The following is a 72,089-nucleotide window of genomic DNA, read 5'->3' as shown; positions in this document are numbered from 1 at the left end:
AACTAGCTGGTGCGGACGAAATACTAACTGATACGCACGATTTACTAACTGGAGCGCACGAGTTACTAACTAATGCGCATGAGTTAATAACTTGTGCTCACGAGTAAAGCAACTGGTGTGAACGAGTAATTAACTGATGTGAACGAGTAAAGCTAGATTCACACTGCCGATCAGATCAACTCGATGATCCCGATTGTCCTAATTTCCACGACCAAGCTCAACCAAATTCTTGATCGAGCCTGTTTACGACCTCTACCCGACCGCCATCTGACTGTACCCGACCTTAGATCGACCATTCACGACTCCTTAATAACTTCAGCACGACTCCATCCCGACAACAAAATGAATACATATTCGATAATTCTGATCAATTCACGATCTTTACACGATCTTTACTCGACTAGCTACACAGAATCAACTATTCACGATCTCAGCCTGATCTTGACCAGACCAGATCGACCTGATCGTATATGGGTCGTAGAAATAATCGGGAATTGGTCGGGTACGCACATTTGTATTAATAGAACGTCCGATTTTTTTATTCCCTGCCGGTTCGGAGTGGGCATTTAGTGTTATCTTTGTCCGTCCGTACGCACGTACGTCCCAACATGACCCTTTACAATGTTATGTATGCTAGCTGGGGTTTTATTGGTGTCCCAAGGACATATTCTCCGTTTATTTGGTTATATTCAGTAGAAGATCCGAGTACAATCATACATTTAAAATATCTACATAAAAATAAAGCAGTCTGATTTGTGGGAAAGGTGGTAAGAGCTCAGAAAGACAGGATAATAACTGTGACGGAGCTTGTAGAGTGCATAGAAGACGTAGAAGATGTCGTAGACATCAACAGGCGCCGGGAAATCTAGGTGAGGCAGTGGCTGACACGACGACCACTGTGTGGGCAGTTTGAGAGACTTGCACTAACTCAATAAAGAGGAATCCAATGCTTTTAAAAACTTCCTCATAGTGGACACTAATATGTAATGGTAGTTTTATTGCTCGTTTTTTTAAATGACACCACAAAATGAGATTTGTCACTCAGTTTGGATTAGTACTTATGTTAGATAGCAATACACATAAACTTTACCATCCCCATTTCCTTGCTTTCTTACCGTGAAATAAAAGCGTTCTGTTTGTCATATCTATATACATAAGTTTGTAATCTATAATTTTCATCGATTTGATATCCAGTAGTTGAATGGTTAAAGATATTTATTTTCTTTTTGCTGTAAGGCAACAACCTGTATGTATTTGCCAAAAAATATAGCAAAAAGAGGGCAAAGATGTCACATATTTCCCCAAAATTTGACCAAAAGTCAACTTTAAGGAAATAGAAACAGAATAAGGAAAAAGAAACTGAATAAGGAAATGAAAATTTAATTAGGAAATGAAAATCGAATAAGGTAATAGAAACCGAATAAGGAAAAAGAAACCGAATAAGGAAAAAGAAACCGAGTAAGGAAGTGAAAATCGAATAAGGAAAAAGAAACCGAATAAGGGAATAGAAACCGAATAAGGAAATGAAAATCGAATAAGGAAATAGAAACCGAATAAGGAAAAATGAACTGAATAAGGAAATGAAAATCAAATAAGGAAATAGAAACCGAATAAGGAAACAAAAACTGAATAAGAATATGAAAAGCGGATAAGGAAAAAGTAACCGAATAAGGAAAAAAAACGAATAAGGAAATAGAAAACAAATAAGGAAACGAAAAATAAATGCGGAAAAAAATTTGAGGAAAAAGAATTTTGAGGAAAAAAAATTTGAGGAAAAAGAATTTTGAGGAAAAAAAATTTGAGGAAAAAGAATTTTGAGGAAAAAAAATTTGAGGAAAAAAAATCGAGTTTGGTCTTGTAATATTTTTCAAAATTTGAATATCGAAAAAGGCAAAAAGGAAACCGAATAAGTAAATGAAAATCGAATAAGGAAACCAGTTTGAATAAGGAAATAGAAACCGAATAGGAAAAAGAAACCGAAAAAGGAAATAAAAATCGAATAAGGAAAGTTAAACCGAATATGGAAATGAAAATCGAATAAGGAAATGAAAATCGAAAAAGGAAATAAAATCAGAAGAAGGAAAAAGAAACCGAATAAGAAAATGAAAATCGAATAAGGAAATAGAAACCGAATAAGGAAATGAAAATCGAATAAGGAAATAGAAACCCAATCAGGAACAAGAAACTGAATAAAGAAATTAATATTGAATAAGGAAATAGAATCCGAAAAAAGGAAATGAAAATCGGAAAAGGAAAAAGAAACTTGATAAGGAAATGAAATGAAAATCGAATAAGGAAATCAATTTGAATAAGGAAATAGAAACCGAATAAGGAAACAGAAACCGAATAAGGAAATGAAAATCGAGTAAGGAAAAAGAAACCGAATAAGGAAATGAAAATCGCACAAGGAAATGGAAATCGAATAAGGAAAAAGAAACTGAATAAGGAAATGAAAATCGAATAAGGAAATAGAAACCGAATAAGGAAAAAGAAACCGATTAAGGAAACAGAAACCAAATAAGGAAATAAAAATAGAATAAGGAAAAAGAAACCGAATAAGGAAATGAAAATCGAATAAGGAATAGAAACCCAATAAGAAAAAAGAAACCAAATAAGGAAATGAAAATCGAATAAGGAAATAGAAAACGTATAAGGAAACGAAAAAAAATGAGGAAAACAAATTGAGAAAAAAATAATTTGAGGAAAAGAACATTTTGAGGGAAAAAAAAATTTTGAAAAAAAAATTTGAGAAAAAAAATTTTGAGAAAAAAAAAATTAAGGATAAAAATAATTTTGAAAACAAATTTTGAGGGAAAAAAATCAGTTTGAATATCGAAAAAGGAAAACGGAAAAAGGAAACAACTTGTGTCTGGTGTTGTTCACATGCATACCATCAATTTCAGTATGTTCAACACCTACAATAAGAACTTTTTTTATATCATTCATTCACTTATACATGAATTCAATAATATAAAGTATTTAGTAGCAGACACAAAAATGTATAAACATGATAAAGGTTAAATTAATATAGTATTATTCATTCTAATTTCAATTTAATAACACATTAGAACTTCAGCAGTGATGTTGTATTTAAAATTGTGCACCCACCAAATTTTTAATACATTTAATTATATTTAAAAATAAGTAATCCAATCTATATATAAGATGATAGATTGAGTCTTCTTTTAATCAATATTATAATAATGGTTGTATATATATATATATAAATCGCTTAAGTGCAATTATTTATCAGCAGTCAACCATGCATGTCTAATTTATAAATCAATATTGTCATATTTTTTTCGAATTAAACAAACAGATTGGTATTATAGTATCTAAATGTAGATGGTACATTTAGATATTTTTCAAAATAAGGTAATTAAGATGGTAAATAAGTATAATATTGCAGGAAAGAATTACTTTATTTAAATAACATAAATGAGACACATCAATAATCAAAAACTTGAACAATGTATATTATTATATTGATTTGTCCTGCAATCAGCCCTCTCTTGGGGTCTCACTAATTAGCGACAAGAAGCGTCAAGAAGCGACAAGAAGAATAAATTTAGCGACAAGAAGACTATTTATCGACAAGAAAACATTTTTTTTTAATTAGATATAAAGAAATTTGTATTTAATGTTTGTGTTTTTTTTAATATACGATCAGATATATCTAATTAAAAATAATGTTTTATTATATAGATAGACGAAGAAATTAAACATTTGTGAGGAAGAAAGAGAGTGTGAAGTTTATATTATTATACTGGTAGATGAAGAAAGTAAACATTTGTGAAGAAGAAAGAGATTGAGCTTCTTTTTTTTATTTTTAAATATGAAGAATATGTATAAAATAATGTATGTATCTGTTTTCAGCAAAGTCAAAGTATGAATAAACGAATGGAGATATATACATGGAGTGGGCATAATATAATATAATATTTTGATTCATTTGCTTAATGCTATGTACAAGTATAAAAATATTTGTTTGCTTTATTTGTACATGTACAAATTAAAGTTTCCTGTTATCCCGCTTCAATGGTGAGCACGGGGAAATGTGGATTTTTCTTTTTGCGAACCAGTACAGTTTGGGGTCCTCTTTTGCGGTCCGCTTTTAAACTATGACGATTCATTGAAAAATTAGAGAAAATGATTTACATATGACAACGAAAATTTCAAAAGTTGGGTGTAAATTTCAGGATAAAAATAATTTATTTACATTAATTGTCGGAATAGTTATCAAAGTTACCAGGATTATAATTTAATACGCCAGACGCGCGTTTCGTCTACATAAGACTCATCAGTGACGCTCATATCAAAATAGTTGTAAAGCCAAACAAATACAAAGTTGAATAGCATTATAAAAGAGCAATATAAAATTTATTTTGCTACTAGATAAAAAAGAAAGTTTTAAGGCAAATGATCATGATGATAAGGGAAGAATATACCTCATTGCTTTTTATTCAACACTAATTTTGGTCTCTTGTGTGGAGAGTTGCCTCATTGACATTGACAATCATTCCGTATCTTCTTTTCTATATGGACTAGTTTTAAAATTGCATGTTACACAACTTGTTCATGACTCCACAGACCAGTTGAACATGTTGAAGCTAAATTGGGCCCTGTTTATGCAATATATTGACGGCTGAATATAAAAAAAAGGGTAATCGTATGCAAATTACCACCCGTACCCATACCAGCCAACTTTGCAAAATGTTCATGGGGGTTTTACGTGCACGACCACTCTTATAATCCTACAAAACCTTGAAGGGAGACTTCAAATGTATTTTAATGGGTTTTTTTTTGGCTTCTTCATACTTTTACAAACCTTAAGCTATTGTTAATCAGTTGGGTTTTTTTTTAATTGTGGACACAATTGCTCCTTCAAAATTTCCATTTGGGATCCTCCATGAAAAAAATCTCCCGCGAATAGTGACAGTTGGCATGCATGCCTACCACAAAAGGAAAATTTTCCCCTGCCCCAGCTAAATGTATGCCTGCACCCCCCCCCCTTTCCCCCCAAAATTATAAATAAATAAATAAATAAAATAAATACATATATATATATATATATATATATATATATATTTAAAGAAATTTCATATATGTTCTATAACTCTAACTTATTCAAACTTACATGTTCCTATAGGTATCATAACTCCATGCCCTGTGTAGATTGTTCTCCTTCGGTCAGATGAAACTCTTCTGTCACCACGAATAGCTTGTCCAAATTTGCTTTTATTTTTTTGTTTTGCATGATCATGTTCTGATGCCAACAATGTTGGTACATTGCATGCATACCTTCTCAGCCTTGATTTATGTTTTCCTTAAATAGTTTAACATGAGCAGAGCAGATATTGTAATTTTTGGAGGTAGCAGATCCCCCAAAAAATTCGATATCTGACTGTATTATCTCTTGATCTAATGCACTTAACCTTTCAAAGTTTAGATGTTTACCAACTTCATCACATATTTGTGATCTTTTATAGAAATGAAATGTGCAAGTGTTCTCCATTTATATCATATCAAAAACAAATGTGTCTCTGATCAAATGTTGTTATTCTGATGGCAGTGATGTAAACAAAGTAAAAAACAAGTCTTTCTAAAGAAGAGTTAGTTAAGGGGCAATAACTCTGTTCTTCTAATCCTATTAATCATTAGTAAAATAAAATTAATTTACAGAAACTGTACCGTAATTTCCTTTAAAGTGGTATTTTAGGATATAAATAGAGTCGGAAATGGAAAGGCATATATATAATTCCATATGTGACATTTTTCCTAAATAAAATATAAAAGGTAAATATATTAAGTTTCCCCAAATTGTAACTTTACAAAAGTAATAGTTAGTATACTGTGAAATTGTAAAACTTAAAACAATTGTCCTAACCTCAGTGCATTTTCTATAAAATTCAATGAAAAATCACCATTTTTTATAGTTTTCTTGTTTGACAAAAACTGGAAATTTAGTCTTTTTGGTGTAGTTTTATTCATAAACTATGAAAATGTAACAATCTTTTGTTTTGAATTTATTAAATAAACAGACGTCTATTACCAGAACATAATACGAAAATATTCAAAGAAACACAACATATAAAAAATTAGCACACAAAAGTGCCATTTTCTGCCTGTTTGCATGGCAAAAATGGAAGGAAACTGTTTTTGTTAAATAACCATGGCAACCATATTTTTTTCGATTAATTAGTTATGTTTTTTTTTAATTAGACATACATATCATCTTATATGTGCAATATAAAGAAAATTGAAGAATATGCGTGGCCACACAATGTTGATGGTTACAGGTAACTGGTATATTATACTTTTATATTTATTGGGGTTTTGAAACAGGGACGAAAGATACCAGAGGGACAGTTAACTCATAAATCGACAATAAACTGACAACGCTATGGCTAAAAATGAAAAGGACAATCAGACAAACAATAGTACACATAACACAACATAGAAAACTACAAAATAAAGAACACGATTCCCACCAAAAACTAGGGGTGATCTCAGGTGCGCCGGAAAGGTAAGCAGATCCTGCTCCACATGTGGCACCCGTCGTGTTGCTTATGAGATAACAAATCCGGTAAATAGTCTAATTCGGTAGGTTACAATTATGAAAGGGAAGGGGACTGTAGTTACGAAGTAAGGAACATATCCGATATCATTTGTGAAACGGTTATGAAAACGACACAGGTGTTCCTTGCGTGTGTTTAGATAAAAAGCGCCCAGTTTTAACTACGTACTAAATACCGCATCCCGATCTAGTTCATGTGAGTTATATCAGTTTCAAAATTTAAAGAAAATGTGCGACCATTGCACGTTGACCTTACCGTATTGTTGGTGGAAAACGGGGACATGTAAGTCATTTTTTGGCATGACACTTATCCATAGAAGGGTCACCACGATTTTTTTTGTTAAACATGTTAGCGATGGTAGTATTTTCAGATAAGCGATTTTGAAGATTGAGACGTGTAGATACCCTTTGAACCAGTTTAGTACTTGCATCGATACCCGTCTGTAGAATTTGTTTTCGTCGATTTTCTTGTATGGGCTATGGTATTAAACCTGTTATAACTGCTTGACGTTGTCCTTTGTCAGGATTCTAATGGTCGTTTATTGATGTGGCTCATAAGTGTTTCTGGTTTCTTGTGTTTCATATAGTTCAGACCTTTAATTTCATGCTGTTCGTTGTGAACACAGGCTACGTGATGTAGATCGTACTTTGATCTATAATGGTTAACTTTTAAAAATTGTGACGAGGATGGATAGTTGTCTCATTGGGCAATCATACCACATCTTATATATCAATATAATTTCTCATTGACAATCGCACTGATCTTGACCGATTGCACTGAGGCATATATATTTTCTTTGGCTATTTCTAAATTGATTTGTAACATTTCAGTTTCATAATGTATACGGACAAGATTCTATTAAATTTTATCATGAAATCGTTCAAAAATAGGTACTTGTGACCTATCTTTCTTCTATTAATCAGAATGAAACTAAAACGTGACCTAAAACTTTTGTACACAACTCAGTTTACATCATAATGAGCATACTGTTCTAGTAAAGAGTCTGTTGCTCAGTGATTGTGGTTTGTGTGTGTTTTTATAAGTATTTCCCGGTTGTTATAGTCAATTTAAGGTCCTTTATGGTTTGCTGTTCTGTTCGGTGTTGGACAACGCTCTGCGATGACTACCGTCCTGTAACCTATTTAAATGTTAATGCAGTGTGACTTGGATCGAGAGTTGTCCCATTGTCACTCATATTACATCTTCTGATTTATATATTCAGTTTTATTTATATATGACAACAACTTCATGAAAAACTTCTCAAACTGACTAGACTGTCACATTCAATAAAGAACAGTAAAAAGTAAAATCACAAAAATACTGAACTTAGAGGAAAATCAATTCGGAAAGTCCATAATCACATGGCAAAATCAAATAACAAAACGCATCAAAAACGAATGGACAAGAACTGTCATATTCCTGACTTGGTACAGGCATTTTCAAATGTAGAAAATGGTGGATTAAACCTGGTTTTATAGCGCTAACCCTCTCACTTTGATGACAGTCTCATCAAATTCCGTTATATTTACATTGATGCGTTAACTAAACAGACACAATAAATAAAATAGTCAGAATATGGGAATATCAGTCATCATCGTATAACAATTTTAAAAGGAAAAATTTAACAGAACACAAAAACAAACACATTCTTCAGTATTCGTTTCAGGTGCCGATCAGAAACACTGCATTTATAATTATTTTGCTATGTTGCGAGTACTTCTGTTTAATATAAGCCCATTTAAAAACAAACATTATGTATTTCTCCTTTCTGTTACATTGAAAAGGAGACATTAAAGCGCCGTACAATATGTAAGCTGATGATCAATGAATTTGAGAGCACCATCTATATATTTCAGTTTTTCGCACAATGTATTTAAATTTTGCGCACAGTATATTTATGTTGTTTTCAAAAAACTGTAAACTATGCGCACAATGTTTAATGTGTGACACAATTTAAATTTTGTCTTTGCACGTCCCTAGCGGTGTTCCGTACACATCAACTGAAAAAACAAAAAACGACATCTTGAGGTTAGCATGCAATTAGGTATAGAAACGGAATTTGAAAGGCCAGATTTTTAAACCCGACGGAAAATATAATACAAGTCCAAACGAAAACAAATAAACAAGTCTGAATTCAAAACAATGTTTGAAATCTCTGATTTCGTTGTAAAAACACAATTTCTAAAGATATGCTAGCAAAACAAATTTCTCGGTAGAGGAATCTTAATATAGCACAAACAACAGTATGTTTTGACAACAAACTGTATTTGACTAGTAGATCAACAACTGATGTTTACCCTTTCGACTAAAATTTATGTGTTACGACATGTCGCAACTAACTATTGTGGGAAAATATTTTGTCGATATATTATAAGATTTCTGAAAATGAGAGATAACAAGCCAAAATCAATTTTTTTTACATGACTTTGACCTCATTTTCATTTTTTTTGAACCATGGACCTCAAATTAAAAGACCCTTGGCCTACATGTATATCACTTATGGTTTTCCAGTTAGAAATACATTTCACTTATATCAAATACAAATGGGGAAATAACTCTAATATGGAGTCTCCGGATATCTTCGGTCAAAATTGATCAAATCAACCTGAGGATATAAGGTAGCAATAAACAGTTACGAAAAAATACTAAAATTTGCCCTTATAAATTTATTTGTTATAAAATATGGCAAAAAGGGGAGGAATAAAAATGTCACATATTTCCACAAAATTTGGCTAAAAGTAGAATTTCAATCGCTTGAAGTAATACCTTTTCTGAAACTGTGTACATATATCATTCAGCAAATCCAATGAAAATCATATGTCTTTCGTCTCATTTTTTTGTAAAATTGCGTCAAAAACTTTGTGTAGAAAAAGAGTGTTTGTAAACAGTACATTAATTTCTGGCCGGTCTAGCTATGAAAATACGGATTGTCAAACAGAAAACAGCCCATAAAACATGTAAAAAATAATCTTGATGCTCTCATAAACCATCTTTGAAGGCTAAATTAGCACTCATCTGTCTAAAAATGAATTTTATTACACAATAACTTTCCTATTTGAAAAATCCACAGGGGCCAAAATGCGAAACCAAACTCCTAACTGTGTATTGCTACCTAACAAGCAATTTGGTAAAATAAATTTGTCGGTTTCTTATACGGTTGCGAATATTAAGCGATAACAAGAAAAACAGTGTTTGGGGAGATAACTAATATATGGGAAGTGTTCGGTTAAGCAGGGTCAGTTTCAAAAGCGTATAAACTGTTCGATATCATATTTCAAAATCTAAGAGACATTTTGCGAAACAAACAAACAACAGCGAAGGAAAAAACATTAGGCGGAAAAAAATTAATAATCAGAACAAAAGCTATAGGTCTTTCAACCGAAAAGGTTGAAAGACCTAATTATAATAATCAGAAGAAATACAGTAAGGTCGTTCCTTATAGAAAAAGGAAAGACCTTAACAATATATACAATTCTTAATTGAAAAATTAAATATAATTGCGTTTGATAAACACCACAACTTGTAAACGTGTGCATGCACAAAATAAATCTTGGTAGAAGTGTCTAAATACATTACAAATACTAATTTCCAAAAGACGAAAAAGTGAAAAAAAAGTATTTTTTTTTTAAAACGCATTTAACTAGAAGGTCGAACAACGGAAGTTCCTAAACCATGCTGAGACTGCCAAAGCGATTGCAAAACTAACGGATCACCAGATGTAATAAAACGATTCATAGATATATATTATAAATAAAACTTCTAGATATTATTCAACGATCTTTCTTGCTAGGGTGTTTGATCGTTACGAGTAACGATACATGTACACTATAATTACACTATAAACACTTTAAGAGTGTACAGTACAACAATATTAAAAAAGAAAACCTTTAGTGCTGTAATGCCAAGAATATCATTAGAGTTATCCCTCTTTATACGCAACCTGATTTTTTTATAAGTGTGGTTAATCCGACTTTGTTTTTGTTTTAAACATTGTTTTTACATTTACTGCGGCATGGCTTTCACCATTTTTGAACATTATCATTCTACTTGTCCCTTGGTGAATTACATGTAAGAAATAATCCCATTATGTCCTATATATTCTAGTTGAAGCTATTATAAAGTTATTTACGGTATAGGTCATGGGAAAGCATATCCAAACAGCTTACGATGGCATTTGTGTAAATAATCATGTGTGACCTTTGTAATATTTTATTTGTATGCGAAAACAGTATTATTTGGTATATTTCTAAGTCATATGTAATTTTTATGAAGACAGCAATTTTGTACAACTCTAGTCAAGTCAGTTCAGTACATTCCCCCCCCCCTTTTTTTTGTCAATTGTGTTTTTCATTGATATGAGTGTTTTCAATCATAGATTTTTGTATTTTATAACTACAGTTGGTAGTTAATAATGTTATTTATGAGTTTGTTTTTAGATATTGTAGCTTTTCACCAAATGTATGTGGCTTCATGATCTGTCAGCTCCTGACGCATTGAATGTTTAATCGAATAAAATTATCTATATATATATGGTTTAACTCTCTGCGCCCAAGGCAGAATAGTGAAAAGATCCATCAGCATGGCTGGCGACAAGTGGTGATGAAAAGGAGGAAGGAAGGACAAAACATTTAACACCGAAAGCATATGAACAATACCTAAGTGAGGTTGATGAATATTCCCAAGCATTAGCTACACTAAGCAGGGAAAAGTACAGATTTATCTCTATTTTGCTTTCCGGTGAAGCAAGGCACGAGGAGCAGCTGCCCAACTGGAAGAAACAACAAATAAATACAGGAACGTATCTGATTGTTATATAGATTATTTGAAACGTAAAAATACACTCGACAGTCAACGCGAACTCATAGCGCATCAGTTAATACGCACACTACAAACCATTAAAAGTCTGAAATGGCCTATATCTGTACTCGACTGTACTGATTTTTACTCGACCAGTCTGAATTCGCCTGAGATTTACTTGATAATACTCGACTGTAGTCTGAACCATACTTACCAGTCTGAATGTGTACTTGACCAGTTCTTAACCGTTTTATACGAGTCTGAACTGTACTCGACCAAGTCTGAACCGTACTCGACCTAGTCTGAACCGTACTCGACCTAGTCTCAACCATACTCGACCTAGTCTGAACCATACTCGACCAAGTCTTAACCAAACTAGACCTATTCTTTGTATCTATTAACTGATTTTTATCAATTTAGGAAATTTTTTAATAAAAATGAAATTTAAACAACAACTTTAAATTAAAAATGTATTCAATACAGTATTGAAATTAAAATTTCACAATAATCAATCATAATATAACTTCAACTCAATATAAATCAACACTTACATAATAATGTTTAACAACTTTTAAAATATAAATAAAACAAGCTGATCAAATAATCTAAAAAAAATGAATTGTGACTAATATTTTCAATATTATTCTAATTTTATGAATATTTCGGAAGTATATTATGGTAATTGGACTATTTTCACCATTAACTTAAGCCTAGTATAGATTTATGTTGTCAGTTGACTTAATGCAGTGAATGTTTTTTTATTAAGATATATATAAAATAGTATATAAAACAATTTTATAAATTTTAAAAAATGAGAGCTTAATTGTTTTGTTTTATTAAACCAAGAATTTAATATAATCATTATAATAGAATTTCCCTAGCAATCCTTGATAACCTTTTTAAAAAAGGAAATGTATTCCAAAGTACATGTAACAGTAAAAAAAAATTAAATTAGTTTAAGTATTTTTTTGTCAAATTAACATGGCATACATAAAGCACTTTAATATGTTCTAATTAACTCAGTACATGTGTGTTTTACAGGTAAAAAGAAAGCCCTATTTTCTTAAATTCGTGTATTACTTATCTAGTACATACATGTATATTCGAACGGCCTTGTTATTCAATTTAAACAGGATGTTGCAATTTTGCAATATTTCACCACTAATCAGAAAAATAATTTTATTTATTTATTCAATTTTATCTCTTTTTTGATATAAGTTATATATATTATTTTTTTTTATCCTAAATATAATCAGAGATATATTTCTTATATAAGGTTAAAATCTTTTATAAATTTTGTTGGCTGTTTTTATGTATGTCAGTTAAAAAGAACTTTATTTAAACAGTTAAAAAAGTAGAAGGTTTTTGGTCTAGTATGGTTCAGACTGGTCGAGTATTGTTCAGACCTTTGGTTAAGTATGGTTTAGACTTGAAAAATAGGTCGAGTACATGTCAAGAATGGGTTGAGACTGTTTCAGACTGGTCGAGTAATAGTTCAGACTATTTTCAACGGCAAAGATAAGGGTCAAGTACGATTCAGTACAGTCAAGTATGGTTCAGACTGGGGTCTAGTAATGTCAAGTAAAAGTCAGACCAATTCAGACTGGTCGAGTAAAAATCAGTACAGTCGAGTACAGATATAGGCCATTTCAGACTTTAATGGTTTGTAGTGGCAGTGTCAACATGCATAAAACTGAAACAGCAATGAACTATTCTCTATCAAAATTAAAACCTCATGAACCTACTCAAGCTTTAACACAAACAGGTGAACAGGTGAAAATAGACACTACTACTCAATTAACAGATGTTCAAAATTAACAAGAACTGAAAAAAGAACCCAACGTCAGCATCTCAGTTAAGAGCCAAAGATCAAGCACATCTAGACGATCAGGGCGTGGCAATGCTAGATCTACAATGATGCGACAGAAAGCTAATTTAGAGGCAACTAGAAGCAATCACTACTTTAGAAAAAAACATAGGTTCATAACCGTGCTCCAGCTGTTAACAACACTGACACACAAACTTTCTTTCGCAATGATGAACATATGAATGAAGAACTGTCTATACCAATAACTAGAAAAATAGGAAGTCCAGTGACAAGTGAAAATCAAATTGTGCAACAAATACATAACGAGACAATTGAACTAATTCCAGATACAAACAACAACAGAACATTAAGTCTAAACTATGGCCAAGAACTTTCCAAATTGTTGATGAAAAAGGACTTAATAATATCTAGACTTTTGAAATATGATGACCGTCCAGAGAATTATTTATCATGGAAAAACACTTTTAAATGTGTAATGTCAGAAATCGACGCGAGTCCTGCTGAAAACATTGACCTAATGATCAAATGGCTAGGACCTGACTCATCACGACAAATAAACAGCATCAAAATTTCAATTTCAGGAAATCCAACTATTGCCTTATCACGTGCTTGGCACTGATTAGTTCTACGGCATGGTTGCCTAGAAATGATCGCAAGTGCCTTGCTAAAAAAAATCAGGCTTTCCCAAAGATAACATACAATGATAAGAAAAAATTGTTTTAACTTTCAGATGTATTATCAGAAATACGTTCAGTTAAAGAAAAACAAGAATATGCAGCACTTCTAGCATATTTCGACACATCCGTCGGTATGAATCCTACAATTGTCAAACCTATTAACATGCAAACTAACTGACGAGATAGAGCAGTAACATACAAACGAACACATTCAGTTCTATATCCACCATTCACATACATTTGTGATTTCCTCAATGACATGGCTTCAACTATAAATGATCCTGGATTTATATTTGAAAGCGATACATCTGTTGCCCCCATGAACGAACCAAACCATTTAAGACACGACAATTTGCCGTTGAAAAGAAAAATGTTTCACAAGACAAACAAGAACCACACGCCAACCATGCCAACGAAAACTCTGAAATGCGTTGCGCCATACACAATAGCGATCACTTACTGGGTGAGTGTCGTGCTTTTAGATACATGAGTATTGTAGATCTACTGAAGAAAAATGGTTTGTGTTTTAAATGTTGTGTGTTGGGAGACACATTTTTCGCAATTGTGACAAGAATGTTTTATGTTCTGAATGCAAAAGTACTGATCACACAGCGGCTATGCACATTTACGCAAGTCAGGATAGAGTCCAGAAACCCAACAACAGTCAACGCGAGAAGAGTTCTGTTAACTCGAAATGTACTCACATTTGTAGAAATACATTTGCAGGAAAATCATGTGCAAACATTGTGTTGGTTAATGTAAGACATACAACAACGGATAAACAGCCAATCCGTACATGTACTTATGCAATCATAGACGAACAAAGCAACTGTTCATTAGCAAGGAAAGAGTTATTAGACTAAATTGAGGTGAATACTGAACCAGAACAATATTCACTGGTAAGTTGTAGTGGTCAGTTTACTATGACCGGTAGGAGAACAAAGGGTTTCTTATTGAATCGCTTGATGACAATTACTGCATAGATATCCAAATTTTAATTGAGTGTGACTCAATACCAAATAATAGACAAGAAATTCCGACAAATGAAATTGCTCAAGCTCATCCTCATTTGCAATCTATTGCATATATGATACCACACCTTGATAAGGATTCTGCAGTTTTACTCCTTATAGGGAGAGATGCATGCTGTGGAAGCTCATCGCGTACTGGAACAAAGGCTAGGAAGTCATAATCAACCATTTGATCAGAAGCTCAAGATGGGATAGGATATTGTAGTCGAGACTTGTCTGGATGGAGCACATTACCCTAGCACTGTCAATGCTATGAAAACTTTTGTACATTAAGATGGGAGGCCATCAGTATTTGAACCATGTGACAATAGTATCCATATTTCAGAAAAGTTATCTACGTCATTATTCAAACTTGAGCCTGACGACAATCGCCAAGGTATCTATACATTTAAACGAGAAGACCTCATTGTGTGTGTCGCTTCTCCTCCTTCCACAATAAATTAATCATCATGCCTCTGTGTCCTATAGGTACAATGCATAGTCGCATTTGTCAACCATTCTTATGATTATTCAGTTAAGATTATTTTGGGAGAAAAATGAAAATATAGACGTCCGGATATGTTTCCGACATCAGACCGACTTATAAGACAGTCATGACTACCGGTTTTAACTGTGAGAACCAATCGTATGATAGAAAGTGAAAAATAAATAAGCCAATCAGATCGTGGTCCATATTATTGTTTTTAGATCGTAATAACCACTATTTTTAACTTGCACATTATCTTCATAAGTACACGGACGGGGACAGAACAATCAATTTCGCGATTATCTGTATGTATACTATGATTAATATACAAATCTGCATGTATTCTTTGATTAATATACTACAAATCTGCATGTAAACTTTGATTAATATACTACTAATCTGCATGTAAACTATGATTAATATACTAATCTACATGTGTGCTGAAAGAGCACAAAATATAGAGACTCCTACAGAAATGTGGTATCATTCAATGTTTTGGGTGTATCATCCGAAAAAAGTAGGATCTAATTAGAGTTGTTCTTGACTCATCCGCTGAATTTCAAGGAAATTCTTTAAACGACGTATTGGTGACAGGACCAAAACTGTTTAACAGCTTGCTTGGAGTTTTATTGAGGTTTTGGGAGGATAGAATTGCAATCAGTGCAGACATTCGACAGATGCTCTATAGTTTCAATGTAACACCAGAGCATAGAGACTTTCTTAGATTCATATGGCATGAAGATAATGATATGGAGAAATATTTAGTGGACTATAAAATTGCTATTCATGTGTTTGGAAACAGCCCTCCTCCGGCTGTCGTAACCTTTGGCTTACGTAAAACCGCTGAAATGGTAAAGTCAAAATACGGATCAGATGTAGTAACCTCTCTTAATAATAACTTTTATGTGGACGATGCACTGTCTTCTCATTCAAACAGTGACAAGGCAGTAGACTTGTTAAAGAGAAGTCAATATTTGCCTACATTACAAATGCGACAAAAATGGAAACAAGAGTGCAGAAACTTGACTGAAGGTGACATTGTTCTTATGCGAGATGTTAGCTAGTACTGTAGTGACTGGCCTATTGGTGTTATTGAACAAACATAAGCAAGCTCTGATGGTCGCGTCCGTGAAGTTCAAGTGCGTCTCGGGAAGAACAGGTTGATAGTCACTAGACCTGCTAATGAAGTAGTATTTTTTATGTGGAAATAACTTTTACTATATAGAATGAGAACATTTTTGATTGTGTACTTGGAGAACACTTTTTGATTTTTGAAGTATTGTTAAATTTCTAATAAGTGATATATTCATATCAGACGGTCAGTGTAATGCCAAGCATATCATTAGAGTTATCCCTCGTTATACACAACCTGCATTTATGATAATTGTGGTAAATCCGATTTTGTTTTTGTTTTTTACACATTGTTTTTACATTTTCTGCGATATTGCTTGATACATTTTTGAACATAATTACGACGAACATTATCATTCTCCTTGTCCCTCGGTGAATAATGATGTAAGTAATAATTCCATTATGTCCTATATATTCTAGTTAATGCTATTATAAAGTTATTTGCGGTATAAGTCATGAGAAAGCATATCCAAACAGCTTACATTCTACGTACGATGGAATTGTGTTAATAATCATGTGTGACCTTTGTAATGTTTTATTTGTATGCGAAAACAGTATTATTTGGTATATTTCTAAGTCATATGTAATTTTTATGAAGACAGCATTTTTTGTACAACTCTAGTCAAGTACGTTCAGTACATCTCCCCCCTTTTTTTTGTCTATTGTGTTTTTCATTGATATGAGTTTTTTCAATCATAGATTTTTGTATTTTATAACTACAGTTGGTAGGAAACTATGTTCGTTATGAGTTTTAATTTTTTTATATTGTGGCTTTTCACCAAATGCATGTGGCTTCATGATCTATCAGGTCCTCAAGCATTGAATGTTTAATTGCATAAAATGAATTACATATATATGGTTTAACTCTCTGCGCTCAAGGCAGAATAAATGCAACTATCTATAAATGTTTCGCATAACATATATCTGTCCTCAGTATGATGATGATGTTGATGTAAAATGCATGATATTAATATCTTCTTACTAAACTATACAATCTTTATGAAAAATATACAATTAAAGCAATTAAAACCGAAAAGCAAAAATGTTTTATTATTCTAAAATTTCCAAAATGACATAGGTTATATAGTTATTTACAACCGACACTGCACTGCTAAGATATATGCGATATAAACAGCTACATTTCGAAATTTCAAAGATGACCACAATTGATCATGATGTGTTACAACAATAACTGCGTGGAAAAACATCCAAAATTAGCAGCATTGCCCGATTTAAGCTGGTATAATATTACATATTTTACAACGATAAAGTAATTACAACAGATGCTACGTATTTAAACCTTCTAAATAAAGAGTAGTTTGATATTAATTCCGAAAATAAAATTAAAAAAGGTTAAGCAATTACACGTAGCTGATTACCATGACATCCCAAATGAAAAGAACCTTGTGAATAAAACTGGTATTATTCATGATTTTAGAGTTGAAAAAGGTAGAAACAGAGACTGCTTAGTTATATATAGTACAACCCGAATGAAAAGCACCGCGCGAATTAGACCTAAACCTTTTCATTGATCCCAATTTTGTGCCAAAATTTAAAAAAAATCTTAAATCCTTCCCGAGTGAGTCTATCCTCCCTAGACCAATCATTGTTGTGGTCTATGATTGTAATGTTCACTCGATTACGATATTCCTTAATGGGCAATTGGATCTCAATTGTTGACTGAGAGGAAAGTCTGGCTTACATCCATAGGTGCTACGATGGCCATTCGTTCACTTTTGGAATGGCTGTTCTGATTCACTGTTTGACACATTTACACTGTAGGAGATACACAATATATGTAGTCTTGCAATTAACATTGCAAGATATGATGAATTCCGTACCAGTGGAGTGACTGTTAAAAGTCTTGGTGTACTTGTTTGCAAGTCAGACAATGGTTGTTTACGAATTCCTTACAAGAGGCAACAGACAAAGAGACTGTTATTGGGTGGAAATGCAAGAAGAGAGCTGAAATATATTTTTGGATGTTTTATTTTAGCTTATTTTAATATGGAAAGAGTGATGAGGCCAGGTTCTAAAAAGGTAACATTTACTGTTTACCACTCTTGACCTGCCCTTAGGAGTACGGATTGTATTTGCTTGATTTGTAATTATATAAGATGTAAAATGCAATTTTTCTGAAAATTGGATATATTTTGGACTTGAACTGGACATAATACACACAATAGGTTTGACAAAAAGTGAACACACGTTATTAAAAACTAGCATACGAATTAATTGTGAACTGTGGGCTTTAGAGGTGCATATCACAAAGTTTTTAACCTGTTCTTTAGTTTAAACATTATTTATTCATGAAAAAAAACCAAGATAAATATTAAAATGTTACATAAAGTTCAAATATGGAATTCGGAATCAAGTTTGGAAATTTCTGTTCTTTGATTACTTTCCTGAATGATTTATTGGTTTTAATTTGTCAAATTACAAAAGAATAAATGAGTTATGATTCTATTAGATATGAGTTTTGTAAAGAAATCTAATATGTCAGAAATTCAGATTTTCACATGTTTCAATATTTTTTACAAAAGTAGCATGCCTACTTTCTCTTTGACAAGTTTTCGGATTTTCTATTTGTGTTTGTAGAATTTAATTTTGATGTTTTACTAATATGTGAACTCTGAACACAAAGAAGCGTAGATTAAAAACAGACCAAAGTGAAAAATAGTCAGTTTTAATATTCTTACAGTCAGTTATTTTACCTTGACCTATTTCACAGACAACCTCTTTTTTCTTCTGTTGGAAATACAAATGTAACTATAAATATTTCGGATAACAGTGCAGATATCTTTCATCAGTATGGTCACAATGTAAAATGAAATAGATCAAACTATTCTGATTATAAAACTAAAACAATCTTGAATTCTTTACAGTTCAACAGTTTACCCAAACATCATATATAGAGACGATATTTATATATATATATATAAATTGAGGGTACATTATATGGCCTTCCTAATACCGTTTCGATCCCTAACATCACTGAAGAGACATGTATTGTCGAAATCCGGATCTGGTGTACTAAAAAATATTGACACCTTATGTTTGTGGCATAACGTCTTGTCCACAAGTTTATTGTTTTTCTGTTTAGTATTAAAGTAATATTAGGATCCATTTTGTTACATCTTGTGATCAATTTTATTTTGCAATCGCCAATGGCAGTCAGCAGGTTTAAAGAACATCAGTTGTTCGACCGGTTAGTCAAATGCGTTTTGTTTAAATATACTTTTTCACTTTTTTGGTCTTTTGGAAAATGTTGTTTGTACTGTATTTAGACCCTTCTACGACGAAATTTGGTTTACATGCACACGTATCAAAATTGCGGTTTTTATCCAACGCAATCATAGGTTTAAAAGAAGTTTTCAATTTAGACTTTTATGTGTTAAACTTTTATTCCAACTTTATGTAATTGTAGCTGCAAACATATTGTATACAACATCAATAAATATGTTTCACTTTTCCTCAAATCTTGTATAGATTAAGCTACAAAAATATTCTTTTGTCATGCACCCGATTTCACCTTGAGAGATGCACACGCCTGATGAAGCTAATGTGTTAGCGAAATATTGCGTATTTCTAATTAAAATATAATAGAACTTTTTAATGTATTAATAAGCGTGTTTAAGTTATATTCTTAGACATTTATATACATATATATATAAAAGTCTATAAAAACGACCAACCAGCAAATGTACTATGTACCGGATCGTCTAGAATAGGCGATACTATGCAGATGAGGAAAAAATTATATCAGTCTAAAGATTTGCACAACGGTACTGATATAAGATGTTATAATACGAAAATGTTGTTATTAAATCGTGTTGACATTTTTTGTATCAGTATTGTTAAAACTTGTGACACTTGAAGAAGGCCATTTGTTGAGCCGAAATATTTGAAAATAATACATTATTTGGATGAAGTTGAAGATTATTTTAAAAATTGGTAGTTGAAGCTAGCAACGTCCATTGGCGAATACTACCGGATAACAAGGACGATGCTGTGTATTAAATTATTCTTTATCTTTTCACGTCTTTTTCGTTAAGACCATCAGGTTCTAAAGTGTGGAACTGGTGTATCCAAAAGATTTCTCTTCTCCTTCTCGCCGTGGTGTCCCAATCGGTGTTGATTTCTATGATTTGGAAAGTAACATTTTCAAACGGATGTTTCTTTGAACGAAGAGGTCTTGTGAGAGGATAGTTTTTGTTGGTGTTGTACCATGAACGATGGTTATTGAGCCGAATAATAAATGTGTCCATTGTTTTTCCACATACTGAATGCCACAAGTGCCACATGTTATTATGTAAATTGAGATATCCGTTTTACAGTTGGAGTTTGAGTAGATAGTATAATTTGTTAAGCAACAGAGCTGATGAAAGAACTGCTGGTATTAGCAGCTTTACAACACAAACAATTCCTTCGACCACATAGTTTGTAGGAATGCGGAGTAGGCTGCTTTGCTAAAACAGATGTTACTAATTTGTCACGAATGTTTATCATCCTGATTTTAAAAATGTGTCATCCATTGTTCAGAAGCATTGGGAAATAATAGAAAATGACTCAAATCTTACAAGAGTATTTTCCTCAATGTACTGTAGTACGACGCTAGATTAAAACTGACGAGGAAAGGTAACACACGGCCATCGATAGCTTTATTTTTGTGAAGCCCAGGTGGTCATGTGGTCTAGCGGGACGACGACAGTGCAGGCGATTTGGTGTCACGATATCTCAGTAGCACGGGTTCGAATCCTGGCGAGGGAAGAACAAAAAATTTGCGAAAGCAAATTTACAGATCTAACATTGTTGGGTTGATGTTTAGACGAATTGTACACACGCATATATATATATACACACAAGTCTAAATTGAAAACTACGTTCAAAACTATGATTGCGTGGGATAAAAACCGCAATATTTGTACGTGTGCATGTATAACAAATTTTGGGATCTAAATACAACACAAACAAAATTTGTCAAAAGACCCAAAAAGGGAAAAAGTATATATAAACAAAACGCATTTGACTAACAGGTCGAACAATTGATGTTATTTAACCCTGCTGACTGCCATTGGCGATTGCCAAAACAAAATTGATCACAAGATGTAACAAAATGAATCTTAATATAAATTTAATACTAAACAGAAAACAATATACTTGTGGCCAAGATGTTATGCCACAAACATAGGGTGTCAATATTTTTTGTATATATATATATGTTACAGTGAATTTGTATAATCAGTGATTATGAAGAATCTCTGAAATTTTCAGGGATTATGTAGAATCACTGGCCAGTTTAGAGATTATATATAATCACTAAAATTTTCAGGGATTATGTATAATCACTAGAAAAAACATCAGGGATTATACATAATAACTGAAATGATGAAATAGTATTATGTTATAAAGAAAATGAATAAAAGTCAAATAATTTATGCTTAAATATCGTATTAAAACAGCATTACACTGTAAACATAAATTGTAAAATGTTAAGCACAAAATATCAAAATGATAAACCTATTTAATTAAATGTTAAGAACAATATATTAAAATGTTAAACACAATATATTAAAATAATATGCTTCACATCTGTTTTTACCACACAATATCCACATTTGAAAAAACATTTTCCTTCACATATTGAAACAGATTGCATGGACCCGCCTTAGAGAAATAAAGTGTTCAGTAACAACCTCTGTAGGTACCCTCCAAAAAAAGGAAATAGCAACCTCGAACTGGTTCAAGCAAGATACCATTTTGTTTAGCCAAGGCGATATCCTTTTTCAGACCTTTGTTGGACAATTACCATTATGCTTTTGGGGATTCCCTTTCCTTTTTTACACTGTGGAATTGCTATGAGAATATTACACCAAATGCCAACTTCCTCTAATATTTTGTTCTAATTCTTAATCTTTAGTTTTTCTACACATTTTGATGTGTAATTAAGTTCACTCTGCTTGAATTTAACAAAAAAATAGATGTTTCATAACCTTCTTCACCATTTGTTTTATATGTACCACAAATAACATGCTCTGTAGATTCACAAATAGTACATACATATCCATTTAACGCTGGCTTTTAATAAACAAACAATACATGTAAAGTTATCGCTATAATGGGAATCAACTTTTAAGTCTTCAAATTTATCTGAAACCCTCTGTTGGTTATATCGTTAAGATGATCACTTGTGTTTGAAAGCAAAATTGTTTCATCAGCCAAGGAATATGAAAGTAAAATGATAATTTGTCTATATTTTTTTTTTATCAAACAAAGGATCCTTGAATTATTCATAATCCCTGGAATTAAATTAGGGAATTTGTAAAATAACTATTAAAATGTTCAGTGATTATGCAAAATCACTGGTTATTTTTAGGGATTATATTATAATTACTAATGATTTTAGTGATTCTACATAATACCTAAAAATCAGGGATTCTACATAATCCCTGATTATACAAATTCACTGTAGCATATATAAATAAAATAGTAAAATAAGTAAAAAGTTAACAGTTTCATTCTTTTTACTTATTTTACTTTTTTATTTAATGAATATATATATCTGCACAAGTGAAAATTATTTTTCACGCCTAAATATTATACATACAACTCGTCTAATATATATAACAATGCTGGTAATATTTTGTTTTCTACTTAGTATAATACCTGATTAGGGTGTTTTTTAATATATATATATTACCATCATTGTTCTACAGTTGTCATATTTATATAGATATTTATACGCAGACATGATTTATAAATCCAGAAAATTAATATAATTCATTTTATTACTTGCCCAACATGCAAAGAAAAAATGCACGGGACATACGGGGAACCTTGGTATCACCAGTCCAGTAGGCAAGACTTCAGTGCTGACATGAATATATATCAAATAGTCATTTTTATACGTTTTTCTGTTCACAAAATTGTGAATTATTCGAAATTTTAAGGATTTCCTTATCTCAGACATATATTACATTAGACGTTTTTTGCACAACTTTTTTGGAATTTTGGATCCTTAATGCTCTTCAACTTTGTAATTCCTAACTATTTAGATCTGAGCGTCACTGATGAGTCTTAGGTAGTCGAAACGCGCGTCTGGTTTATCAAATTAAAAGCTTGGTACATTTGAAAACTATTAGTACAATACTGAATAGTACGTGTCCACAAACAAAAAATCCCACACTTACGACAAATTTTACTAAATGAACACTTTGACATATATGTATACGGGACATTTAAAATGTTCCCATTCTACAGATTTCGTCGCAATAATGAGTACAGAAAAGTACTTGCGAAGCGCTTTATTAAGACGTACAAAGCAAAGCTAAATACTAATAGCAAGCACACAGTGTATGCACAAGCGTAACGCCACACTTCCCTGGTTGTACATTACATGTTAACATATTTTGAAACGTCCCTTAAAGGATGACATTATTAACACAATACTTACCTTATTTTTGGGTTTATTATAAATATACAAATCTGTGCAGACTAAATTTCATTTCTTTTAATTAAATATATATTTTGCGAGGACAAATATATATATGTGTATATATGTATATATATATATATATATATATATATGTGTATATATATATAAAGAGCCTCTCATAGGAAGACACCCATGTTTATGTATATGGTTACGGCTTTGTCAATGAGAATCTCACATCATACATTCTTAAACAATATCTTTTCAATTGTATATATGTTATTATAGCAAATTAAAATCAACAGATACAAAATAAACTTGACTGTATTTGATATTATCAGACGTAAACCAGTTTTTAGTTTAATCGTTTGAAAATTAAATCACTCCAATGTAATCATAATGTATATATAATAACTTTTGGAGGTATTATTTTAGTCTTTGTCATCGTCCTCGTCACTTGACGGCAAAGGTTCTGCTGTTTTTGTGAGATCAATGATTGCGTAGTTGTTTCTGTTCTCTAGTCCTCTGATAACAAACCTCTTTCCTGATGGTCCTGTGGCAAGATCCAAATCTGCGTATATTAGACCATCTTTGTTCTGCAGTTAAAAAGAAAATTGAAATATTTTATTTCATGTCATGATCTAGCAAAGTTTCGGTCGAATAAAGCATGGCATATGAATACATGTACAAGATAACACGAAGATGCGATGCATACGTCAATAAAACCTACCAAAAAGTAAAATCACAAAAATACTGAACTTATTACATGGCAAATGTATATTTTAAGTGTGGAAGCCAATTAAAGAAATATCCAAGATATATATTATCAATTTGGGATATTAATAGAATACAATCATGATAAACGATGCGAATACATAATCAAGCACCTGGGAATTCACTATAAAAAATATCGTTAATGAATTTTAATCTTAAACGGCAATTTGTATCGTAACAGCATTTGATTTGAAAAGTCTCATCCTGCATAAAAACATTCAGTCTTGTAAGTCTAAACATGACAATTGTTTTCTTATTGGAAAGTTAGTACTGTTGACAAGATTTTTTTTTGTCAATTCAGTACTGTTCAAGAGCATATCATTATTATGGTGATAATTATAAATCAACTGTAAAAAACGATGTATTTTTAGAAATACTTAGGATTTTCTTTTTTACGAATAGATTATCTTAGTCTCATTGGAAAATCCTTTTGGCATTTTGGGGACTGAATGCTCTTCTTAGTGTACTTTGGCATTCATAAGGTTTTTGATTCGAGCGTCCCTGATCAGTCGAATGTAGACAAAATACGCTGCTGATGTTTTATCCTGGTTACTATGGTAGGTTTATTTCAGTCAATTTAGCACTTAGTTAAACAAACTTCAGTCTGAACATATTAATTTAATATTCTGTCATAGACCTGTTCAGATTCAAATGGAAATTAATTTCAAAATCAATTAAGGTGGCTCGGCTCTTTAACAGTGCGCATATTTTAACACATGTTTCTTACGACGAGTGCCTTGGAAACGGATGCTTTCATGGGTCTTCTCAACAATAGCTTTCACGACAGTAGAACGCGGGCGTGTACGAGAGCACCCTTTACGATGTAAAGAAGCGATGCAAACAGGAAATACGTACAGTCAGAAATTTAGAGTGCTTTCTTCATTTTCACACAAAAGTTTAAAAGGATAAAAATATACATGATTTAAGCATAACATTAAAAAAATATATATATAAATACTGATATGCACGAGTCGTTGGTATGTAGTGCATTCGCTCCCAAAAAACACATTCGCACCCTATTGAAATGATATCTTTCAGATTAATATGACATGGAATAGGTTGCAAAAATTCGATATTTTCATTTAAATGCAACATTTTTTTTATTTAATTGGTATATTTCTTCATTTAAAGGCACTATTTTTTTATTTGTATGGTATATGTTTTCAGTTGAATATCTTTAAGATTAATATGAAATGCGTGAAATATTTGCCACTGGACATATGGCAACCGAAAAACAATCAACGCATTCTTTATATTTTATCATTTCTTTATTATATTCTCTATAGGTTTGGTCCCACCCCTTATCTATTTTTTGCACAATATTCTCTCTTTGAATACCCAATTCCTGTCCTGATAAATGGTGACTCAGACTCAAAAAACATGTTTCAGCCCGCCACATTTTAGCGCCTGTCCCAAGTCAGGAGCCTCTGGCCTTCGTTAATCTTGTATCATTATTAATTTTAGTTTCTCGTGTATAATTCGGAGTTTAGTATGACGTCCATCACTGAACTAGTATACATATTTGTTTAGGGGCCAGCTGAAGGACGACTCCGGGTGTTTCTCGCTGCATTGAAGAGCCATTGGTGGCCTTCGGCTGATATCTGCTCTAGTGTCGGGTTGTTGTCTCTTTGACACATTCCCCATTTCTATTCTCAATTTTATAGCATCATATGTGGTTATTTAAACCAGAAACATATTCATATTATATTAATTGACTGTATGGTTGGACTTAAAGATAGATGTTATTAGTCCCAGATCATGTAATAAAGTAGGTCTTATAAAAATATATAGCATTTTAATGCTGATTATATATATGTATATATATTTAACAATGCCATTTTTTTTTTGAAAGCCTTTTTGGAGGCAAATAAAAAAAAATATGGCGTCGTTTAGCCTAAATGATATTAATGAATTCATGAATGCAGATATATTAGAATGTGAGCTGTGTTTGTATGGTATAACAGCCTTAGTAGGACATCGATGTAGGACGAAAGCTGAATAAATATAATAACTACACTGTCGGAAATATCAGTTAAGGGACAATTATTTGATATTCTAAAGAAGGGGTTTTGACTGATTTGTGTTTAACGCTACTTTCAACACTATTGGGCTATTCGTGGTGGTCAGTTTTAATTCATAGATGAAGGATAGGGAAGGGAAGAGAGGGCATTATTATTAATTTTTATCTTTCGCTAATCACGCCTATTTTTCAGCTCTTACCAGGCAACCATATTCATATATGAAAACCTTCTGCCCCCATCCCAACAAATAAAAAAAATATCAAATGGTTTTCCACTTATTTAACACAAGTTTTAATTGATTGATTGTTTGTTGCTAATTTGTCACGCCCAGTGACAAATATTTCATGCATGTTCAGGATAACACGTGCTTAGAAGTCAGGTATATAATATAAAAACGAAGAGATAGGATATGATGGCTATTAAGGCAACTATCCACCGGAGTTCAAATATGAAGTGGATGTAAGCAATTTTAGATAATCGTATGGCCTTTAACAATGACAAAAACCTGATATTGTGAAGTCGTCTATAAAAGGCCCGAAATGAAAAGTGTGAGCAATTGAAACGAAAAAACGAACGGCCTCATTATACATAACAAAGCAATTTACAGAATATCAAATGAGTCTAGACATGAAACAACAAAAACCACTAAATTACAGGCTCCTGAACTGGGACAGGCAAATAAAGAATACGGCAGGGTTGATATAAAACGAAGATGTGGTATGATTGCAAAGGAGACAACTCTCCACAAGAGACCAAATCAACAGCTATAAATCACCGTACGGTCTTCGACAATTAGCAAAGCCTACACCGCATAGTCAGCTATAAAAGGTCCCGAAATTTTAATTGTATAACAACTCAAACGACAAAACTAACGGCCTAACAAATGTACAAAAAATGAACGAAACACAAAAAATATTTTTAACACAGCAACAAACGGCAACCATTGAGTTACAGGCTCCTGGCTTGGTACAAACACAAACATACAGAATGTGGCGGGGGTAAACATGTTAACGGGACTCCAGTCCTCCCCATAACCTGGGACAGTGGTGTAACAGTACACCAACATGTTTGTGAGCACTCTACCCATCCCGAAGCTGGGACAGTGGTGTAACAGTACAATAAAAGATCAATCTACACTAATCAGTTGCATTTAGATTAACCCAAAAGATCGGTACGAGACACACGAAAAAACTAACATTCCGACAATAGACACAAAACACCGAGATAAGAATATTTACAATTAAGAGAAGTTCGCTCAAGGCTAATAACAACTAGTACTTAAATAAAATCTTGCTCTCCCAGACTGAAGTATCAATCTGTACACAACGCGCGTCAAATGATTTATTAAATAAGAAAACAGTCTTAGAAACGTCTGGTGTACGTTGTATATAGATAGAAGATGATGTGGTATGAATGCCAATGAGACAACTCTCCATCCAAGTCACAATTTGTAAATGTAAACCATTATAGGTCAAAGTACGGTCTCCAACACGGAGCCTTGGCTCACACCGAACAGTAAGCTATAAAGGGCCTACAAAAGATGACTAGTGTAAAACCATTCAAACGGGAAAAACATCGGTGTCTAATCTATTTAAAACGATACACTTGCATATAGATCCATTTACAATAAGAGTTTTTGAAAAGTGGTGGTCCAAACGTTGTACCTATCGAAAATTTTAAATAGATATAATAGTTAGGAACATAAGATTTTTAACTGCCTGTGCACGATCTTGCACGAACGCCACATTTAGTTAGAAGGCGATATTTTGACACTTTTTAATTTTTGGTCACTCATGTTTAGAAAGAAAGGAGAGAAATCAAAACAAATACCGACTTATCACAAAGTTTTGCAAATTTGACCTTATGACGTCAAATTTGACCCGATGATGTCAAAAAATTTCCCATAATGCCAATTATTGCATATAAATTTAAAAAAAATACTATACCAATTGAATAAAACATTGGCTGTTCAACATTGAATTGGACAACGTAAAGTTTTTAGTCTTGCTACAATCGTAAATATTTTGAATTTTATAGAATACATGTTACACCCCTTTCAGAATCCAGGATTCGCTCCTCAAGGTAAACATAGATTTCAACTGTGCAGTATATCTGTGGTAGTTAATGCACACCTAAGCTGTGCATTATTCAGATTATAGCACAGTAAGAACAAAGAGATTTTACCCATGTCACGATTTAAATAAAAAAAATTGCATTTAAATGAAAAAATATCGAGTTTTTAAAACCAATACCATGCCATAGATTTATATATGCAAATGTTTTTCCAATGACGCAATGTTTAACCGTAAACAAAAGATAGCGATGTAAACATCTGCATGTCATCGTACAGCTTTCAAAAACAAGTAAAACCCGTATAGTTGGCTTTACAGGCATCGCTGGTTCATTTTCAAGCTATCCGTTTGGCGTTGTATAATATTTTGTTACTGTCATAAATATCTTTCTTTTTCTTGCAGTATCTATGTTTCCCAGAACTTTTTGGATTTTATTCCAGAGTATGTGAAATATTTTTTAACTGCAAAAGTTTGATAATAGTTCAGTATTTTTTATTTTTCCAAACAAATTTGAACATGCCAATTTTCTAACAAAGACTTAATACTTAACCTCTTCATTTTAAGATTTATTCACCTTATCATAAAGTTGGCATGAAAATATCTAACAAATTCTTATATCATTATTCTATGATTTCCGGAAACACTAGTCCTATAATGTAAAACCTCGGGATAACTTAAATGATTTCTATTTAATATGATATTTTCCTATTACTTATATTGCTAATTGTTATTTTGTTAATTTTCTGTTGTATCTATCAATATGCCAACCGAGTTCGCAATAAAAAAGGAGGAAATATCAGCGTAAAAACTAAAATAATTAAATCCTGATGAATGTGTTATTATAATTGACCAACGGATCCATCAACACATTGCACTTAATTGATTATTTGTTTTACGCAGAAAAAAAACGAATCTTCAATAATTTGCTGTTTTCCACCTTTTCATGTAAATAAAAATTGATCAATAGTAACCGGAACTTAGTATTCTGATCTTATATAGGTCTATGATACTATCCTCAATGAGGGGGGGCAAGGGGGTCCCAATAACAGCAAAACAGCAAATTGATTTGGCTCATAACAGATAACAAGGAATTAAAATGGACAAAAACAGATAACAGTAAATGAAATATTAAAATAATTCGGTTTTTGACAAATCAGTATTTCTTATTACGGATATAATCCTTTGTAATGCATTCCATTTTCTATGACTTTGTTTTTATTATTAATTTATGTATCTAGAATGTGTTTAAATTACTACTCAACATATTATAATATTTTTTATACGCTCGTTTACGGAACGTATTATGGTATACTGTTGTCCGTCTGTTGTCAACATGTCGGACATTAACTCAAAAACTCTTTAACCAATTTGCATTAAACTTTGGGAAATTGTTTATATCTATTGACGTGAGCTCCCTTATTGTTTTTTTTTTATAAATTTTAGATTTGAAGTTTCTGGGTAATGGGTTTTTATGCAATCATGAAAATTGGTGTTTTTTTTTCAGTTTTCTGATAATATCTCAAAAATGCTTTCACAAAGCAAGGAATTCTGGTGAATTGTTTATATCTATCAACATGAGGTCACTTTCAATTTTTATAAATTTTAGATTTTACGTTTCCGAGTTAACGGGTTTTATTAATTAAAAAGGGGGGATTTTTCAGTTTTCAGACATTAACACAAAAAATGTTTTCAGCAGTTTTCATGAAACTTTGCTGAAATGTTTATATCTATTGTTGTAAAATCCCTTTCAATTTTTATTAATTTTAGATTTTATGTTATTGAGTTAAGGGATTTTATTCATTAGAAAAAGGTGGTATTTTCTAGTTTTCAAAAATAACTCAAAAATGCTTTCAGCAGTTCTCATGAAACGTTGGTGTATTGTTTATATATATATTGACTGAAGCTCCCTTTGTTGCTAATAAAAAAAATGACATAAAAGAGTTTGAATATTCTGACTTTTTCTAATCGACCATTTAATGAGGTGTGTGAATTTTTCTTAATAAGACTATGAGGCAAAGAGGTATTTAGGGTAGAAAAATCAAAAGCACCAATTATAAGCATGCAATTTATCAAGTACTTCGAACGTGTTTTGACACTCCAAAAGCAATTTATTCAACTATTTTTAAAGGCCTTATTTGAACATTTTTTTATCAGCTTGAGTGTACTACTAAGTAGAATACATAGTTTAGTAGGGAAACAATGGCTTGAAACGAAATAAATCTTTGTTTGTAATGCTTTGAAAAGAATCACAGAGCTGAGTCTATGTACCATGTTATATAAAAGGTTAACTGGTTGTTAGGACCTAGTCCTTAATTGAGATCCTTGTCAGATATTCCTGGACATATGCTTTCCTATTTGTCATATTAAGAATTGTTTTAATTTAATATGTTCGTACGGGAAACAAAGAACATTATTCTCATACAAAAAATTAAGATAATTCTAAATACACAATTCATAAAAAAAATGGAATTTATTACAAAGGATAATCATAAGATATACTTGAATTGGCCTGGACCTCACTTCTGAGATGGGTATATGTTAATGGAATCCTTCTCTGAATACGGGACAAACATATTAGTAGTGGTAGACTCCAATGTCCAATGATCATTCAATTTATACCGAATATTGACTGTCAAAAAAATGCTAACATTCCAATTTTCAATAACAGTTAACAGCAAATATATTATCACAATAACAGATAACAAAAAAAACTAAAAGCCCAATAACAGCTAACAAAGAATAAGACAATAACAGCTAACAGCAAATATTTTTTTCAAAATAACAGATAAATAAGAATTAAATTGCCCCATAACAGCATAACAGTTAAACCCCTTGCCCCCCCCCCCTCCTCAATGCCACATGCTTTGCGGAGGACCACAAACTTAATTATTATATTTGGTTTCACCATTTCTGTATTTTGCATAAAGGACACAAACCCGCAGTGTATCGGGCAGTTCCGAACACTACTTAAGACGTTATAAAAAAAAAACAATCTATACTACTTACTAGTTTCATGAAAAGTTGGGATTGTCATTTTAAAACTGCGCCCATATGGAACGCCAGAGCTGCCTTATGATTACAATAACCATATCATAAAGGGTAGAGATATATTATGAAGCAAATGTTCTATACTATAAAGACATTAGACTATAATACTTTGTCAATATGCTATATCATCAAGATATATTTATATACTATAAAGACATTTGACTATAATGCTCTGTCAATATGCTATATCACCAAGATAATTATATTTATATACTATAAAGACATTTGACTATAAAACTCTGTCAATATGCTATATCACCAAGATATATTTATATACTATAAAGACATTTGACTATGATACTCTGTCAATATGCTATATCACCAAGATATATTTATATACTATAAAGACATTTGACTATTAAACTCTGTCAATATATGCTATATCATCAAGATATATTTATATGCTATCAAGACATTTGACTATAGTCTGTCAATATGCTATATCACCAAAATATATCTATATATTATTAATTCGTATATTTTAACAAATTTGATTCGTTTAGGGATAGTCACATGTTAAACTATATTTTCGAAGGTAGAGAGAAAACGGCGGATAGCAAAAACATGTATTGACCGGAAAAAGCATATTGCACGGTTATTTTTAGAATATTTAAAAACCGATATACTTTGTGACGTTATGTATGACGCGGAATTAGGGTCATAAACATCGAATTTAGCATATGCTTAAATCATTTTAGCATATGCTATATTATAATTAAGCATATGCCTAAATCATTTTAGCATAAGCTAAATTCATTTTAGCTTAAGCTAAATTCCTTTTAGCATAAGCTGAATTCATTTTTGCATAAGCTAAAATCAATTTAGCATATGCTGAATTGTTTAGCTTATACATAAATGTTGGCGCGGAATCAAGGTCATAAATATTGAAATTAATGTTTATTTTAGCATATACTTAATGATTTTAGTTTATGCTAAAATGATTTTAGCTTATGCTAAAATGATTTAAGCTTAAGCTTAAATGAATTTAGCTTATGTTAAAATGAATTTAGCTTATGCTAAAATGATTTTAGCTTATGCTAAAATGAACTCAATGCTTAATGAAATTTGTTATCCTCTGGCATAAATGAATAACCACTTTTCTCAAATTAATAAATGATTTTCTTAATGTGAAAAGTGGGGACTATGGCCCTCTGCCATCCGCTAAATCCGCCTCTGCTACCAATTAAGCCGATTTTGTATATAATAATTAAGGTTTCGCATGTTGGAAAATTTATTTCAAATTCTTGACACGTGTTTGTTGTTTAATTACACCTCTTTGTGTAATTCTTTATACATTGTATTTGATCTTTCAACCCTTAACGGTGCTATAGATATACAATGTGTACATGTGTTGCCGATTGCATGAATGAAAATTTCACTACTGTTGAGGTTGGAACAAATGATGTTTTTCAATCGTGTTCAATGATCGATTTAGTACTATCAGAAATACAGGTCAATTTCTATTTGCAGCACAATCCCATTTATAGTTTTCGAGTAGTTCTGTTTTTGATCGTTCTTAAATTTTGCCAATCCTGGAGGGGTCATGCTGTGCCACACCTCCGGGGACTTCGATCCAACCCATCGTGTTTCGACCATCTGTATATTAATTTCAGATTTCAAAGTCACAATTTACCAAAATCAAGTAAAACATAGTGACTAAAGAAAATCTCCAAAAAAGAACATTAAAAAAAAGTATGCTTAATCGAAATTAGACAGCAACCATTTGATTATCTGGCGGGGGGAGGGGGAGCTATGGATCTTTTTGATATAAGTTTGATTCCAGCTTTTGGAAAAAAAAAGTTTTTTGAGATGAGAAGAGAAAAAAATGTTTGTTTCAGCCTCAGCATATGCTAAAATTGAAAGAAAAATTGCTTTCGTCTTGTCGCCAAAAAAATAGATTGTTAAAAAAAAACTCTGTCCGGAAGAAAAATCTATACCCTTTATCTCCAATCCCCCCCCCCCCAAAAAAAAAAAAACCAACAACCCCAAACTAAATGGTTGCTACCTTAGTCGCAAAATCACTCGAGAAGAATAAATGCATCCAAGCCAGCGGTGCATGAGAGAATAGCAAAATCGACTTCTCAGCCATTCACGAAAAACTTTGTTTAACTGGGTAAATGGCAAAAACCTTCCTATTATATTGAGCGTAGCAAGAATTTTTCCTTTTGAATCAAACACTGATCAATTGATTTGTTTAAAAACTGTGCACAATGTTGTATTGCTTAAAAAAGATCAAGCACAGTCTCTTTTTTCAGAAAAAAAAATATAACTGATACCTTAATTTTTTTTCTAACACGAGTGCCTGTGAGGCCAAGTAAATTTTCAGCTCAATTGCATTTGTAGTTTAAGATCGATTGCTGTTTTCAATTTATGCATTCCCCCTTTTTAGCGATATAAAGGTGGGGGATAAATCGAGTCGAGTTCAATTAAATGTACATTTTTTTTGTACATGTGAACGAGACATTAGACAGTGAATCCTACTTAGAGCTTACCTATTACCTTCAACATGAAAAAACTTTAAAACAAACCATATACCATATAAGATATGGTGAGCTTCCCGGCATTTTATGGCTTTCATCTAGACTATTGGGATATAACAATTATAGCCAACCATACGGCCTTCAATAATGACAATAACCCATACCATATGGTCGGCTATATTTTTTTTACAAAAAATCAAAAATAAGTCGACAGACATGAACCATCGACAACCACGGAACTATAGGCTTCTATAACTTGGGACAGGCACATACAAAATATGCATGCACATAGAGTTAAACATGTTTGTGAGCGTTCGACCCATCCCTGAACTTGGACAGTGGTGTAACAGTACAACATAAGAACAAACTGTAAAATCAATTGAAATAGATTAACTTAAAAGAACGGTATGAAACCACTAAAGAAAACCACACTAACATTATTTTAAGCCAATAGCTATAGACACAAAGCATCGAAATAAGAATATGTACAATTACTGAAAGTTTGTCCAACGCATTTCACTAAGACTGAAATAAATCTTGTTCTCTAAGACTCAAGTATCAATCACTACATAACCAACATATTTAGTCATGAACACTCTGAAGGAATCCTCTGGTGCGGGAATTTCTCTCTCTACGTTGAAGACCTTTTGGTGACCTTCTGCTAGTGTCTGTTCTCTGGTCGAGTTGTTTTCTCTTTGACAAATTCCCAATTTCCATTCTCATTTTTATGAGGAACGCAATGGCCTTGTGTTCTACAATTCAGGTTTTTGAAAAGTTATGATCCAAAAGTTTTTGACCATTGGAAATTTGCAATAAAAATAAAAGTTAGGACTAACAGAGTTTCTTTAAAAGAGGGACGAAAGATACCAAAGGGACAGTCAAACTCATAAATCTAAAACAAACTGACAACGTCATGGCTAAAAATGAAAAAGACAAACAGACAAACAATAGTACACATGACACAACATAGAAAACTAAAGAATAAACAACACGAACCCCACCAAAAAACTAGGAGTGATCTCAGGTGCTCCGGAAGGGTAAGCAGATCCTGATCCACATGTGGCAGCCGTCGTGTTGCTTATGCGATTACAAATCCGGTAAATAGTCTAATTCGGTAGGTCACATTCATGAAAAGGAAGGGTATTGTAGTTACGACGTAAAGAACATATCCGAACATATCCGATATCATTTGTGAAACGGTTATTCCATAACGGTCAACTCGTGATGGCGTCCGTAAAATTTACGAAGGGATGACTTCAACTTCACCATTTGGAACTCTTGGTTTAATAGCTTCCTTGTGAGCAGCAACCCTCTATCAAGAAAATCATGATAGGAAATGCAAGCACGGAAATATCGTATCAATTGGGAGATATATACCCCTTATGCAGGTGCTGCTGGAATGTTGCTACATAGAAATGGAAAGTTCACAATTGGAAAGCTGAAATCATCTCTTTTGTCGTAAAGTTTTGTTTTCAGCCGACCCTCATTGTCAATTTCTAGATGTAAGTCAAGATATGAGGCCGACTTAACTGTATCTGTAGTATCACCATCATCTACATATCATCTACATATCATATACAAGACAAAAATCGACAAAATTATTGTATAGTTTAAGATTATACCTAAAAAAATCAAATGGTCCAGGCTTTAAGTCCGACTACTTAAGCAAAATTGAGTTAGGAAAGCAGAAAGAAAAAGTGTTACGAACACAGAGATTTTTTCCTACCAATTGACTTTGTTTTTACACTTATTGTATAATAACACCAAATGCAAAAAAACAGAGCACAGTTCCAATGGTCATAAAGGCCCAGGTGGTACAACTCATGTTTTATCCTCACCATAGGTCCAAACTTATGTCTGCAGGGTCTAACATGCCTACCCCTAATTTAAAAAAAAACTGACAAACATTCCCTTAGGTAAATCATGTTTACCCACTAGGAACAAATGATAGGTAATGGTCTAAGGTTCAATGGGCCTAAAGGCCAAGGTGGGAAAATTCATGGTTTGTCTTCACCATAGCTCCAAAGATAGATATTTTATGGTTTGTCTTCAAAAGGTCCGAACTTGGGTCTAAATGGCCACATTTCAATTTATCATGATATTTAAGAAGCGTTTTATTCTGAAAATGTGAGCAGGTTTAACGCTTTTACAACCCTAAGAAGTTACAAAAAGAAGCTTCCCATACTTATAATTACATTTTTAGCTAGGATCATGCAAACACGAATGTTATCATTACTAGAACACACCCGTGATATCGCGGGTCCGTGACTGAATTAAAGTATATAACTATGCGCAAGCCTTATCTTAGTATTAGTACTGTCATCTGATGAAGTCATGCCGATTATAAGATATACAATTTTCTCTGCTTTCAAATCTTTCTGTTTGAACCCGTCGAACTGGAACTTATCAATTATTGGTAATATGAAATATTTGGAAAACAAAAGGTCCTGGAATGGAGTATTTTTTAATCAACAGCATTGTCCTATATTAGTTATAAATAAAGTTGAATTCTTTGATTCGCTGTTTTACGTCATGCCCGCTAACAAATTGAAACTTATTTTTAGTCCAGATTTTTAGTATTCGTATTGTTATCTTAGAAAGTCTTACGGATTAAAATACTACAATAGATAACAATTTGACAATTTAGTAGTGTCAACCCTGTGATTATGACCCGTTTATATAGCATATTAATCCTGAATACACCGTTTGGTGGTGCGCCTGTCAGATGCGGAACGTACAGATAAGGTAATAGGTAACAGGTGATTATACTATTGGTATCGGTATCGGACTTGACCCGGAACTTCCTAATAATTGGCGATATTAATTACGTGGAAAACAAAAGGGCCTGGAGTAGTGTAATTTTTAATCTACACCTTTGTACTGTATTAGTTGTATATAAAGTTGAATTCTTTGATTCGTCGTTTTTACGTGATGACGGCTGACAAATTAAACCTCGTAATTTTAGTATTATAGATTTTATTCAATTCACTTGTGCACTTTTTTGTGGGACCTCGTGTTATCATGAAGAATACGTTTTATTGTGTAATGCAATTGCTTAAGGAATAACACGTAATGTACAGTTAGCCAATCATAATACCGTTTTTTGAAGACCGTTTTTCGAACTTCGTGAAAGATCTGATGATACGAAAACTTAAAATCCTTCTTCAATTATTTGATTATTTATATTAGTAATAGGTAAAGAAAAAATAGATTTGCATGTCTAACCCGGGTCTCTTTTGTTGGTGAATAGGGATAAAATCGTGCAATGCCATTGAATCTATATATCTTATATTACCACACAGACTAGGTGAATTATAGCAATATCAGTCTATTTATCTCACCTTTATAACTTTTATTTCAATAAATACAAATGTAAGATTGTTTTATTTTTTTTCGACACTTTTGCTTTTTGTCCGTTTTGTATTTTGACCGATAATTTTGCTTTTTGTCCATTGCTTTTTGTCCGGTTTGCTTTTTGTCCGCTGATTTTCTCAACTTTCTCATCCAAGTCACAGTTTGTAAAAGTAAACCATTATGGGCAGCCTATATATTCCGACACCCCATTATTCCGACACCCAAGTAGTTCGACACGCCATTAATCCGACACCCAAATAGCCCGACGTCCAATAGTTCGACATCTAATAAGTCTGAAATCGAAATATAGGAGAAATCTAAATAAACATTTTAAGGATCGTTCAATATTAAGAATAGGACAGTGGCCTTCGTGGGAACAGGAGAATACTGACAATGGCAATCCTAGAAATTAAGGATCGTAGTCGAACGCCCTTATAGAAACGAGCGGGGTTTAATTCACAAACTCTAAGTCAACTTTGTAGATTTGTAGGCCGATATTTCAGACAAACATCTGACAAGTTGGGGGCAAAGTTTGATGTTGTCTCAAATAATTATTTTATTCGTTTAACTCATAAAAATTGCTTCTTGATTTAAAATTATTTAATGAGCAAAAGAATCCCAAACGATGTCTCCTCTTAACAGCAAATGCGTCAATAACTTTTTCAATATCAATTTCCCAATGTGTGTATGCATGAATGAAGGACAGAGTAGAAAGTCTTTCTGTATTCATTGTAGAGCGGACCCAGTTTTCCACTCTTCTAATTACGCTAACACTTCTCTCTGACGTTGCTGTCGTCACCGGCATGTTTTTAGAATCAGACAAATGGAAATGTTTGGACATAAACACTTGTTGGCACTGACAGAGTTTCCGAGTGGATGCCTTTGGGTCTGCTGCTATATCCCACCTAACAATCCATCGTTCAACGTCCTCGCGAATTTGTGCAACATTGTTAACATTAAGGTCATTTATATACGTCTCAAATAATATGCGTATTGCTTCCTAATTAATCCTATTTGGCTTTGTTGATATCAAATACTGGGCAGAAAACCGCTCTTCGTTAGACACCAATCTACGTGCAAGTTCTTCTATCAAGTAATCAAGAAATGATATAAACATTGCACGTTTCCAGTACTGACTGGGTGTTTCAGCCGGTACATTAACGCGATGTTGCTGTCTACCTGCATCTCTCGACATGGGAAAGACACAAACAGTATCGGAACGTTTAACAAATATCTTGTACCTTATAGATAATTGATGAATCACTCTGTCCGATTGCGATTGACCAATTCATCTGTTTCTCTGTCTCTCTGTCCCTCTTTTTTTACTTGTGAAAACGACATGGATGTACTTGCTTTCGTGCCTCCAGGTAGCAACGCCCCTGTTTCATCTTTTGATACAATACAAATTCTTCCGCTGAATTTACGACCCAATCAGACGTTTATTGTTTTAAAGTGAAGAAACTTTTATCTCAACGGAAAAGAAATGGAAAAACAGAATATCGTGTGCAATTCAAAGGCGAACCGGCACAAAATGCATTGTGAATACCATTCGAACAGTTTAATTAGCACACACAAAAGATAGTTCAAACAAAACAACCCTATGTGCAGACTAGTAGTGTATTTTATTATAAACATTATTGAAATATGTTTTGTGACGTTTTATGACAATGTTGATTTGTTTTTCCTAATACACAGATGTTATTTTGTGACAAGAAGTATTTGAAGGACTGAATTCTTTAAAAGAACAATGTGTCTGGTTTTATGAAATTTGTCTAAAAGTCATAAAATGTGTATAAATAGAAAGTAATAATTTTGTGAGAAAAAGAAAGTAATTGACAATGTAATGGGTGTCAGTTAATACCGCAGTCCCACTAGGCCACGATCGTACTACGATCTGTAAAAAAATGCAAGTTTACGATCCTGTAGATCGCAGTAAGGTCGTATCACGGTTGTGGTGAGGTCTTCAAGATCGTGATGGGCGTGGCCAACTTTGAACATGTTCAAAACAATCGTGGTGCGGTCGTGACGAAATAAGCTCGTGGTAGAAGCGTAGTGAGAGCGCACTTAGGGAGCTACCATTTGATTTTTATGGGGGGGGGGGGGGGGGGGGGGCCTATGATGAAATTTGAAATAAATAGGCAGGACAGGAGTTTTGAGTAAAAAAAAAAATGCAGGATGAGACACTTTGCCAAAAAAAAAAAGGCAGGATGACAATTTAGGTAAAAAAAGGCAGGATAAACTAATTAAAAAAAAGGCAGGACCGAATAGAGTGAAAAATAAAAAGGCAGGACAGAGATTACAACTAAAAAAAAAGGCAGGAGAATTGTTTTCATCCTAGCCCCCCCCCCCCCCCCTAAAAATCAAATGGTAGCTCCCTTAGATTATAATCGGAGCGGGATCGCTGTAGAAGCGTAATGAGGACCAAGTAGCATCGTGAAAGCAACGAAAATTTACATTTTCATGCCGCTCATACCGCGACATCACCACGATCTGAATTTATTTTAGATCGCGATGAGCGTGGTGCGATCGTGGTCTTGTGGGACTGGGGCTTAAGCGGATAAGTGTTTTGAATTGATTTGTTTTACTAATAAAATATCGAGAGAATATTTGCTTCAGTATTGCTATGATAGCAGTTTTTAAAAGATTTTAAATTTACTGTTCTTGTATTTTTGTTGAAGTTTTAATCTTCATTGTATATATATATGTTGTCAGTCTCTGAGTGAAGAGAGGTTAATCAGGTCAGGAATAACCACCAATTAGTGGATTATACCTCAATTGACGTATATTCCACCAATTGACATATAATGGTATAGACCAATTGGTGTATAATTCTTTGATTTTCAAAACAATTTATTCTACCAAAATGGAGCATTGTTTTCTCAAAACCATATTATGGTATGAAAACTTGCCAAACATTCCTAGTATAGTGACATAACATATTGCATTTAATCAATAATTGTATTTGCAGTTTCTTCTATTGTTATCTTGCCAATTCTTGATTGGCAAATTTACCTGTAATCACCTGTCAATGGACATCATTACTGTCTGCAGTCATGTGATCATGAGTACAACTCCACAGGTGAATGGAGCTCTTTGTTAATACTTGACTTTAAAAGTCAATCATTAATAGTTATCCCATAAGGACGCGGTGTGTCAGTGTAAGATCATCCCGATGGCCGGAGGCCAGAGGGTGATCTTACACTGACACACCAAGTCCGAATGGGATAACTATTTTACATCCCAGCTGTTTTAGATTAGACGAAAAACCGTTTACAATTCATAAAATCTAGTTTATAATGCCACACAACCATTATACTATACTTTATATATTACTATATGATGTATACCCTTTATGACCCCCTAACACGATGAGTAGATATCAAACAATGTCAACTCGCCCCACTGGCCAATCGGCCCACACTATATCGCCACTTTATGAAAAAATCGCCCCACTCTTGTAACCGACTCGCCCAACTTTAAAAAAGTGTAAAATCAAATTGAACAATCAGTCTGACAACTCATTTATTTAACGAAAAGGGTTTAAACCCCACTGAGTAAAGGTCTGCCAACTCGCCCCAGTTATAAAAATATCTTGCTTCCTTTAAGTATGTTAAATTTCTGATAGTTCGTATCCAGTCGTCCTGGTGAAGTGGTATGTGGCGTGGCTTGATATGGTAAAGGTCTTGAGTTCGAATCTCAGCATATACACTGGATTTTTTCTACGTGAATTTTGATAGATAGTCTTCTCCGTATAATTAATTATAAGTTTTATACTGGATTTGACATTCCCGCCAAAATGTTACAGAACAAAGGAAAGCATGCATAACAAAGAAACTTAAACTGGGGTGATCTGGTTGGGGTGATCCGGCTCAGATCATCCCTGTTAGAACAAAGGAGCTGGGATGTAATGGTCAATAGTACAAATGTTTCAACAAAAGAATTCCTGTACATATGTATTCTCAAGAGATGCAGCAGGCTTTGACAAAACTGAAACTTTTGGAGGACTCAATAAGAGTCATTGAATTGGTTGCAAGTTGCAAAATCATGCTCCTATCTCACACTAGCATTTTATTACAAAAAAATTGCATTATACGTCAATTGGTCTATACCAATATACCTCAATTGGTGGATTATACGTCAATTGAGGTATAATCCACCAATTGGTGGTTATTCCTGACCTGTTAATTTAGAAGTAAAAGTTTTGAATTTTAGTAATTCATTTTGTTGAATATGAAATTATATCTTAGAGATTGCTTTCATTTTTTGAAGTTTGATAAATAGCAAACTTTGCATTTAGGCATTTAGGCAATAAAATAGAAAAAAAAGTACTGCGTTTTAATAAGCATTTATCATATGTTTATAGTGTTTTCATTTGTATTAACGACGGATTGTGTGCTCAATACCAGAAATAACCTATTTTTATGGTTGTATTTGTTGAAGGAGCGTTTCTGGCTAGTGTGTTGCTTTAATATAATCCCATTTATTAAGTTTTGCTAGATATATATATAACCAATTGTATAGTGGAATATGCAGAAGATAGTGATTTTATTAGTACTAGAACATACCCGCGAAATCGCGGGCATTCAGAGCGGAGTTAAAAGTATGTAAAGTGTTGTTAGAAGTTTTATACCTCCTCCTTCATTTCCAAATTTCCCAATTTTTGGTTTTCTATTAATTTCAATATGAACATACATTTAGTATGTTATGAACATTTAAGTAAGGAGCCTGTAGTTCAGTGGTTGTCGTTTGTTTGTGTGTTTCGTTCCTTTTTTGTACATAAATAAGGCCGCTAGTTTTCTCGTTTGAATTTTTTTACATCGTCATTTCGGGGCCTTTTAAAGCTGAGTATGCGGTATGGGCTTTGCTCGTTGTTGAAGGCCGTGCGGTGACATATAGTCGTTAATTTCTGTGTCATTTTGGTCTCTTGTGGAGAGTTGTCTCAACATGGCAATCATACCACATCTTTTTTTTTGTAATCAATGAATTTTGTAAAATATTTAATGAATGGAGAATTTCAGAAAAGGTATCAAAAGTTCACATGAATAATTTTAGCGCTTATCTGTATATTACTATATAAATAAAGTGTATTTACTTTCAATTCTTAGTTTAGTAATCGATCCATGGTGGTAATTGACATAGTATACATACCCTCTCCATTTAATAAACTCTGAACAGAATTAAAATACACTTTATTCGTACTATTTATTTGTTCAAAGTATACAGAAAAACGCAAGCCGGAAGTATAATCTGACTTAAAATTTCGTCCAATGACGGGACTATATCCGGATGCCTTTTTTCTCGTTTTTCTCCCAAAATGACTCAATCTGAATAATCATATGAATGGATGACAAATGCGACTATGCACTGTACATATAGGACACAGAGTCGTGTTGATTAATTTATTGTGGAAAGAAGAGAAGCGACACCAAAAATGAGGTCTTCTCGTTTAATAGTATAGATAATATGCAAAGATTTGATATATATATTGAATAATAGACCACTTTCGAGTTCATCCGTCACCGGAAAAAACTCGTCAATTATACGCGCCTTTATGACGTCATTTACCAGATAAAGGGGGTCGCCTGTATCCCTGCACTATTTACGTTGATCAAGCGTCTTAGTGATCGTCATTGTGCAGGATAAACAAGAAATAATGGTTGTTCTGTAGGTACTTAATGACAATTCCCTTATGACAGCAATGCTGATTGTCAATTTTGAGAATTCAATTTGCCGAATAATTCGTACAATATAGAATTATAGTTTTCCAACCACTCGCTCAACGTTGGAACGGAAGTGACGACGCCCCTAAACGCACAAATGACGTTCACTAAAACCAGAGTTTTTGACGGAAATGCATCGAACTCGAAAGTTGTCTATTGATTGAGGACGCAAAAAGGCAAATTGTTATGGCATTATTGAATTTTTTACTTATTCTAAATACCCATATTGAACAAACGGGATGTATTTATTTTGTTCAGGGGGATTTTATATATATCAGGTTGATACTGACAAGTCGTTTGGTCAAGTTGGCATACTTTTATTGAAGTTATCTCACCTTTACCCTCTTATCCATTAATGGGTTATGTGTATATGCGGACTGCAGTCCGTAACTGAATTGTATATCAGTTTGATATATTCTCTTGATTAATTGTTACTATATATATAGATGTACATGTGTTGTGAAAAATAGAACCAGGGGCGGATCCAGGATTTTGGAAAAGGGGGCGAAGTTTTTAAAGATCGGCGAGCGGAGTGAGAAAAAACATTTTTGGAACCTTTTTGGGGCTAAAAGACATAAAATAAGTGTAACATGCACTTTTTAAACGGTTCCGGTCGTAGGGCATGTTTTTTTTGTAGTTGCTGTAAAGCGTAAGGGTTGGACATTTTCGATCCTGTATTCTCCATATTAATTGTCTTACATAAAATGATAGCATGGATTCAAAGCTATGTACTGATAAATTTAATGTGGGACTTCTCAGTAAAAGTAGAATTTTCGCCGGTTTGTACATGTTGTAAGTTAAGTTATCATAACCTCCCAGCTTTTCTCGTTGTAAACAAGATATACGCCTGGTTATTCGATGGAATTTACAATACGACCGACAAGAGTTAAAAAATGCAATCAAGCAATTTGTATTCCAATATTTGGTTGATTTGTTTCACCCAACAAATTTAAGGGAAGTGAGGAGTTCCAAATCAACCAAAGGCTACGAATGAGTCTTATGACAACGAATTTATGAATGACGGTCGTCAAATGGAGACAGAAAGTCCACACACAGCAGACAGCTTGCAATCTGGTCTTGACAAAAGTATTCAACATATCAGTTCGGCGAAACAGACATTCCGGTCAGACATGCAAACCCCGGCCACGAAAAAAATACGCCCGTATTTATTCATCATGTTCATTTAATGCTAAATAATTCTGTTGGAAATTTGTGTTTCTAATATAAAAAAAAGTAGACAAAACTATTGTTTTCAGTCAACTTCCGGACAGAACTTGTTTAAGGCAAAAATCAGAGTCATTTGTTTTCTCTCAAATATCTAATACTGCCTCCTCAATTCAAATGGTTAGTAACTTAGACTTTAAATCTAACTAGAGCTTATACAGACTTTGGCTCATTATTCGGCTATGTTATTTTAAAAAAAGGCTGGGCGTTTGGGGTTAAACATGTTTTCGTAGGTAAATAATATTTCTTTGGAACCTTTTTTTCTCATGAGAGTGTAATAGTCTATAATAGAGTATTACTTTCTGTTTGGCCGTGGAATAGTGAAATAGAAGTTAATACGTTCTTTCTCAATCCTTTTTCGCTTTGAAGGTGTTATGATTGTCATCCCCAGCCTAAGCAATGTAGTATTGTTATTTGAATGACCAATCTAAAACTACAAATGCAATTAAGTTGAAAATTTACTTGGCCTCACAGGCACTTGTGTTAGAAAAAAATATCTCTATACAGTAGATTAAGGTATCAGTTATATTTTTTTCTGAAAAAAGTGCCTGTGCTTGACCTTTTTTTAAGCACTTCGATTTTGTGTACTGTTTTTAAACAAATAAGTTGATCAGTGTTTGATTCAGGGGGAGAATTGATTTTGTTTCCGGACTAAAAGTCGAAAGCATTTTTTTCTTTCAATTTTAGCATTACACTAGAACACACCCGTGATATCGCGGGTCCGTGACTGAATTAAAGTATATAACTATGCGCAAGCCTTATTTTAATATTAGTATTGTCATATGATAAAGTCATGCCGATTATAAGATACGCAGTTTTCTCTGCTTTCATATCTTTCTGTTTGAATCCGTCGAACTGGAACTTATCAATTATTGGTAGTATTAATTAGTTGGAAAACAAAAGGTCCTGGAATGGAGTATTTTTTAATCATCAGCATTGTCCTATATTAGTTATAAAGTTGAAATCTTTGATTCGCTGTTTTACGTCATGACCGCTAACAAATTGAAAACTGTACCTATACGCATTATTTTAGTCCAGATTTTTAGTATTCGCATTGTTATCTTAGAAGTTTTACTGATTAAAATGCTACAATAGGTAACAATTTGACAATCTAGTAGTGTCAACCCTGTGGATATGACCCGTGTATATAGCATATTAATCCTGAATACACCGTTTGGTGGTGCGCCTGTCAGATGCGGAACGTACAAATAAGGTAATAGGTAACAGGTGAATATACTAATTGGTATCGGTATCGGACTCAACATATTAATTACGTGGAAAACAAAAGGGCCTGGAGTAGTGAAATTTTTAATCTACACCTTTGTACTATATTAGTTATATATAAAGTTGAATTCTTTGATTCGTCATTTTTACGTGATGACGGCTGACAAATTGGACCTCGTAATTTTAGTATTATAGATATAGTGGCAGCTGAGGGTGAAATCAAACTTATCAAAACATCCATAGCTCCCCCTCTGAAAATCAAATGGTTGCTGTATGATTTCAATTTTGCATAATTTTTTAAATGTTCTTTTTTGGAGATTTCCTTTAGTCACTATGTTTTACTTGATTTTGGTACATTGTTTTTTTTCTAAAATCTGAAATTAATGATACAGATGGTCGAAGCCCGGTGGGGTGGGTCGAGGAGGCACTGAACCTTTCTGTTACAGGTAAAAAGGATTGGCAAAAGTTAAGAACTATCAAAAACAGAACTACTCAAAAGCGACAAATGGGATTGTGCTGCAAATAAAAATTGACCTGTATATTTGATAGTGCTAAATCATTGAACAAGATTGAAAAACGCATTTGTACTAATCTCAACTTGTAATCGATTTTAATGTATACATTATATTCGGCCTTTTAACACTGTCCACACAGTAGTGAAGTTTTCATTCATGCAATCGGCAACAAATGTACACATTGTATATCTATAGCACCGTTAAGGGTTAAAAGGTCGAATACAATGTATACACAATTACACATAGAATTTTATTTAAACAACAAACACGTGTCAAGAATTTGAAATAAATTTTCCAACATGTGAGACCTATATTTTTATACAAGATCGGCTTAATTGGTAGCAAAGACTGATTAAGTGGGATGACAGAGGGCCATAGTCCCCACTTTTCATATATGTATTTACATTAAGAAAAACATTTATTAATTTCAGAAAGTGGTTATTTATTTATACCAGAGTAAAGTTTAAAAGTAGTTAAGAAAGCGAGATTTTGATTGGATAAAACTATTAATTAAGCATAAGCTGAATTCATTTTTGCATAAGCTGAATTCATTTTTGCATAAGCTAAAATCATTTAAGCATAAGCTAAAATCATTTAAGCATAAGCTAAAATCATTTTAGCATAAGATAAATTCCTTTAAGCATAAGCTTAAATCGTTTTAGCATAAGCTAAATTCATTAAGTTTATGCTTAAATAAACTTTAATCTTAATAATTATGACCTTAATTCCGCACCAACATTTATGTATAAGCTTAACAATTCAGCATATGCTAAAATGATTTAAGCTTATGCTAAATTCGATGATTATGACCCTAATTCCGCGTCATAGTTATGTAATGAATTTCAGGATACTGTTTAACGTTTTGAAACAAATGATATCTGTGATCGATTATTTGACGAAAAAAAATCTTCAAATACATGAGGTGTTAAAAAAAAAAAGTAAATGAAATAACAACTAATATGTTGTTATTGTCAAGGAGACAATGTAATATCTATAAAGTTCCAACAAACCTAAATGACGATTTTGATACAAACATGGTCGGAAATTAATAATATAACAAATATAGCCTTTGTATGAGGTCAATACAGGATATATCGACCCAAAGAAGTATATCGACCTCGGACTTCGTCCTCAGTCAATATACTTCTTTCAGGTTAATATATCCTTGGATCGACCTCATACAAAGGCTATATTTGTATAATACTATAAAGACACTTTGATACAGCATGCCGCTACCTTTTCATACTATTCAGTCATTTCCATGTGTTATGAAGATAATATTACATATTTTAAAGACATCTTGATACAACATGGAGCTACATTTTCATACTATTCAGTCATTTCCATATGTTATGAAGATAATATTACATATTATAAAGACATCTTGATACAACATGGAGCTACATTTTCATACTGATATTGCTATGTCATTTTGATACATTTTATACTATAAAGATATCATTAAGCCACTTTTTCATACCATTTTGCTTCCTCAGTATATTGTAACGATAAATTTGTATACTATACAATCATCTCGATATAACATGGATCAATTTTGTTATACTATTATGTCATATAACTATCTTACAAAGACATATTTTAATATCAAGGAGTGAAGCTAACAATTCGTATATCACGAGGTGTCATCTATATACTAGTAGACTATTTGATTACAGTTATAAGACCATTTCATCATACCATAAGACGAATCTATAAATAGCGGCGAAAATTCCCCGCGAAATTCATCAGCAACACCAGTTGTAATATTAAAAAAGGCTGTGAAGGAGATCGTTTTGCGGACATTATGGAATCGGTTTCAATATCAATGAACTTGTCGCCTCTTAGACTAGTGTTGCATTTGCCCTCATCGATTCGGAGTTGAAAAGACTTGCATGGTGTCGACACGAAAGGTGACACATACTGGTTGGTACCCTTAACAAATAACCAAACAACAACTAAATAACAAGACAAGACAAAAACAAATAGATGACCTTTACTCTTTTCGCCAAATTTTAATTTTCATGAAAGCAACTTGTTTTTATGTTTACCTAAACCACGTGTTTGCAAATTATGTTGACAGGTACGGTGAAAAATGTGTAAACCGTATCCCGTACCCATTATAATTTAGCCGTATTCTTGAATATTATTGTTTACTAAAAGCTAATACATTGTCCAGATCGGCAGATATTTGAAATGACATTATTGGTAAAATCATAATGATCTGTAAAATGAAATTAACAAATAAATGCTGAAGGTCGATAAATCTTTACTTTTAAATCTACATTTTACGAATTTATCAATCGTTTTACATAGAAATCTTCGTTGGGAGAGGGGTGCACTTCAATACTCAATCGATAGGGGTATCGCTGGGTCTCCGGTACCCTACCCTTTTTGTATAATTAAGATTCTAAAAATGTATAACATTTAAAAATTTGCGTATGTGAAAGTGTGACCTTTATCCATTTTGGTTTGGTTTCATCGGGGGTGTCTGTGTTAATAAATTGACTACCAAATTGTCGAAGAGGGAACATTTGTTGATAGAAACACAGCCAAGAACAACCAGACTTTTAGCTGGGGAAAACATACCGGGCTTTTTATTTAAAGAAGTTTGCTTGAGTAATGTTTTGTGAATTTGTCAGATTTCGGAATCCTCTGGTTTTATCCATTTGAATGCCTTAAAAAATGCCCATTGACCCCATTTTTCTTTTTATAAATCGTTTACATGTATACAATAATAAGCCACCTGTAAAACTCTTATAAAATTTTGTCAATGATAAAGCCATGAAAAGTCAAGAGAAAATATTTTCCCGCCAAAATTTCAATAGCCTATATCTCGAAAACAAGCACATTGACCTATATATTTTTTTTGCTCGGTTGATTTCTTTCTTTATCCCCTATCAATATAAACTAGTCTTTGAAAAGTTTATTATATGGCAACTGAGAAGCTTTTAGTTTATAATAATATTCAAGAATACGGCTAAATTGTAATGGGTATGGGGAAAGTTGGTACGGGAAACGGATTACACATTTTGCGCCGTACCTGTCAACATGATATGCAAACACGTGCTTTTAGTTAAAAAAAAAACAGGTTGCTTTCATGATAATTTAAATTTGACGAAAAGAATATAGGCCATCTTTTTGTTTTAGGCTTGTATGTCATTTATTTTTTGTTTGTTTATTTTTTAGGGGGTACCAACCTGTATGTAAAATTGAGAAAGGAAATGCGGAATGTGTCAAAGCGACAACAACCCGACCATAGAGCAGACAACAGCCGAAGGCAACCAATGGGTCTTCAATGTAGCGAGAATTCCCTCACCCGTAGGTGTCCTTCAGCTGGCCCCTAAAAATATGTATAATAGTACAGTGATAATGGACGTCATACTAAACTCCGAATTATACACAAGAAACTAAAATTAAAAATCATACAAGACTAACAAAGGCCAGAGGCTCCAGACTTGGGACAGGCGCAAAATTGCGGCGGGGTTAAACATGTTTATGAGATCTCAACCCTCCCCCTATACCTCTAGGCAATGTAGAAAAGTAAATGTGTCGCCTTTCGTGTCGACACTAAGTCTTTTCAACCCCGCATCTCTGATTCCCGAAGGTCTGCAAAACGATTTCCTTCACGGCCTTTTATTAATTATTACAATGAATGTTGATGATGAATTCCATGGGGGAATTTTGCCACTATTTATAGATTCATCTTATGGAATGATGAAATGGTCTTATGGTATGATGAAATTGTCTTGTGGTATGATGAAATGGTCATATGGTATGATGAAACGGTCTTATAGTGTAAACAAATAGTCTACTGATATAAGGATGACACATCGTGATATAGTAATTGTAAGCTTGATATTAAAATATGTCTTTATAAGATAGTTATATGACATAATAGTATGACAAAATTGTTCCCTGTTATATCGAGATGATTATATAGTATACAAATGTATCGTTATAATATACTGAGGTGACAAAATACAATATAAAATGTATCTTAATGACATAGCAATATCACATACTAGTTTAGTTAAATGACAAATCAGTATGAAAATGAAGCTCCATGTTTTATCAAGATGTCTTTATAGTATGAAATATTATCTTCATAACACAGGGAAATGACTAAATAGAATGAAAAGGTAGCTGCATGCTGTATCAAAGTGTCTTTATACTATATAAATATCTTGGTGATATAGCATATTGACAGAGTATTATAGTCAAATGTATTGATAGTATATAAATATATCTTGGTGATATAGCATATTGACAGAGTATTATAGTCCAATGTCTTTATAGTATATAAATATATCTTGGTGATATAGCATATTGACAGAGTATTATAGTCAAATGGCGTTATAGTATATAAATATATCTTTGTGATATAGCATATTTACAGAGTATTATAGTCAAATGTCGTTATAGTATAGAACATTTGCTTCATAATAAATATCTACCCTTAATGATATGGTTATTGTTATCATAAGGCAGCCGCGGCGTTCCATACGCCCAGTACACATGTACGCTATAGTATGGTGGTGATGTTGGCAACTTTTACTTCTGTCTAACTTTGTGACATGTATTTTGAAAAGGGGAGCTAATAATGAAAGTCTTTAATCAACAAATTGAAGTGGAGTGTGTCATTGCGGCCAAACATATTTATGACAATTCTCTTTGTGAACACTGGTTTGATCCACCTATTGCAAAGAAACTTATGTATTGATCTATGCATGATGATAATAAGTAGATGTTTTTTTTTAAATGATATTGACTTTTAAATTTGAACGTAGGTGGATAGTTCATTTAAAACCATACCGTATCTACTTTTTTTCATATCGTATACGGTTAACATAGAAATATGACTAATCTTACAGATAATCCCTTTCTCAGGCAGAGTGTTCATACAGCTGAATGTTTACATACGAAGCCTCGTAGAGTAAAATGTGGGATATTTTCCCCATACAAAGCATACATTGTCCATACGCGGTATGAGGTTTGGTCATTGGTAAAGTCGGTACGGTGACCTATAGTTTTTATATTCCATGTAAATGTGTCTCTGTTGGAGAGTTGCCTCTTAAACAATGATACCACATCTTCCTATTTTTGTTTATATTTCACACATCTCCCTAACCTTGTGAATGAATTTTACTTTGTAATAATAGCGTTACATTTCAACATGTAGAAATACACATAATGTAAAAACTGAATTAATAAAAAAAAATAAAAGGCGCGAGATCAACAATATCAGAACGACAACTACACAATAGCGTTATACACAAGTCACAATACACTCTTAGGAGTACATGGAGTACAGAAATATTTTTTTACACAATGAATAACTATTTGTTTTTCAAAATACGAGAACAGAAGTGAGCATTTATTGTCATACTAAATAACAGTAATAATAGTGAGACGAGATAAAACACAAAATAGGTAAATATTAAACACAAAAAAAATCAACTTAAACATATCCCTATGATAAGGTGTTTATCGTCATGAATAGTCAATGCAGAAACGACTTGTTTAAATGCCAACATAAAAATATCGACAGGTAGAAGAATAAGTTATGTTTTAATTTGTTGATGACAAAATCGATAATTGTTCCAATGAATACATATTCATAGGTCTGATTCAACATTGATAAGACAACCTTTACACATATGTTTGTTTTAAGGTTTGACTAGCTTATACGGATCACAAAGTGATTACCGCGCTTTCAGTACAAAATTACCGTAAAAATCCATTTTAATATGTTTTATTTGAGATTTAATTTGGTGCCACCGACTTCAATTTTCAAATCCAAAATCATTCGCGGAGTGATTCTGTCCTCTCTAGAACAAACAATACAGATGTAATTTAAACATTGTGCATTTGAGATTACATTATGAATGTGTGTTGCATCTTTGTTTTTGTTTTTGATGCGTTAACCTCAGTTTTAGTTTGTAACCCGGTCGGATTTGTTTTCTCTCAATCGATTTATATCTTTCGAACAGCGGTATACTACTGTTGCCTTTATTTAACTAACTAGATGTTCGCTAATTGCCAATGATACAACTCTTTAACACATTTCATTTGACATGAATTAAAGTAACCACAGTTAACCGCAAGGTCTTCAACAAGTAGAAAATACCTAGTGTATAGTGAGATTTTGAAAAACATCACATGGCAAAAATGAAACCATTTTAGTGGAATATCCACTACCAGATTTATAACAAAATAAAAATAAATTGAAAACAAAAAACGAACAGAACAGACAGCATGAAACACATGTTGACCATGTTAAACATGATTTTTGTTATGTAAACAATGTTATTTAAATACTTTTTGTTTGTAAGCAAATTCATGACGATGTAAACATAGTATGCTGTAATAAGATTAAAAGCACATTTTTTTTAGAATATATTTTTGTGTTTACATTGCGTTTACTGGATAGAAATATCTTTTAGAAATACATACCTTTAATTGCAGATTTTTGTTGTTGGTAAATTTCGATTGAGAATCCTGTCCCGCTGAATTTGCGTAGAAGTCTCCATCAGATTGGTTTGTACTACTTTTTGGCTCCGAATTTTCATATACAATTCCTTAAAAATACATATTATTTTGCAATGCACACACAAATGTTTTTATATTCAGTTACTAACCGTCCATATAGTGATGTTTACCTTTTCTTTCCGCTAAGTTTAACTATGAAACCATACGTCGTACAAAATTTATTGCATTGGAATGAGAGTTGGAGTACAGTGGTGATCCCTTCTAACCTCTCATAAGAACTGTCAGAATAATCTGTCATAGAACTTTCTAACCCGTTATAGAACAGTTTTGCCTAGAACAGTTCTATCCTAGATTTACCTTGTTTGCCTTGGATTTACATTCATGATTTAAGAATCTGTTTTGACAAATGCTCAAACGAAATTTGTACAGTGGATGAATTGTGGGATATTGATGAAACAAGTATGGTAAGCCGTTGTGGAATTTATTCCATATTTATTGATATTAATAAATCATTTATTAATATTAAATGTTATTTTTAATTTTAATAAATCGAATATCTAATATTAATAGGTTTTATTTTCTAATATTAAAAAATATTTTTTTAATATTAGAAAATCGATTTATTAATTTTAAAAAATAATATTTAATATTAAAAATTAATATTTAATATTAAAAATTAATATTTAATATTAAAAATTAATATTTAATATTTAATATTAAAAATTAATATTTAATATTAAAAAAATATATTTAATATTAAAAAATAATATTTAATATTAAAAAATAATATTTAATATTAAAAAATAATATTTAATATTAAAGAATAATATAAAAATAGATCCTATTTATTAATATTAAATAATCATTTTTTAATATTAATAAATCATTTTTTAATATTAAAAAATGAATATTTAATATTAAAAAATGAATATTTAATATTAAAAAATGAATATTTAATATTAAAAAATGAATATTTAATATTAAAAAATGAATATTTGATATTTAATATTCAGCTTGTTTTTTTTAATATTAACAAATCATTTTCTAATATTAATAAATACGCCGCCTATATATAAGAGTTGCTTGGAAGCTTTTATATACGATAATCATACGTTACTGCAAGCATGTATCTGGGTTAGATCAGTGGAAAATATGAATAACAAAACTAACACGAAACACCTGCTTTTATCCGGCAATCAGCCAATTATTGTATAAATAACCAGTTGAAAAATAAAGTTTAGTTAAATCTTACTTGTACAAATAAAGTATCGTGTTACTCCAACTCCATATTGAGCAAAGATCAGCAAAGGGTAATGAGAATAATACTGTTTCTGCCGTGACCACTTCGCGGTCCGCGTTTAAACTATGTAGATTTCTTTGAAAAATGTAAAGAATCAGAGACTTGGATTCAAAAACTAAATTCCTTAAGCCCAAGTTGTAAATTGTAGGATATAAACAATAGATGTACATTGTCGGAAATACAAAATGTATGTGTACTCGCAGAAAGAAGAGAAAACCTCGACAAGAGTTGATTTTCGTTCTGTTTCTAAATCTTCCCGGAACAAAAAGGTGCGATTTTAACAGGTAAATGTAATTACAGGTGACCAGATTATCAAGCTTTTCTTGTTATCTTGCTAATATATGACAGAAGTTTAATATCTATAACAACTGCCCCCAATAAATGTTGACATATTGACCATGATAACAGGAAAAAAGTAATACAAGTTATTTTCATGACTGTTCAAAACAATAAATTAATTCATGCACGAAATAGAAATTTTGACAGATTTATACGGTTGTTGTTTTATCTTTTCTCTAATATTTTATTCTAATAATTGCTTTCTACCTGAAAATTTTCAGGACACAATCCAATGATAAGAAAACTATTTCGTTTAGTTAGATTTAAGAAGGTACATATCTTTTTAGACACTCATTTTATTTTAATACTGAAACCTATAAAACATTTTTTTTTATTAAATTTTATGAAATTACTGTTAAAAATATTACTTAACATGAGTACAGTAATAACAGCTGCCCGTTTGATAACCATAAATGGTAAAGAATAAAAGGTCAGAGGAAATAATCTTTCTACAATAACTAATTCAGAGCTCTTCAAAATAGTCGAAGAACACTATGAAAAGAAAGTTCAGTGAAAATGGACTTCACACTAAACTCCAAAACATATAAATGAACTAAAATTAAAACAAAAACATACAAGACTCAGTAACAATAGCCAGAGGCTCCTGATTTAGGATAGGAACAAAAATGCCGTGGGGTTTGACATGTTATGTGGGATCTGAGATCAACCCTTCCTGAATCATTTAATATTTATAATAGATATGTGTACAGGTAAATTGGCGCAAATGAGTTTTGAATATTGGCGCAATTGATACATTTGGAAAACAAAATTTGGCAAAAATGATACCCCTGAAAAACAGTTATTGGCACAAAAGGACTGCTGCCCTTATACCTCTAGCCAATTTAGAATAAAGAATGTATGCAAATATACAAGTTTTCTAAGTCTAGACCACACAAGCGATGACCAAAGACGTCGGTCATCGTTTATTGAAAAAGGGAGAAATAGAAACCGTTTCATCCAAAATTTTATCAGAGAGTTCAAATAAGCCGAGAGTTTTTTTATAATACATTCTGCAAGGCCATACATTTCACGGCATGATTATACACTTTTATTACAATTACGTATCGAAATTATCTAGACTGCAATAGGTATATTTTCATTTTCATCAAACAGCCCAACGAAACATATACCAAAAAGACAGCTTTACAGTCCCTTTTAATGAAAAATAAAATTTGATAAAGCAAAGCATGATATATTGACATTTCTGAAATAATGATTTAAGAAAATATTATAAAAAGTGCTGTATAACGTAAAAAAAACTACGTATGTACATTTGCACCATCTCGTCAATTTAGCGATACTTATCCCTAACAATTATAAATTATGATATCTGGAAGTCTGGAACGTCAGAAAAAAATACTCAATCTGAACATGATTGAAACATTTGCCCCTGGACGTTAGGCTTCAAACAAAATCAATAATTTTTCTTTGCCTTTTTCAAATTATATTAAGAGTATACTATTCCAAGAAGAGAACTTCTCATACATGTACTTTTCATTTTAAAATAAAGTATATGAATCAGTCATGCCGTTAAATAGTTTTGTTTAAATAAAAATAACATCACGAACTACTGACTTAAAAAGTCACTTTAGTGACGGTTCATTATTATGGATACAGAGGGGAAATGATGGCACGCTAAATTGATGTGGATTTTTTTTTAAATATGGTATACATTGTAAGTTGTATCCAAAGTTTGTGTCATCTTTATCATACGATCCGTCCTGACATTGAAATATTATTGGTTTACAATGAGGCCATATATATTTACATGATAAAGTGTACATAAGTTCAGTTTTGGTTGATGCGGTCAAATACTTTTGTTAAAACGACTCAGTTTGATATATCGAAAATACTGAAATTTGTTTACGATTAAATAGTTTGAATAAAAAGAGGACATGCTGGTACTCTAAATTGATGCGAATTATATTTTGTAGTCAATGTGTTCATTGGTGTTCCAATATTGCTGTCATTTGAATTAAACAATCCATCGTGATACGTAACTATAAGTGATTTACTATGCGGTTATATATATTTATTAAGATTTACATAATTAAGTGCAAATATGGTCAGTTTTGGTTGGTGCTGTCACATATGGTCAGTTTAGGTTGATGCTGTCAAATATGGTCAGTTTTGTTGATGCGGACAATTATTTTGTTATATGAGTCAGTCTGTGATATCAAAACAACTAAAAATAAGTTTACCATTCAAAATTTTGAATCAAAAGAGGACATGCTGGCGCCATTAACCGATGCAAGCATCATGAGCATAATTCTGTAGTCATTGTTTTCCAATATTGATTTCATTTATATTAAATATTCCATCCTGATATGAAAATATAAGTGATTTACCTATTAAGATTTACATCATGTACATAGTAAAGTGCAAATATGGTCAGCTTTTGTTGATGCAGACAAATAATTTGTTATACCAGTCAGTCTGAGGTATGAAAACTACTGATATTTGTTTATGATGCAATATTTTGAATAAAAAGAGGACATGCTGGCACTCTAAATTGATGCAAACGAAATATGGTAGCATTGTGTTTTAATATTTCTATCATTTGTATTATACAACCCGTCCTTACATAAAAATATCATAGATTTATTGTGCGACTATACATATAAAAAAAAGAAAAAATGGTAAGTTATGGTTGATGCGGTCACATATGGTCAGTTTTGGTTAATTCTGTCAAATACATGTATGAGCAGTTTTGATTGATTCAGACAAAAAATTTTGTTACATGAGTCTGTTAGATGTATGAAAACTACTGATATTTGTTTACGATTCAATATTTTGATTAAAAAAAGGAAATGCTGGTACTATAAATTGATGCGAATAAAATTTTGTGGTCATTGTTTTCCAATATTGCTGTAAATTGTATGTTACAGTCCCTCTTGACATAAAATTATAACTGAATTACTGTGCTGTTATACGGATTTGCAGAAAAAAAGAGCACATTATGTCAGTTTAGATTAATACGGTCAAAAGATTTTTGTTGATCAGGTCGATCCGAGGTATGAAAACTACTTGTAAACAGATATCACATTTGTTAATGATTCAATATTTTGACTAAAAAGAGGACATGCTAGTACTATAAATTGAGTGCAAACAAAATTTTGAAGTCATTGTTTTCCAATATAATTGCTGTCATTTGTACAATACATCCTTACCTAAAAATATAACTGAATTACTGCAGTGTGTGGCTAAATATATATAGATTTACATGATGAAGAGCAAATATGATCAGTTTAAGTTTAATATAAAAACATATTTATTTATAATCATGATAATAGTGGATTGGGATACAAGATATTAGAATATGGCGGGGTTAAACATGTTATCTTGATTAAAAATCTGAAATAAAACCGGGAAAATAGCAAAACTCGATATAATATTAATCGCTATTTTGCCGAAGCCTTATATTTAGACAAAGAGTTTTTAAAATTTATAAATCATTTAGCCGTAGAATTTATAAATCAGTTCTAGCCGTAGAATTTATAAATCAATTGTAGCCGTAGAATTTATAATTCAATTATAGCCGTAGAATTTGTAATCTATTCTAACCGTGAAACTGTTCTAGAAGTAGAACTGACCAAATATTTTTTTTTAAATTGTTATTTTAAAGTTCATTTGTAGGGTGAGAGTTAGTAATTTGTCAATTGCTAAAAACAAGTCAAAACTTAAGTTTTTGATTTTTTTCATCTCTTATGATGTTTTTTCTATGATGCCTCAAATATTTATATAAATTAATATATAAAAACTTCGTTTACATTTTGTAAAGCTTAAAGATGTTCTTATTTTTTATGAAAAAATATCAATATATCAAAAATCAATGGTTTTAGATTATCTTAAAGACCATGTATTGTATTTTTACACATATTTTATTGTTATTAACATGTTTTATTTCAAACTGGTATCTTATTCTAATTTATATAGATTTCAAAAGAAAACTTTCATGAAAACTTAGTTTGATCATTTTTCTGAAAAATTTAATACAATTTACAATAACCAGTCTACGCAAACTGCGAATCGGGAAAAAAAGTATTTCTTATGTGGAGTAGTGTTGTAACGCTAATTTCTTTTGAAAACGAGATGAACTAAGGAGAAATCTCAGAAAATACAGAAATTTGTTATCTTTTGTCATATGATAAAAGTACCATAAAATGTTCAAATACATCAAAACAACGTAGTAACAGCAATAATTATCTATGACAGGTTCGCTGATACAGCCAAAATATCACAGATATTTCGTAAAAGCAAATTTGGGGTTTCATACCAATATATCATCGTATTTAGCACATTCAAAATGCATTATATACGACCTTATACTAACATTGAGTTATTCAATAATAATTAGTGAAGAGGCTAAGGTGGATTTTTAATGCAGCTAATGTCACTAGTCTTCTCTGCTATTCGATTGCATTAAAAATTCCCACACCGACAAAGACATGATTTTTTTCATAAGTAAATGAAATAATCCAACACACAATTTAATCCAATCTATTTTTCAATAAAATCTGAAAATGAATACAAATATTGAAACAGCATCATTCCAATTTAAGTGGGGATGCACCGGTACGTTTGTCCCGGACTTGAAATTCCACAACTGAACAATAAGCTGGAAACTAGCGCTGAAAGATGGATAAGCGTCACTCTAAAAATCAAGGGCATACGATACAGCTACAGGATAACTAATGGCGTCGATAACATCAAATGTCATTTCCGCGAAGCCAAACTATGTAATATCGGGTAAAGATGCATTTTCGACTCTTTTTGTGATTCAAAATTATTTAACTTGAAAACGAGTTTAAGAACCCCTCCTTTTTTATTTTTTTAAAATGACATTAGGTTTGAATAAGAATGAATATTATTTGCATAAATTTCTATACAAAAATCAAATATTAATTTTTGGTAATAGATGAACATACAAATGTACAGCAAAGAAAATGCCGTGTTTTTTTTTTAATTTTAGAGCTTAGATAAAATCAATTATTTTAAAAGAATGCCTATACAAATTTAGAGCAAACTTATGAAAAGAAAATTTACCTTTCTAAAATTATTCGTTTATAAATTTTGAAATTATGAGGAAACTAAGGTTTTAACTCCCTCAGGCAAAGTTGACTTTAGATGAATTTGGCTATTTATTTTAGGTTTTTTGACATATAGCTCTTCAACGGTTTCGATAGTTATACATCTTTGGATTTCAAATGTTTTACTTTGAGCGTTCCTGGTGGAGGTAAACCCATAAAAGCGCTTCTGAGGCATGAAATTATTAAACGTGTTGTTTTCATTTTTTTACCAAAGGTTTTAGGTCTGCTAGTGTTTATCTTTAAACACAAAAAAGGTATGATTTTTCGAAAAGAATGAAAAGTCAAAAAAAGAAATGTCAATTAGATGTCTTAAAGGTCGACCCTCTTAAAGTTGCACGTGAAGATAATTTTTTTACCATATTTGAATTCCTTAAGTGAAAAATAGCCTGTATGCAAATTTTCACCTTGGGATCAACACTGTATGGTATGCCCTTATTCCGCTTTATGCATGAACATTTCTATTTGTATGCCTCGCCAACAAATGTCTTTCCTTTGACAACGTCTAGTGCATTATTACAGTTCCTTCATTTTTTAATCCGTGAAGCTTTCTCCTATCTCCAAATCTTCAGTCGTCAATCCCAAAATTCATTTTACTTTCATATCCTGTAAATTAGAAGAAATAGATCATTTAAACTTCATTCACTTTAAAAAAAAAAAAAAAAAAAAAAAGAAAAAAAAAGGTGCTTAGAAAATAAACACAAGACCCTATGTTAAGGATTATGTTATTATCTAAACACATTTCTTACTAAACACATAACATATAAACATATCTTGAATTTAAACTCATTGGATTGTCTTTTACACGTTTAAGGATCAAAAGGTTTTAGGACTTTAGAAAAAATAATTTCTAAACTGAACATGATCCTAAACAAAACCCTAAACACTTGATTCAAACCAACCATGTTTGGAAATCAGGCATGTTTACATCATTACATGTAAAAGTAGATGAACAAACAATGTATTTGAACTGTGTTATGATTTCAACAACATTCTACAGTTTGCTTGAAGTAACGATATCGAAAACGTATATTTTGGACGTGTTCATATAGAAATGTAAAAGTATTGTATCAGTGCCATCAATATTAACTCGGTCGATCTATACAAAAAAAACTTGATTTTATTCTGCACATATTAATCTTATTAAGTCGAATCTACAAAAAAAATGAAAAAGCATTCATTTATTCATTTACAAAAGAAAACAGTAGCAGTGCAATTTAACACGGACACATTTTCTATCATTTTCTATTTATCATATTTCAAGGCTAAACTTTTATTTGCATTCGAACGATATGTTAACACTTTATTTGTTCATAAAGACAATCTTACCTTGTTTGTTCGTTAATTGGATCCATCAGACTTTTTTCTTCACAACGACATATACTGGCAGGTATTTATCGATTTGACATTCGTTTTTGTTTTTAATTAATCTTTAATTTCACATTTCTCAGCTGTAAAATTACTCTTGTCCCAGCATTCACTCGCGTATCTCTGTAAATTAGTTACTGTTTAACCTTAAAGGTCATACAGTAAATTGTATATCTATGGAATATGGTTACACTGTAGTTATACAATACATTGATTTTTGTGGTGTAGTGGTTAGTGCATCGGACTACTAACTTCTTGATTCGATTCCCGTACCTAGATGAAAATTTCAGGAACTGAATTTTCGGCTCTCCCTTGACACCATTTGCAAGTATGGTTTTGAGGAAACGATGATAGTCCGTCGGAAGGGGACGACAAATGGGTGACCCGTGTTAAGAGAGAGCCATATTTTTTGCACGTAAAAGACACCCTTATAGATTTCGAAAAAGAGCGGGCTAATGCCGCTACAAGGTAGCACGCGCACCCACAAAGTGAAAAGGGGTTAATATAAGTTGCAAAACTTGTTTCCCGATCCACTATAACTAAATATGTTTAAACTAAACTAAAATTGATTTGAAAAACAATAATTTAGGTTTTTATCATGTTACGTAATTACGGAAATTGTAATATCTGTTGTCTGATATTGTTGACAATTAAATCATTGAACTTAACCTTGATCCAAATATTTCACGTGAAAGTTCAGATGATCAGATGATTAAATTAAACCACGTGTACTGCATATGTATATAGAATAGAGAACATTTGTATAGTGAGAAACAGATATATGTCATAGTAGGTTTTATCTTTATTTTGAAGTCCAGTATTAGATTTAGGAAGTTGATTATCTGTGTACCCATTTGTATTTTATTTCAAAGTCATTTCCACCTGAATATTTTTAATTGTTTACTTGTAAGCTATACAACTTAAAGTTCAGCATTTTATACAAATAGATTGACAAAAAAATTATGTTTTTCATTTTAGAAAGCAAATTAGTGTTTATTCCTATATATTACATGCATTAGTGCTTTATCAATTTCTTGATGAAGGTTTCAATGCAGATAATTTTTGCAGGATTTTGTGTTTTCAAGTTTAGCTTTTTCTCTGTTTTTACTTGAGTATAGCATGATTTATCTGATTTCATTGTCATTTTCAAAAATTGCATTTTTATTCTAGATTGTTCTGATATCCAATTGGGTTTAATGGTCAAATCATCTAATATTACCTTTTTTGGAATATTTCTTGCTTTGTCGATTATACCATTAATAAATTGTATCACATTTGTTTTCCAATGTGTTTGTTTTTGAAATTGTAATGTTTATTTCCCCAAATGGATTGTTGTCTTATATAAACAAAAGTTGTACTGTTGTTATTGTGAGAGATATTTTGATTTTCCTTCAACTTTTCACATTTCACATTTTATTGATACTTGATGGTAATACTCCTGTTTGTCGCATGAACTGATTTCAGACTGAACTGTTTATATATTTCAAAATTAAGCATTTTCTATTGCAAAAATCACCTTTATTTAAAGTGAGAAACTATCGCTACTCCACATAAGAAAAGATTCTTTCGATTCGCTTCATAAAACAAATTGTAATTTGGACAGAATTTTAACTGAACTGCAATATCTAGAGTGAAACACTAACAGTCAAGTCACAGTAAAAGACACCAAATATACTATCGTAAAAATCACTCAGCAAACCCGAGTCATGACCACACATGCTTCAAATGATCGAAATTTTAAAAACAACAACACAAGTTAACATTTTTAAATAGTCAATATCCATTTAAATTTGCAGCTGTTTCACAAACCACGACACCTTTGAGGAGATATATACTATTCATAGATATCTTATTTTGTTTTCAGACTGTTTCCTAGACATGATCTATATGTTAAATATTAAAGAGACGTTACTTAGGAATACTACTAGTAAGAAAAACAAAAGTTGCCGTCGAAAATTGAAGTCTGAAGATACCTTAAGTTAAGGCAGGGATAGTACAGCATCTTTCGATCGTCACTGATGAGTCTTTTGTAGACGAAACGCGCGTCTGGCGTAAATATAAAATGTTATTCCTAGGTTCTATGATGAGTTTATTTATAAATTAAAAACTTACAAGTTCGGGGCAGATAAATGGTGAAAACTTCCGTACAGCGCTATGTTTTGAGCTTTGAATTAAACAAAAGTGGGTACTAACTTTCCTTTCTGGGACTTTTGTTACATAACTCCAGGGAAAAAATGAAACAGTTTTAAACCACACATGGAGTACTTTGGGAAATTGCATTGTCGTTGTTTACAGAATTGAAACCTGTAAGTTCAAGTTGAATGTATCTTTTTAAATATTATGTCAACATATTCGTGAAAGCAAACATTTCACATTTAATCTCAATTGTTAGATTGCATTAACAATTGACATGAGCAAGTAACATACCTAATTCTATACCGTTTCCATGAAGATCTGAAAAAGGAAACATTATGTTATGTTTTATCTGCGATCTAATAAATGCTGTTATTTAAAAAAAAATTGTGCGTAAATTGATTATTCGATTATGATGATTTATAGTACCAAACTAGAATTTTCAGTTAAATAGTTAAATCACAAACCTAGCGTGAGATATCCTGTGACAAGTAGTGTGTATTTTACTAATTTTCAAATTAGTCCGACCCGTAGTACTCCTCAGCTGTCGTTTCGGAAAATTAGCGATGACAACTTGTTGCAGTCGTGTATTTATGCCAAAAAGGACTATAACTCGTAGATAAATATTTAATCAAAACTGTCTGTTGATATGCATATTGACATAGTATGTATAAACTCTCTTTAAAGTTTCGTGAAATTCTGATGTGTCGGTTTAGAGAAATTGCGAAGAAAAACTGTTGTAGCCGTAACTCTTTGACACTACTTGAATAATAATTTTCTATCGATAAACAAATCTTATATTATGTCATTACCATCTAAAATGTTACGTTCATATAATGTCAATGGTGTAGTTTAATTATCATTCTGAATTGTCCTAACTATAATACGTCAACCCTCTAAATGGGTGACGGACTACTTAAAATGTTTTACTGTCTTAAACATGCATGCTTTTTACAATGAAATTAAAAAAAAACATCCAATCAATATCCCGGTACTTGTAATGACGAATAAAATGTACCAAAGTGTTTGAGTTTTATTATATGTGCATAATTTTTAATTAAGGAGATGAAATGATGTATATTTCAAACTAAATGTTTAAAGCTATGTTGAAATGAAAACAAGATAAAAAAATAGATATTTAAAGGTTATCTATTCATAATTTTTGAACATGCTCTGATAACAAACGCAGACGATATTAAAGGAACACTAATGCTTTGTAAGAGTCGCAAGAAGGCTGGCAGATAACTAAAAAAAATAATGAATGGACAAACAGTATCAAAAAAACGAAACCCTTCACAAAAGTTGGAGGTGATCTCAGATACCACAGAATGGTAAACACACATGATCCACTTGTGCTCATTGCAAGTACAAAATTATATTGTTAATCAAAAAATATTTTAAAGCAGTCAATCTGTGTGATCGTAGTTAAATGTTATCGTTTGCGTTTTTAATATATCAATATTAATATATGAAAGTGAAATTGAAGAATTTCGCAACATGCATTTTCCATTTGTATATCTAAGTTATTGAATGAATTCTGCTTTATTTGAATACAATTCCGGAAAAGGAACTTGGATAGTTAAAAAGGTTTTCGATTTCTTTCCAATTTTCGCGGATTCTTGAAATTTATACAAGAAATTATATACGACATTAAGAACTTCGAGGTCACCTAAAATATCGGAGCTACAAAAGAAAAGATATTGATAAAGGTTTTTCTCGTGCAAACCACATCAGCCGAGATGAACTTTTACAATATAAAGACAAAAAGGTCCACAAGAGGGTGCCTTTTGTATTGACTTACCATCAAAATTTGACAACTTATCATACCTAACACGCGAAAATTGTAAAGCAATCGAAAAACATCCTAAACTATCCAAGACCTTTCCCTAGCCACTTGTACTGGCTTTTCGTAGGCCCAAAAGCCTGAAAGACATGCTGGTGAGAGCTGATTTATCCTCTAAAGCAGGCTATTGCAATGGTTGCGAAAACAAGCGATGGCTGACTTGCAAACAAATACTGGATACCCAGACTTTTAACAGTCACTCCACGTGTTCAGAATACACCATATTTTGCAAGACAACTAATGTTGTGTACCTCCTACTGCGTAAATGTGGTAAACAATACGTTGGAGAGTCAGAACAGCCGTTTCACAAAAGAATGAACGGTCATCGTAGCGACTACCAATGCAAGCCAGACCTCCCTCTCGGTCGACATTTGAGATCCCTTGGCCACACTAAGGCAGATCTCAATCGACTGACCATTACAATCATTGACTACAACTCTGCTTGGTCTAGGGGGGATAGACTCACTCGGGAAATATTTTAGATAAGAAAATTAAAAATTTTGGCAACAAATGGAATAAATGAAAAAGATAAAGTTCGACTTCGTGTAGTGCTTCACATTTGGGTTATATTACGTATTACTACAGTCTCTGTTTCTATTTCTTCACCTTATTCATCTCTAAAATATATTTGTTGAATATGTCAATTTAAATGACTTAATTTTTTGGAGGGATTTAAAAGTACCAAGCCACGTTCAACTAGTTCACCTTGGTCACAATTTATTATTATATGTTAACGGCCTTTTGTTTGAGATGTTTAAATACGCATTTTAGCGGTCTCTTGTTTGCGATGTTTAAATACGCAGCCTCTGTTGTAAACTGATATACAGATTTACAGATCAAATCTGAAATGTTTACAAATTTGGATCGTTCAGTGCTGTTTATTCGGATTTTTTGTTTACGCAATCGTTCTCATAACATCATAACTGTCGTCACCGTTAACGTTTTAGAATTGTGCTATTTCATATCGCACATTATTATTTTATTATTTGAAGCATATATTTGCAGTCTCTATTGTAATTAGCCATATAACCTATTATGTCTTGTTTAACACATTTTTAGAATAGTACAAGCGTCCTGACTGATGTTCGGTTTGACTATTATTATAGAAATTTCAAGATTGTTATAGTTTAATCAAAGTAGACCGATATGGTTCAATTAACATTACGATCATACTGATGAAGGATATTTGTTATCCGAAATATTTATAAATGATTACATTTATAGTTTCCTTATTTTATTATTGGTGTTGTTTTGTACAATTTTTAGACGTTTATATATATATATAATTCCCAGGGAAGAACAAAACATTGTCGAAATCAAAGTTACAGATTTAACATTGTTGGGTTGATTTTTAGACGAGTTGTATCTTACTTTAATTTGTAGGATCCTACTATAGATAATTTAGCTGATCTGTAAAAATAACATCTCCATGCCTTATATATCATGTACTGTAGTACGACGCTAGATTAAAACTGACGTGGAAAGGTAACACTCAGCCACCGAAAGCTTCATTTGTAAGAAGCCCAGGTGGTCGTGTGGTCTAGCGGGACGGCTACAGTGCAGGCGATTTGTTATCGCGATATCTCAGTAGCATGGGTTCGAATCCCGGCGAGGGAAGAACAAAAAAATGGGAAAGCAAATTTACAAATCTAACATTATTGGGTTGATGTTTAGACGAGTTGTATATCATAGGTTTGAACGTAGTTTACAATTTAGACTTGTTTATATTTTTTCGATTGGGCTTGTATCATATTTTCTCTCCGGTTTATATGATCCGTTCATCCTATTGACTCTTAAAATTCAAGAGTCTATCTAAAAATGAGGGTAAATTATATATGGCCTTCAAAATACCGTTTCGATCTCTAACATCACTGAAGAGATATTTATTGTCGAAATCCGGATCTGGTGTACAAAAAAATATATTGACAACTTATGTTTGTGGCATAACATATTGGCCACTAGTTAATTGTTTTCTGTTTAGTATTAAAGTCATATTAAGATCCATTTTGTTACATCTTGTGATCAATTTTATTTGGCAATCTCCAATGGCAGTCATCAGGGTTAAAAAATATCAGTTGTTCGACCTGTTAATCAAATTCGTTTTGTTTAAATATACTTTTTCACTTTTTTGGTCTTTTGGAAAATGTTGTTTGTGTTGTATTTAGACCCTTCTACAACGAAATTTGTTTTAAATGCACACGTATAAAAATTGCAGTTTGTATCCAACGCAATCATATGTTTGAACGTAGTTTTCAATTTAGACTTTTTTATATTTTTTCGTTTGGGCTTGTATCATATTTTCCCTCCGGTTTATATGATCCGTTCATCCTATTGACTCTTAAAATTCAAGAGGAGCGAAACGGTATTTGGAAGGCCATATAAAAAGTACCCTCATTTTTAGAAAAAGTACCCTCATTATATATATAAAGTTGTTTTTTTTTAATTTGAGTTCCGTTATCAGTTTTGGAGTTCAGTATGAAATCTACTTTTACTGAACTTGTACACATGTTCAATTATGGGCCAGCTCAGGCCAACCTCCAGGTGCGGTATCTTCTCGCTGCGTTGGAGACCCATTAGTGGCCTTTGGCTGGTTTTTTTTTTTTGCTCTTTGGTTGTGTTGTTGTCTCTTTGACATATTACCAAATTGTATTCTATAGATATAGGAAGATGTGGTGTGAGTGCCAATGAGACAACTCTCCATCCAAGTAACATTTATAAAAGTAAAACCATTATAGATCAAGATACGACCTTTAACATGGAGCTTTGAATTACACCGAACAGCAAGTTATAAATAACCCAAAGAATCACCAGTGTAAAACCATTCAAAACAGAAAAACAACGGTCCAATCTATATAAACGAAAAGCGGGAAACACTTATGAGCCACATAAACAGACGACAACCACTGAACATCAGATTCCTGACTTAGGACAGGTGCAAACAATTGCAGCGGAATTAAACGCTTCAATTTTATCAAACATTCTCCCTTGTCTGAAACAATAGTATAACATCACAACATAGAAATAAACACTATAAAAAATATCAACTGGAATGACTTAACTCAATCAAAAAAACGTAGAAACACAAATTTACACCCCATGAAGGAATAAATTTGTTCTGTGATATATAATGTAAATACATAGTTAATAAAAATAAGGGACGATTTAAGTAAAAGTATAAAAACGCTTTGAAATGTTAAACAATTTTGGAAAAACATCAACATTACCGTTACTATGAAAAATAATACGCCATATTATACATAGATAAATGAAAATAATTTTGTTGCTAAGTATACTTTTTCTTCTGTCTATATAATATTCTGTTTAGGTATACCAAGAAATTTCTTGTATGTCAATAAAACTAATCTAAAACTAGGTACAACATTCCGTACCAGTTCACACGATTTAGAAATTGAGAGGGGAAGGTACAAGTATCTGTGAATTGTGTGGTACTGAGGTTGAGAATGGAACTCATTTTCTTCTTCAGTGCCACAAACTTACAAATATCAGTCTTAACTTTTTAAATGATATAAAACAACGGTTTAAAAATTTTAGTGGTTTAGATATTAAATCACAATATATTTGGCTTATGTCTTCTGAAGAAACTCGGAGAATTATTGGAAAATTTATCCTCATATAGGAAAGTTTCCTTAAATGGTATATAGATGTAGTAATGCCTAGTGACCCCCCTTTTCTTAACCTAGTAATATCATTAAACACTGTGCTTGTTGTATTCTTCTGCTTGTCTTAATTAATAAAAAAAATTATAACATTGTGTCTTAATCATATTGAATCACTTGTTATCATTTGTATGTTTTTTTAAATGTTCATTTTTCTGCTCCTTGTGGGCAATTTGATTAGCAATAAAATATATTTGATATGATTTGTGGGATGAATATCAACAATAAAAATTGAACTATACAATTAGTGCTCGAAGAAACTTCGTGTTTTTCATATAAAGGTGTCAAAAGAGTATTTAAGGAGAAAGAAATAATTTTGATGTTCGTAGTACGAAGAAGTGACAATTTGTAGTAATTCAAACCAATCAATCCTGGAATATAAACCAGATACATGTTAACATTACATATAAACACAAACAGCATTACAAATAGTATCGACAGGTCAAATTAACAAGAAAGTCCGATTTAGAGAACTCACTGATACTGAAAGCAAGTTAAATGCCAAAACAATTAATAAAAAAAAAATCATGCATCAGAGACTAAAATCAACCAAAAACACATCCCAGGAATCTAGTATTTTAACGTCTTGGACAGACAATGAAGACATGACTTGTGCAATGCCAAACAAAACTCGACAAGTAGAAGGCTTGTTAGGAGTTTACTTCTTTATGAATAAAAATGAACGTGTGTGTGTCTTATTTTAAAAGAATACAAATTTAGTTATGTTTTAATGTACTAATGACAAAATCGATATAAGGGCCAATATTAACTATATTCAAAGATTTAATTACAGCATTGGTAAAATAACTCTCAACAATAAGTTTGTTTAAAGATTCGATGAGATTACACGGATCATATAGTGATTTCCGCGCTTTTAGCACAATATTAACGTAAAATTAATGATGTATAAAAAAAACCATGTTTAATAAGTTTTCTACAAGTACAGCCAAATTTACTGCTCAAATCTTTGTATCTATGAAACAATTCAGTTGATGTTTAAGTAATTCATTGTAACGAATTCCCTGACTTAATAATTTACCAGTGATGCATTGATTACGTTCGTTAAAATCTGTGACATCACTACAAACACGGGCATACCGAATGAGTTTGAATATATAAACACCGTATGATGGAGCCAAAGGAACATCACCGTCTAAAAAAGAAAAATTAACAATTGGAAATGAAAAATCGTCTCTTTTGTCGTTAATTTTAGAATAGATTTTCCCTTTAGAAACTGAAATGTCTCAATCTAGAAAAGGGCGACTACTGCTGTTTATGTTAGATTTAGTTAAAGAAAGTTATTTGGATAACATTCGGTAGTATATTTAGAGAACTCTGGATTATTTAACGAACACATATCATCCAGATAACGGTGGGTATTGTTAAATGTAATAACCAAATGTAACAATGACGTGTCTTTACTGAGTTTGGTCATAAACTGAGATTCATAGTAATACACATGATACAGGAATAAATCTTCTATTAAAGGGGCACAGTTAGTGCCCATTGTAATACCTACTACCTGTCGATAGACTTTATCGCCGAAACGTACATATATGTTATCTATGAGAAAATGTAAAGCTGCAATCATATTTTTACATTTCCAGTAAGTGTATCTAGCATACTTTCCTCTTTCGTTACAGAAAAGGCTTTAAACGAGTTACAGACCATTTAATCAAATATGGCACGGCGGACTTACAAGCAAGCACGACGGCTGTCTTAAAAAAAAATTTCGAGGACAACTTCTTGCACTATGATGACAGAAGTAGTAGACATGATAGAAAAGATAAAAGGTAAAATTTATAAAGCCACAGTAAAACATTTAAAAGATGGCAATAATTAATTTACATCTGAAAAAGATATTACCAACAAGCTAAGAAAAACTTTTACGAAATCTTCTTCTTCTAACAACTGCAGGGAATGTTTTAAAAAAGTAACAAAATAGAAAGAAAACATAAACTCTTTTCCTTAGAAGAACTCAAAACATCTCTGCCAAAAGCCCATGATACAGCTTGTGGGCCTTATAATTTTCACTACCAATTCTTGCATACTTGCCAGATTCCTCGCTGGAAGCTCTTTTGCAGCTCATGAATAACATCTGGGAATCTAGTGATTTACCATCAATCTTGAAGCTTGCAACCGTCGTGCCTATTCCAAAACCAAGTAAAAGATCACACGGATCCTATGAATAATAGACCAATTGCTCTTGCCAGTTGTGTTTGTAAAACATTAGAACGGATAGTCATGATTGGTTCCTGGAATCAAATAGACTTTTAGCCAATATCCAGTGTGCATTCCAAAAAGGTGGCAGTACTCTTGATCATCTTGTTCGATTCTAATCATTTGTCCGTAATGGTTTTGTGAAAAATGAACATGACTTTTTTTTGTGGTGTCGGTCTTTTTCGATCTTGAAAGGGCATACGACACTGCATGGAAGTATGGTATTTTTAATTATTTTTATATGGGATTGAAAAGCAATATGCCAAATTTTATTTTGAATTTTCTGTCTAACAGACAGTTAAATGTGAGTAAACATGCTACAGAGGCAAAAATATGAATAACATATAACGACAATTACAATTATGTATTGGAATTGAAAAAAAGGCCTTGGAAAATGACTATGAATTTTCTACTTCATAAACGGTTGGGATGCATTTTTGTAACAAAAGGAAATTGCATCTTGACTCGGAACTCACCTTGTACGGAAACCTAATTAAAATGGTTGACGAAATCACATTTTAATTTTCGATAAAAGGTAATCTTTCTACCCCATATCAAAATGTTAAAATCAAGATGTTTAAAAGCATAAGATATTTTAATAAGTGGGGGCAACGCCGACTTTGGTGCTGATCGCAATATTTTGCTTAATTTATATAGATTTCTAGTTAGACCTAAACTAGATTATAGCTCAATAGTGCAAATGAAGTCTACATACAGATTATTGATGCTGTTCACAGGGTTTGTGTGTCCGTCTAGGCGCCTTTAAAACCAGTTGAGAGTCTGTATGTAGAAGCTGATGAGCATTCACTCTACAACAGACGCTTGAAGCTTGGACTTCAATACGCTGTCAAGCTTAAAGCATATACAAAAAATCCTGCCTATGACTGTTTTTAATCCAATTTACGAAGATGTATTTGCAAAACATGAAAATAAAATTCATCCATTAGGAATTCGTTTAAAACCACATTTAACCACTTTTTCTTTGAAATCTGTCGCAAAAATTGAAACTTGCAAATGTCTTCCCTGGGAACTTCTCAAACCTAAAATGATTTTCGATCTCCGTAAATACAAAAAGAATGAAACAAACCATCCAATTATTCAACAACATTTTGCTTCAATGAAGGCAAATTATTCAGATTTTTTAGCTATTATACAGATGGATCGAAGGATGGTAACCGAGTTGCATCTGCTGCTGTCCTTGGAGACAGAGCTGCGACTCTCCGTTTGTCATCTGACGCATCAATATTTTCTGCTGACGCAC

Source organism: Mytilus edulis, chromosome 5 (assembly GCF_963676685.1).
Source record: "Mytilus edulis chromosome 5, xbMytEdul2.2, whole genome shotgun sequence".
Taxonomy (NCBI): domain Eukaryota; kingdom Metazoa; phylum Mollusca; class Bivalvia; order Mytilida; family Mytilidae; genus Mytilus; species Mytilus edulis.
This window is presented reverse-complemented; position numbering follows the sequence as displayed.